General features: G+C 37.6%; 1 long non-coding RNA gene across 1 annotated transcript; it reads right to left on the reverse strand.

Annotated features, from left to right (window-relative positions):
* Positions 1 to 24,071: 24,071 nt before the first annotated feature.
* LOC129145826 (uncharacterized) lies at positions 24,072 to 43,876 on the reverse strand. The gene is made up of 3 exons (XR_008551918.1): positions 43,711 to 43,876; positions 38,730 to 38,833; positions 24,072 to 24,294 (listed from the first exon to the last, which is right to left on the reverse strand). It is a non-coding gene; the product is annotated as an uncharacterized LOC129145826 (long non-coding RNA).
* Between the last annotated feature and the right edge of the window lie 28,213 nt (positions 43,877 to 72,089).

Raw genomic sequence — 72,089 nt, forward strand, 5'->3', positions numbered from 1 at the left:
TGTCTCTTCCTTCTCAATTTTTGGAAGAGTTTGTGAAGGATAGGCACCAATTCATCTCTGAATGTTTGGTAGAATTCGTTCGTAAATCCATCAGGTCCTGGGCTTTTTTTTTGGGGAGGTTTTTGATTACCATTTCAGTTTCGCTGCTTGTAATTGGTCTGTTTAGGTGTTCTATTTCTTCTTTATCTAGCTTTGGGTGATTGTAGAGTTGTAGGAATTTGTCCATCTCCTCTAGATTGTTGAACTTGTTTCCATACAACTCTTCATAGTAGTTACTGATTATTCTTTTTATTTCTGCTGTGTCCGTTGTGATTTCTCCTCTTTCATTGATGAACAAGCTCTTGGTTTCATTGATCTTTTGGATTGTTTTTTTAGTTTCAATTTCATTTATTTCTGCTTTGGTTTTTATTATTTCTTTTCTTCTACTGGTTTTGGGGTTTTTTTGTTGTTCTTTTTCTAGATCTTTGAGCTTCGAGATTAGATTGTTTCTTTGAGTTCTTTCTTGTTTCTTGATGTGAGCTTCTATTGCTATATATTTTCCTCTTATTACTGCTTTTGCTGCGTCCCATACATTTAGGATATTGGTGTCCTCCTTGTCATTCAATTAAAAGAATTTTTTAATTTCCTCTTTTATCTCCTCATTAGTCCAGTGGTCTTCCAGTAGTGTGGTTTTTAGTTTCCATGAGGTAGGAAAGTTTCTTGCCTTCTTTTTATGGTTTATTTCTAGCTAGATGCCTTCATGGTCAGAAAAGATGGTTGGTGTGATTTCAATCTTGGTGTATCTGTTGATGTTTGTCTTATGCCCCAGTATGTGATCGATCCTGGAGAATGATCTGTGTGCGCTTGAGAAAAATGTGTACTCCGTTTTTTGGGGGTTTAGTGTTCTATAGATGTCTGTTAAGCCCAAATGCTCTAGGTCCTTATTTAGAGCTTTAGTTTCTTTACTTATTTTTTGTCTTGTTGATCTATCCATTGTTGATAGTGGTGTGTTTAGGTCTCCCACCACATATGTGTTTTCTCTGATGTCTGTTTTCAGAGATGACAACAGTTGTCTGATATATTTTGGTGCCCCTTCGTTTGGTGAGTATATGTTAATTAGTGTTATTTCTTCTTGAAGTATTGTCCCTTTGATCATAATGTAGTGACCGTTGGGATCCCTTTTTATTTTTTTGAGTTTGAAATCTGTTTTATCTGATATAAGTATAGCTGTTCCTGCTTTCTTTTTTGGTCCATTTGCTTGTAGGATTGTTTTCCATCCTTTAACTTTGAGTCTATTTTTATCTTTTGTAGCTAAATGTGTTTCCTGGAGACAGCAAAAGGTTGGGTTTTGTTTCTTAATCCAGGCTGCAACTCTGTGTCTTTTTATTGAAGAGTTTAGTCCATTTACATTAAGGGTTAATATTGATATGTTAGCATCTGTATTTGCCATTGTGTTTGTCTTTCCTTTGATTTTATTTATTCTTTTAATATCTTTTTTTTCCCTTGCCTTCTTTCGTTGTTATTCGTCCCTCTGAGGTTCTGGCTTTAGGATTCCTTGTAGTATTTTTTGGAGTGGGGGTTTATTGGTAATGAAGTTCCATAGTTTCTGTTTGTCTGGGAAGGTCCTTATTCTTTCTTCATAGAGGAAGGAAAGCTTTGTGGGATAGAGTATTCTTGGTTGACATCTGTTTTCTTGGAGTCTGTTGACTATGTCCTTCCACTCTCTCCTTGCCCATAGTGTTTCTTCAGAGAAGTCTGATGTCAGCCTGATTGGTTTTCCTTTGAATGTTATTTGTTTCTTCCCTCTTGTCAGCTTCATTATTTTTTCCTTGTACTGGATTCTTGGGAGCTTCACTATTATGTGTCTTGCTGTATTTTTCCATTCGTCATGGAAGTTTGGTGTTCTTCTTGCTTCCTGTATATCAATTTTTAGCTCCTTCTTCACATTTGGGAAGTTCTCTTCAATTATCTCCTGGAGTATTTTCTCTGTTCCTACATCTCTCTCTCCTCTCCTTCTGGTATTCCTATAACTCTTATATTTCCTTTCCTCATGGAGACAGATAGTTCCCGAAGTCTTTCTTCGTTCTTTTTCCTTCGTACTTCTCTTTCCTTTTCTGTTTTGGTTCTTTTTATTTCTGTGTCTTCAAGAGAACTTATTCGTTCTTCCATTTCTTCTATTTTGCTTTCAATGCTTTTCCCAGAATTCTTTAGTTCTTCCATTAATTCTTTGATCTCCTGCATTTCTTTTACTTCCCTCTTTAGGGACTCAATTTCATTCTTCTGATCGTTGATTATTTTTCCCTTATCATTGTTTTCCTTTATGAGTTCTGTCATTTTTTTAATCATGGCAATTTTAAATTCTCTTTCTGGAAGGCTCAGAAGTTCTTCCAAGTTACTGTCGTTGCAATCTGGGGGCTGGTTTTCTTTTTGTGGTGTGCTTCTTCCCTGAGGAGTTGCTATGTTGCGTGTGGTTCTTCTACTCCCTACTGTATGTTTTCTAATTTGCCGTATGCGTTGGGACACTGTGTTGCTGGGACTGGCCGGCATCTTGGGTGAGCTTCTCTGCTCCCCTCTGGCTCCTCCGGGAGCCATCTGTCAGTTTCAAGCAGTCTTTATTGAAGAAAGGTCCCTGTTCTAAAATGCCAATGTGGGGACACACTCCCCTGTGCTCCTGGTCTGCCCCAGCGGTGGGTTCCTGTTCCCCCTCTGGGCTTGGACTGCAGGCCAGAGGTGTTCTGGTGTGGGCGAACTTCCCTGGCTCACCTCTGGCTCCTGAGGGAGCCTTCTGCAGGCAGTCTTTACTGAAGAAATGTCCCTGTTCTAAAATGGCGATGCGGGACACACTCCCTGCATGTCCAGTCTCAGGCACACTCTTCTGCGCGCCTGGTCTGCCCCGGCTTTAGGTACTCGCTCCCCCTGTGGGCTCAGACTACTGGTCGGCAGGGGCCTGGCGTGGGCTAACTTCCCAGCTGGTCACTGGCTCCTCCAGGAGCCTCTGCTGGTTTCAAGTCGCTAGGTGGCGCAAGAGATCTCTCCTAGAGACCTTGGGGAGCTGTTGTTGTTTTTTTTTTTTCACCCCGTGGGACAGGAAACAGAGCGGGAATGGTAGGGTAAACCTCAACGGCTTTGGGGTGCTGTGTCTGCCTTGTGCCCCACCGTCGTGGAGAACCCACGCCCCAAATTTTGTGCCCCGGATCTCAGTTCCAAAGCCCTCAGGTCCAGGACGCGGGCTGTAGCCCAGTGCAGTGTCTACAGAATGGCGTCTTTTGTACCCCGCTCCCATGCCTGGGTGCCTGGTTCCTGGATACTCAGTGAGGGACTTTCACCTCAGTGAGGGTCTTCGCGTGCCTCTCCCTGCAAGCCTAGGTCGCAGGCGCGGGGACCTGGGCAGCCACGATCCCAATCCGTGTTTGCTTTTCAACCGAGCTGCTTTTCCACGCTATCCCGATCCCGATCCGCGTTTGCTTTTCCAGCGCGCCGCTTTTCCGTGCAAGCTTACCGGGCGGCCCGGGGCTGTGTGCTGGTCCTGGCCTCCTCCTGGGGGGCGGGCTCTCTGTTTAATGGTGCCCAGAGCTCACCTCCGCGGCAAATCCTGAAGGGTTCTCCGCAGCTCCCGTTCACGGGGTGTGGTGGCTGCAATAGTTCCTTTCCACTCACAGTCCCGCTTGCTGCGTAGTTTGTTCTTGTTGGTCATTTTGGTTTGTTGTTTTCCTCCTCTCTGCTGGTCGGAGAGTGCCGACTCTGTGGGTTGGGGAGGGGAGCAGGGTTCTGCGCTTTCCTCCCTTCTAGTCCTCTTTTATGGCCACTTTCTTCTTCGGGCATTTTGCTGGAGTCGTCCGTTTATCTTCCGTGTCCCAGTTCTCACTGAGACCTGCCGCTTTTCCTCCCTATTAACTTTTTTTAATGGGAGATCTTACTCGCAGAGTCTCCTCGCCTCCATGTTGCTCCGCCCTCTCCTTTTTTTTTTTTTGATCCTATGTTCAGTTTCCTTATGTTCCTCCTATAAGTGATATCATTGGATATTTTTCTTTTCCTTCTGAAAAAGTTCAGAAATTACAAAGTCCTCCCAGTTGGATTCTTCCAAGGGATGTTCTGCTAGACTGCATGCTGACTATGGCTACTAATACAAACTTCATTTCTCCTTTTCTATTATGATGACAAATGATGACTTTTTCCAGGAATATATCTACTAAATGGAATAGCATTGCCTTAAAAGATTCAATTACTCCACCAAATTATTGCTCTGTAGCAATATTGAACATTGTGTTCCCTCAAATAACTACAGCCAAGTGATTTGCACTTGGCAGTTTCCTTCTGGCCTGAAAGACAGTTCAGCTCCATGGAGATTCAAGGTGTATGAAAAATGACCTCTGGTGTCACTGGTTGTCCACTAGGGAAACGATTGCCCAAGTATAAAGTTTTGTCAACTATAAGATTTTTTCAATGGTGCATTATTTCCCACAATCATTCCTAAAATTTAGTCTAAGGAATAATAACTTTGAGTGCCTCATAAAAATGGGGCTTCTAGGGCCTCCCCTGGTGGCACAGCAGTTGAGCGCTGGTCTGCGAGGCTGCCTGCAGCCTCTGCTGCACCGGTTCATTCCCCGGCCGCCAGCGAGGGTCCCACAAAAAAAAAAAAAATGCGGCTTCTAGATGTACCTGAAATTGTAATACTATGAATTTGAATGCTGTCATCAATCTCCTTAAAGTCCACCAAATAAAATTTTCTTGGAAAACTCTGATTTTTTTTTTTTAAATCTGTGCTATCCAATCCAAGCACAAATATTGCCTATCATAGGATGAGGATACATTAAAGCTGATTCTTTGGGCACTGCAATTCCCAAAAATCTTTGTAAAATGATGTCTCCTAAAAGTGCTTTTTTTTTAAAGGATTTATTTTTATTTATACAAGAACTGGGGTACAGGCCAGAGGCACAGGAGGATGAGAGGATTCACCAGAGACAGAGAGACTGACTGAGCAGAACAGGCAGATTGACTGAAATACACTGCTGAGGGGAACAGCGGGTGAGACAGGAGAGGTCTGCCATACCATGTGGGTATCTCTCTAGCTGTCCGGGAATCGAACCCGCACTGCAGAGGCTGCAGACAGCTTCACAGCACTGCACTCAACTGGCTGTGCCACCAGGGAGGCCCTAAAAGTACTTTTTGTATGAAGGATGAAGTTGTCTCCAGCACAAGAAATCTACTTTTTTTAAGTGGTTCATTTTGGCCCCCTTCTCTTAGGATTCCTAAGTTTGAGAATCTGAAGATAAAGAGATCAGCAAAACCTTCACAAATATGGAGAAAAACTGGGAGTGAGACAGCATAGAATATATTCCAAAAAAGTATATAATTTATCAAGTATAAATTGAAAGCTATATGGTGAACTAGAAATGAAAATACAAATTGTAGACGCAGGACAGATGAGCTCGGGCACAAACCTGCAGCTTGGGTTAGGAGGAACTATGAAATTTTGAGTAGGTGCATTGCCTGATCAAATTATGATTAGAAGTATGCTTTAGGAACCTCATTGGTTATATTGAGAGAAAACACACACACACACAAACACACACGCACACATATATATGAGAGATGGAAAGACTGGTTGAGATGACATTTGAAACTTCCATTTGGGAGAGGGCAATGCAAGAGAGTAATGCAATGCAATGCCAATGCAATGCAAAACAGAAAGGAAAGCAAGAGTCAGTTCCCAGATCAAATGTCCCCGTGAATCTTTTCCCAGTCTCCAAGGTCATCCAGGAGAATACTTCTATCTGAAGCCTTGGTCTCCACAGAAAGGAGCTCCTTCAAGGTATCCTTCTAAGCTGGGGGCCCTACACACGGCTTTACCCTTTCAGACAATTTGCTTTCTCTCTTTTGAGCTGAGGTTGGCTCTTTGACAGTGTGTCAAAATTTTCATTGAATAAAAAAATTTTCATTCAGAAAAAAATGGCAGGACACAAACACATGTTTCAGAAAGAAGCTTTTTACCCAAGTTTGATTGTCCCGCAAAAAGAGTTCTTGCCTTTCAATTGCAGTTTGTAGATTGCTCAAGGAATACTTAACCTCAAAATGGAGACATTTTCTGAAATGTCACAAAGGACAGATTGAAAATGTCTTAATCACATTTGGTTCCACTCCACCACTTGAATTTCTTTTCCTGTATTCATTTTTAATGTCACATTTTCATAATATGTGATATATTGGAAAAACCTCTAAAACAGAAGTCATAACATGAAAATGTTGATCCTAAGTTTCCTACTCTCATTCACTGCAGTGCATTAAACATATTCTAGGAACTGTTTGAGGAGCCAAGGAAGAGGCCAAAGAAGACAGATATTGCATCCAGGAGGCTCACTGTGCGTAAGGAGGAAGACACACACACAAAGATGGAATTGCAGTATGATGCAGTAAATGCTCGGCAGACATTGGCACATGGTTCTAGGAGCAGAAATAAGTTGCCTGTTGATACCTAGTGAAAGCACTAGGAAAAGATGGTCAAGCTGAAGCTCAAAGGAAGTAAACAGGGCAGAGGGATGGAAGGTGTTTCTATAAAGAGACAATGACTAGAAGAGCAAGTGGCCTCCTGTGTACACTGGAAATGCAATTGGTTTTGTTTTTGTCAGGAGAGGTCTGCTCTGCCATGTGGGTAGCTCCCTGGCTGGGATCGAACTTGTGCTGCAGTGGCTCTGGATAGCTTCATAGGTTGTGTCTTAACCCCTTGCACCACCAAGGAAGCCCAGGAAGAATGATTATTTAATCTATAATCTGAAATGTTTCCCGTAAAACGATGATTATGAATATATCACAATAGGCATGAAATAAATGGATGAACGATAGATATGAAAATACTAAGAAGCTGTATTTGCTTCAGAAAATTTTTGGTAATATGGAAAAAATTATCATATCTGATGATAAATTAGAAGTGTCCCTTATTTTTTCAAACTTAAAATAAATTTTGAAGAAAATTAACATGCATATTTTTCACAAAATTGTGTATTATGTGACTTTTATTTTGCATGATTCTATCTTTTGCTTTCATACTATTGATCTAAGAAACTGAAAAGAGTTTTGCCTTTCTAACAAGGTAACACAGTTCAGAATTCTTACATGATATTATGTAGAATGTCGAATCTCACCTGATCAATACTATTATGACATCAAAAAATGCAAATTAGAAGAGATAAGCATGGATCCAAAGTATAACAGTTTGCCTCAAAGTGGCCACAACATGTGAAATCTCTCCTCCTCTTGACTATTTAGCTTGCCTTTCCTGACGCAAAATAGTCTTTATTTTCCAAAAAGGATGTGTGTGTATATATGCATATATATTACAAAAATATATATACATAAATATATAATATATGCAGATCTAGTAATATAAAATTTTCCAAATAAGTAAACTATGTAAAAAGAAATATACATAGGCTCACACAGATTGGCACACACACAGGCATACACATACAAATCTTTCTTTCTATCTAATAGTCAGTATAGGAGTGTTTATTAAATCCCATCAAAATTACAACCAAAAAATAGGCAAAATCATTGTAAAATGGAAAAGACCAGAGATCTAGAAGAGTCAATACAACAATTGTGACAAACAATATTGACAGTATTTTTACTTGTTATGATGGATGAAAATGGCACTTCACCTCTCCATTCTCCCTCCCAAAGTTTCAGAACCTGAATCTAACCATGCAAAAAAGGATTAGGCAAATACAATTTAGGGTCATTCTACAAAATATATGACTGACCAGTACTCTTCAAAAATGTAGAAGATCCTTAAAATCAGATAAGGTCAAGATAGCATCAAAGCTAAGAGTTGCCTAAGGAGACATCATAACTGAACATAATGTGCTATGCTTTGTGGACTCCTGAAACAGAAAAAGAACACTGGGTAAAAACTAAGGTGATTTAATAATATATGCACTTTAGTTAATAGTAGCATATCTATATTGTTTCTTTAAAGCTAAAAATTCTAAAATAAAAAGAAAGCTTATTAAAACAAAAAGTTATTGATGGTTAAATTATCTCAAATTACATAAGATATTTGCATAATTACTGCTAGAATTTGCTACATGAACATTAAAAGTATATATTTACATGAGATTATGTCATTGTGTAAACTCTAATTATGATCTAAAGGTCTGAAGCAAATGCTCAGCATTAAATGTTTTTGGTCCAAGTTCACATGGAGATGACAATTAAAATTCAGTTGAATCTTGGATTGGTCAAAGTTTTCTTAGATATGACAGAAACAAAATATGTCAAGTGGACTTTATCAAAATAAAACTACTGTAATTCAAAAGATACCATCAGTAAACTGATGAGAGTGCACAGAGTATCTATAATATTTAATGAGTTCTTACCACTTACTAAATAAAAGGTAAATAACCCAATTTTTTTAAATAAGCAAAGGATTTGAATAATCATTTCTCTAAAGAAGATATTTAAGGGTGAATAAACACAAAAAGTATTCATCATTATTAACTCTTAGAGAAATCCAAATGATAACTATGTGAGAGAACACTTCACATCCACTAAGATGCTCATAATAATAATAATAATAATAAAAAAGACAGATATAACAAATGTTCAGAAGGAACATTTAGAAAACAATTTTTAAAAAAAGATTTATTTATTGGGCCTCCCCTGGTGGCGCAGGCAGTTGAGCGCCATGCTGTGAAGCTGTCTGAAGCCTCTGCAATGCCGGTTCGATCCCAGCTGGCCAGTGAGGGTCCCACATGGTGCAGCAGACCTCTCATGTCTCGTCCACTGCTCCCCTCAGCAGTGTATTTCATCAGTCTGCCTTTTCTGCTCCCCACTCTGTCTCTGGTGAATCCTTTCACCCTCCCGTGAATCTGGACTGTACCCCGGTTCTTGTATAAATAAATAAATAAATCTTAAAAAAGGATTTATTTATTATGTATACAAGAACTGGGGTACATGCCAGAGGTGTGGTGGGTGAGAGGATTTACCAGAGACGGACTGTGGACCAGAACAGGCCGATTGACTGAAGTACACTGCTGAGGGGAGCAGAGGGTGAGACAGGAAAGGTCAGCTGTGCCATGTGGATAGCTCCCTGGCCTGCCAGGGATTGAACTCTTGCTGCAGTGGCTGCGGATAGCTTCATAGCTTGTGTCTTAACCCCTTGTGCCACTAGGGAGGCCCTAGAAAACCACTTGACTTTCCATATAATGGAATATTGTTCAACAGTAAAGAGGACTGAAATACTGAAACACACAACAAGATGGATAAAATGTGAAAATATTACCCCAAGTGAAAAAAGCCAGTCACATATTGCATGACTCCATTTGTATGAAATGTTCAGAATAGGAGAATCGGTAGAGACAGAAGTGGTTAGGTGATATCATGAGACTGGGAAGGATAGGAATATTGGCAGTGGGGGTGATGGTCAGAATGCACACAGTTTTTTTGGGGGATTGTGAAAATGCTCTATGATTGATTGTGGTAATGAATATACAATCCTATGAATATGCTAAATTCAATGAATTGTACATGATAAAGGGATAAATTTGGATGATATGTGGATTATATCTCAGTAAATTAATTGTAAAAAAGCAGTGTCATGACAAATGTACCCAGTGAATATTTGCAGAGTGCTTAGAATAGTGACTGAAACAAAGTTAAATGCCATACATATTTTCCAGATAGATATTTCTATGTTCACAACACTAAAAAACAATGGGAAATGATAGAGCCCTTCATATTAGATGTCAGAGAAATTGTTTGTCTTTCTCATCTGACAAATGGAAGCATTGACTGTTTTCCTTTTCTCATTACAGTTATTGAAACTTATATAAGAACTTGATTCAAACTCTACAGATTTCTATCAAAGTCTCTTTGATCTATACCATACAAGACTATTTGTTTTTTTTGAGGGAGGACAGCAACTTTATTTTCAATCTGCTAGCCATGATAGTACCATTATCTTGATTTAAAGATAATTCAGTAAAGATATTTTTTGTTCACAGGTTTCACTTGTTAGATATGTTGTACATATATTAGTAAAGTAATATACAGTAATATATGTGCATAACATGACACAGAAATGGTTGTTAAATTGATTGTTTATTACAGTCTTTCTAAGTATACAATGATTTATGATGCACAGTATTGAATTGATATTGTTTAGCTATAATTTTATGGATTTAAATTGTTTCATATCAACCTGTGCATGAGGAACAAAATAAATCTGATTTTCAAGTAACTACCTATCACAAAAACTATTTTGACTGAGCTTGAAATTTGCAGCTTGCGTCTAAAATGATGTTCCAGTTAGTTCATTCTTACTGTAATGATCCCGTGGATTTTGGAGATTGAAGTCATAATGCATAATGATAAAGAACTTAGAAGACAGAAGGGAATAAAAGTGAAACCTCATGTTTTTTAATGTGATCTTTATTAAGCAAAGGAAGCTAGTCTTATGAAAAGGATTGAAATTGTTTCAGCTTTGAAGTGTCAAACTGAGAAAGACTTTCTTTTTTCTCTTTCCACAAGTGTGTTTATATTAATTACTTCATAGATAGCCTTAATTAGATCTCAAATGAAACATTCTGGAGTGTTTTTACAAATACTGTTATTAATGATCTCTATGTGGTCTACTCTAATCTTATAAATTACTGGATATCACAATGTTATAATACATATTATTGCTTTCTTAGTCATTCTCTCTAAAATCCAGACACAATAACAACTGATATAGCATAATTAAACTTTAAGGTTGATAAGTGAATATAGAGGTTTTATTTCTAGAAGTAATATTTGTACCATTGAAACAATATTGTGCCATGAGCAGAGCTGATTTCAGAGGATATTGACTTATTTATTTTTTTTTTACAAATACGAATGTCAGAATTATACCAGAAAAGGAGGGCCTAGCCACATATTGTGATCTCTGTTAAGTTGCTTATCCACCTTGAAAACAAAATATATTTTTACAGGATGTATTTCATAATTCCTCTTTATCAAAAATTTTTCTACCTTTACACCTCCCTGGTGGCACAATGGTTAAGTCTCAGAGTTATCAAGCTATCTCCAGCCACTGCAGGATGAGTTCGATCCCCTGCCAGGTTGCTGACTCATGCGGTACAGCAGAACTCTCCTGTCTCACCTGCTGCTCCCCTCAACAGTGTATTTCAATTGATCTGCCTGTTCTGCTCCCCACTCTGTCTCTGGGGAATCCTCGCACCCACTTCATGCATCTGGCCTACCCCCCAGTTCTTGTATGCATAAATAAAATAAATCTTAAAAAAAAATTTCTACTTAGTATCTTCAAAATTTTATATGGTTTATATAACTTATTTATGATGAATCATTGGGGCTAACTCTATTTAGTCTAAAAAGATTTTACAACTTTAAATTCACAAATATTAATGAAAAATAAGGAATAATTTTTTTAAAGATTTATTTATTTATACAAGAACTGGGGTACAGGCCAGAAGTGTGAGAGGGTGAGAGGATTCACCAGAGACAGAGCAGGGAGCAGAACAGGCAGATGGACCAAAAACATTGCTGAGGGGAGCAGTGGGTGAGACAGGAGAGGTCTACCATGCTATGTGGGTATCTCCCTGGCTGGCCAGGAATTGAACCCACGCTGCAGAGGCTGCGGCTATCTTCACAGCACTGCGCTCAACCAGCTGCACCACCGGGGAGACCCTAAGCAATTGCAATTTGAACTGCAATGATCCCTAGCAAATATAACTCTTGATGACTAAATACTATTCCTTTGAATGTGTAGAAGTGTAAAGCAATTTGGACCATATGGAAATGTGCTTTTTTGTTTTAATTATTGTTGAGATAACATTGGTTCACAACATTGTATATAATAATGATGTATTGTTAATGCACCATATCCACCACCAAGGCACCCATAATCTTTCTCTAGTTTGGTAAGAAAAGCTTATGTGTTAACCTGTTCACTAACCAGCAATGTGACCTTGGACAAACCTCTTGACAAACATGATCCTTTATTGCAAGAACAGAACCAATATAAGGGAAAGTAATCTTAAGTAATCTCTATGATTCTATGATCCTACATTTGCCCTTGAAGTCTTAAGTTAAATAGTGAGCTGAAAAGATTGGGGATGTCAAAGTGAAAACAAAGCAAAATACAGATCTTGTATGCAAATTATGTTTGCGTGCTTTTAAAGGTATGTGGCTTTAGGTTAATTACTAATGCATCTTGAAACCATTTCCTCATGTGAAAAATAATGCTAATTCCAAAGGAATAGTTACAATTCTCTCAAGAGTTGTGATAAATTTGTAAAAGCAGCTATTCTGACTTCCTGAAACTGCCTTGATTCTCTCTTCTGTGTGCCTGGCTGTCTTATATTTAGCCTTATTCTTTTAAAGACAAGTGTTTTTCCATGTTTAGTCTTATACTGTCTTCCCCCTGTTTAGTCATTAAGTCGTTAAGCATAAATGACAAAGCATGTATATAAGTGCTAGTAATAACATGCCAAAAATTAATGTCCATAAAGTTTTAAAAGAGGGAGGTTTAATATGCAGTAATAGAAAGAATCTCCATCCTCACCGTTTCCTGATATATGTTCTAAAAGTCTCTATCCACAAAATTCCCCATGGTCAAGTAAGTCTTATAAATGTTCCGTAGTGTATTCCCCAATATTGATTAACTTCAGAAAACCAAGGACTAAGAAATGCTACAATATAAAAACATTAGCTTTGTGTAGCACAGGTTTTTCAAAAGTATATGTTAATAAAGATATTTTTATGTATTATATATTAATATCTTTCACTGTATAACAGGAAGTGTGCCAAAATTTATTTTTAAAAACTTCAATGTACAGGGGACTCCCTGGTAGTCTCAGTGCTACACCCACAATGGCCTGAGTTTGATGCCTGGCCAGGATGCTAAACCACATAAGGCACAGCAGATCTCTCCTGCTTCACCAGCTGCTCCACTTAGCAGTGTATTTTAGTCAATCTGCCCTTTCTGCTCCCCACTCTGTCTTTGTTGAATCCTCCTACCTCCTGCATCTCTGCCCTACACTTCAATTCTTCATGCAAAAATAAATAAAATCTTTCACAAAAAAAACTTCAATCTGCTCCTGTAAAAGTAAACAGACTTTAAATTTTACAGTTGGAATTCCTATCTATTCATTTTAATTAGTCACTTGAAAAAGTAAACACCTATATCAACGAAAAGATTAAAATATAAAGCACACAAAGTTACCACTGCGTAGCCACCATTAATGTCACTATATATCATCTACTGTTTATGAAGAGCAACATCTGCAGTATCAGCTCTAGCATTTCATACTCTTTTTTTCAACCCTTTATGCTCTGCATAAGTAGACATCTTGCAGACATCCTGAACTATGAGAGAAAGTTATTTTTAATAAAATATTTCACATTCATTGACATTCAATTCATAACTTATGAATGTCTGCTGAACTTTTTGCTAAATGTGTAACATTTTGATAGACAAATATTCTCATAAACTTGATCAAAGTAATGTAAATATCCAATTTCTAATCTACACCTAAGAGCTACAAAATAAAGTTCAAATGGCAATACAGTTCATGCAGAGAAAATTTAATAATCAATGTATTGGACATTTTACTCCAGATTTAACCACTGAAGAACTGCAACTTGATTTTTTTAAATTATTTATTTTTAATAGAGAAACAGGGGTGTAGGCCAGTGGTGTGGCGGGTGAGAGGATTCAGCAGAGACAGATTGGGAAGCAGAACAGGTGACTCTACCGAAATACACTGCTGAGGGGAGCAGCTGGCAAGACAGGAGAGGTCTGCTGCACCATGTGGGTTAGTTCCCTGGTGGGGGATGGAACTTAGGCCTTAGAGATAATAGCACTGAGATTTAACCTCTAGGCCACAAAAGAGGCACCTTAATTGACGATATTAAACATATCCATACCCATAAACATATCCATTAAACATACCCATTTCAAAATATATCTTTTAAGATCAAGGTAAACCTCTCACCACATAGTTTAATCTTAGCTCTGTAGTTTAACTTCATTCAAACTTCATTTCTTCCAGTCTCATATTGATAGCCACATACTTATACAGCACATTTTACCTTATTTCAAAGGATTAATGTTTATATTATATGATTATATTACACAGTGTAGTTCATTAAAAATTGATTTTGATATTTTAAATATAATCATCCACATTATCTATAAAACTCAAAAAGCTTCTGGACTCATCTGTTGGTGCTACTCTGATAAATTTCAACAAACTGGATGATTTAAAACAGCAGAAATTTATCCTCTCACCAATCTAAATGTCATCAATTCAAAATCAAGGTCAGCTGGACCATGCTTCTGGAGGCTTTAGGGGAGAATCATTATTTTCTTCTAGCTTCTGGTGCCTGTTTGCATCCAATCTTGACTCCAATTTCTGCTTTCACAGTTACACTGCCTCCTCTGTGTTATCTCCCATTATATCCTTCTTATGAGGATATCTATGATTGCATTTATCACCCATGTGGATAATCCAATATAATCTCCCCATCTCAAGATCGTTAATGTAATCACATCTATAAAGATCCTTTTTCAAATAAGCTACAGTACCATATTCCAGGGATCAAGGCTTGTTAGCAGGGTGGTCATTACTCAACCTATTGTAGCTCCTTTCTTTTAAAAAATCCATATACCCGAGGGGATGAATCCTATATTGTGAAAAAATGAACAAAAATGTAATAAATAAATAAGTAAATAAATGCTGAAGAAATAAATAAAGCTTTGTCCAAAATTCATATATCTCTATATTAATTGCATTATTGATCAAAACTACATGGTTATTAGATAAAATGTTAGATAAAATGCATTCATCTCTAATTTTTTACTGTCAAAGTTTTTAGCCTAATATACAATTTTTCTGCTTGATTGGGACCTTGATCTGTAATTTCATATTTTAACTTGTTTATTTGTTATATTTTCCCTAAAACCTGAAGTTTAGATAAATGGGAAGTTTATTTTTCATTTTGTTGAAATGCCTCACATAAATGATGGCATTTAGTACAGGTCAAACCTTATTAAAGCAAATACTACAATTTTAAACATCTCTAATTAGTAAAAAGATAATCAAATATCTATTGGTGATCTGCTATTTCACATAGTTCCTCATGTGGCATGTACATGTGCAGTTAGTTTGACAAACTGAGACTAACTTCATTGAGAATTAATCCCCTAGGCCATGAGGGAGACCCCAACTTCTGATTTAAAGGGTTGAGAAAGTTCATGCATATTATTATGAATTTTGACCTATGATTTTTTAAAATTTATTTTTAATAATTTTATACATTTTTACATCATTTTTCATTTTTGCACAATGCAAGCATTTGACCTATGATTTAATGATATTTGATATTACTTTTCCTACCTGTTGAATTTTAAACCCCATTTTGTCTCATTTTATAAATATTTTCTCAGAATTTGCTGCATTTGACAATAGGGAAGAAGATTTATTACTAGACTAAGGGGACTTTAAACTTTAATTGGAAAGCGAGTGATGCAAAGATGAGTCAGTTTAGCTGCAGTTCCTGCTTTCAAGGAGACTTCTATTCCAGTTGTGATACAGTCATCTATCTACTCAGCTATTATAAATGATCACTGATAATTTATGCAATGAATCTGAAAGTAAACTACAAAAGAGTAGAAAACAATTTCTGATTTATTTATTTATTTATTTATTTATTTATTTAGTGTAGAAGAACTGGAGTATGGGTCAGAGGTGGGGGGAGGTGAGAAAATTCACCAGAATGGAGAGCAGAATATGTGGATTTACTGAACTACACTGCTAAGGGGAACAGCGGGTTCCCTGAGGCAGAAGAGGTCTGCTGCACCATATGTGGGTTAGCTCCCTGCCTGGGATTGAACTCAGTCCACCGCGGTGATAGCGCTGAAAATTAATCCCCTAGGCCACCAAGAAAGCCCCAATTTCTGATTTAAATGGTTGAGAAAGTCTTAATAAAAAATACTCCTTCACTTCTCCATTGGTTAAATGCTTTTCATACCTCTGTATCAAATATATTATCTCCCTATGAAGGCTTCTCCAATGATAATTGATTTCATTGTGGTGCTCATTTTACAAATAATTTTGTAAGTAACACATGCCAGTTGGTAACATATTACCACACGGTAAATAATACATCATATGATACTTACACTGTGTATGCCTGCTTGGCTTTTTTTTTTGTCCTGGGATTTTTGGATCCTTTAAAAAGGATATTATATTTTATTCATATCCAAATCACATATGCTAGCACACTGAGCACACTGACATGTTTAGTGCAGAATTAAATATACATTTAATTTATTGAATAAATAAAGAATACCTGAGACTTCCACTTGTGTGCATAAAGGATTAAAAGGTGTAGGAATTTCCCACTCTCACAAACTAATAACCCAGAAAAAAACAATGCTTCCCTATTTAGAAGTGAAGCAAAGGTTGTGTTTCTTGCCATCATTGGAGGTTACTACCCCTCTGTAGACTCTGTCAGAGTGTAGAAAAGGGAGAATTAGAAGAATGTGATGGTCTGTAAGAAATGATACAAGGGGCCTCCCCTGTGGCACAAGCGGTTGAGCGCAGCTCAGTGGAGCTGTCAGCAGCCTCTGCAGCGCCGGTTCTATCCCGGCCGCTGGGCAAGGGTCTCATATGGCGCAGTAGACCTCTCCTGTCTTGCCCGCTGCTCCCCTCAGCAGTGTATTTCATCAGTCTGCCTGTTCTGTTCCCCACTCTGTCCCTGGTGAATCCTCTCACCCTCTTGCACATCTGGCCTGCACCCCAGTTCTTGTGTAAATAAATAAATCTTAAAAAAAATGATACAAGGTCACTAATCTGGGAAGCAAAAGTGATAAGGAAAATGGCTGCATGCACAAACACGTGCGAAAGATAAACTTAGGGAAGCTAAGTGATTTGCCCATCTAAACACACATTAGGATGAACAATTTCATTTACATGATTTCATCACCCTTTCAGGCAAAAATATTTTTTAATGCCATTTTGCAAACCAGGAAAATAATGTTCAGAGAAGATAAAAACTGTCCATATATACAAGGAAGTTAGGAGCACAGAGCAAGTACTTAATCATGGATTTATTCATATATATTTATATAACTCTTAGGGTTAATGGCAATTTGTCCTCTCATTCCCCTTCTTATGACTGATCCTTAATATTTGAAGACAAATTTTTACATGCAAAATCTCTTCAATTGCTTTCATGACATTAAATTTTTGAGAGCTAAATTCTGAAAATTTGTTAGGTTTTTGGCAAAGAGTACTCATAAGGGAATTTTACATATTGACCCAAGAGAAGTCAATAAGCGCAAATGTTCAGCTGCAGATGTGTGGGATTAAAGAAACTTAACTTGCTGAGAATGACATTGTGGAAAAGACAAATCATAAAAAGTTTAAAGATTTAGTAATTTTTTTGAAAATAATAATTAAAAACTCAAAGAAAATAAGTAAATAATAAAAAAGAGTAAAAAAGAGAAAATAATAATTTGGAAGTTCTTATTGTCTTGCTGCAAATAATTTCTATGATTTATAATTTTTTAAATTTACTTTGGTTCTGCTTATTCTAGGGCATTGTTCTCTTCTCTTGTCTTAAGTTTCAAGGGATCAGAAGTACCAATCATTGCATTTTTAAATTTATTTTAAAGATTTATTTATTTATGCATACAAGAACTGGGGTGGAAGCCAGAGGTGTGGAGGGGTTAGAGGATTCACCAGAGAGAGTGGGGAGCAGAAAAGGCAGATCCACAGAAATACACTGCTGAGGGGAGCAACGGGCAAGGCAGAAGAGGTCTGCTGTGCCATGTGGGTTGCTCCTTGGCCGATGTGGGATTGAACTCATGCTGCAGTGGCTGGCGATAACTGGATAGCACTGTTTTTAACCCCTGTGCCACCAGGGAGGCCCATCATTGCATTTCGGAGAGGAAGCACATAGCCTCAACTAATCCAGAGTGCAGATCAAGTGGAGAACAGTGAACAGCTTTCTATTACAGTTATTATCAAGACACAGAGCTTCATTCATACTACCAGGGGGAAAAAATAACCTTGGTTTTTATTAGTGTCAGTATAAATAATATGCTGATTCATAATTTACTGTTTTTCAGTCTGATATTTTTGACCTTCATTTTGTTTTTTTGGCCTATAACCTTAATATCCCTAATATAATGAAGCTAGGGTTTCAGAAAGATGCTTTATATTTAAATTTTATTTTCTAAAATATAGATTTTTTAATATAGAAACAAAAAGTTTGATTTTCTTTTAACATAAGAGGTAAAGTCTAAAAAGTGACCCTTCCAAATATTTGTGAGAAGAAAGTTGGGTTGTCATGCAGCATTGATTTTATGATGTATCAGTCATCAGTTCATTAGAAATGGTACTTAATCTTTAGGATGTGAGTCATCTCATACCCACAGCTTCTAGAAATTTTTTATAGAGGTGTACAAAATAGGAAGCCATTAGCTGAGGAACAGTAACTTTTAAATGACGTATATTTACTATTGGCAGCCTCTACACTGTTCCCCTTTGGCAGAGACCTAGCACATTTTTGGTGTCCTCTACATCTGAAAGACCTTTCCGTGTTCAGGTAGCCCTTATCCAGCCCACATTATGTGCTATTTTCTGGGATCTGACTTAGCTCTCAACACCCCACCTTACAGCTAAAAGTTGTCACTTTTTCAACATGGGACTAAAATTTCTTACCTAAATTTGCTGGTCATATTTCCACAAAAATTTACCGTAGGGAGGTTTAAATTAAAATGAAAATGCTGAAGTTTTAAGACTTCAAGATTTCCTTCATAAAGGCAAAAATCTGGATTCATGGTTAGGTATACATTGCCAACTCTATAGCAGAGCCTTTCTAGGTGTTGAGGGATCCATATATAGTCCCTGTCCTCACAATGCATAGTTAAGATATGTGTGTGAAGAAAACATATAAAATGATTATCACAGTCAAATTACAATATTAATATTATATCACAGTACTGCATTGTGAATAGGTATGGTGAGATTCAAGGTAAGTAAATCATTATCATCCTGGGATGAAGCAGTGCAGACAGGAATAGATCTGAAGCTTCACAATGGTAGTGAAATAGATTGAGCTTTAAAAATGGGAAGGAATTTCAAGAGAAAAGTGCATTATAGAAGGAAGGAACAACATGTACAAAGGCTCAAAGGTGTGACATTGCATGAGTGATTTGATCTGGAAAGAAAAAATAATCAACATGATTAAGCTAAAGGCATAGAGAAAGAAGAGACAAGAAATAAAGCTGGGAAGGTGAGCTTATAGTTGATGGACTAATAACTTTTAGGCTGAAAGGAATAGGGAATTTTGAACTACTGAGGCATGGCAATATGGTCAGTTGAATGATATATGCTGATAACTAAATGATATCCAAGTAAATGCTTTGGCTGTAGAACTCACCAGAGACAATTCTAAACTGGAGATTCAGCTTTGGGAATCACCACATTTATATGATTTCCAAAAACACAGACTTGGAGAAGAAATAAATAAATACATAAGGCTAGGAAATGAAATCCTAAGGAGCATGCACCTCTAGAATGGGCAAGGAAAGCTGATAAACAATGACCATTAAAACAAGAAAAAGGAAGGAATAATTCTTTACTGGGTTACAGAGACCACCTCATAACTTGTCTTCCTGATTCCTATCTCAGGACACTCAATTGTCCATAAAATCTTCCAAAGACAGATGTGTGTCCCGTCTCTCACTGAAATCTTCCAGCAACTCATGACTTCACACATGAAAACTCTATATGAGTCAACTTTCCAGATATAACTCATGTTTATATGTCCAGCCCCAATTGCTATCTGAAGTTCATGGAAGGTCACATTTTCCTTACATGGCCCCAATGCCTGCTTCTTCTCTCCAAAAAGACCTTCCATCTCCCCTTCCCCAATGCCAGTGTCTGCTAGAATCCAACTTTCTTTTAAAATTTTGCTTGGCTATCTATCCTCTATAGTCCTGCACCCAAGATTTGTGCCTTCTCTACTCACGCCGCTTCTCTGTACTCCTACCTACCATAACACTTTCACACTGCTTTATAGCTGCTCGCTTATTTGTCTGCTCTCCTTCACACTGAAATCTTCTAAGATAACACCGTTTGCTATTATTTTTAATCTGCTGAGCATACAACTATGCCTGTCTTACCACACATCAAACATTTAGTGAAAGAATGAATTAAAAACAATAAAGAACACATTACGAGCAATCCTGCTTATCTTCACTCTAAATCTTTTACCTTACTTTGCAATATTTTGGGATGTAGATTGACAGTCTTATCAAATAGTTGTGGTTGCAATTATCCTTAACTATCAACATTTTCTCATAGACCTCAAATTAAAACTGTCAGATTTTTTTTCCTACATGGATTATTTTCTCACCTTATGGTCTTTAAGGAAGTTGCTGTTTCTACTAATTAAAAAGCTTGCAAAATACCTACTTACATTTGCATTAAATTTATTTGCCTTGAATACAAAACTTACAAGTGCTACATTTAGAAATATGCTCTGATGGTCTAGTTCAATGTTCTCTTGTTAAAATCTGGAGGGCTGAGGAAAAGTCTTCACATTCATAGACTGTGCAAGCTCACAGAGGATGGGCAATAAATCTGAAGTAATCTTCCACCGGAGTCCCAACAATTCTGATGCCTGTTAGGCTCCTGACCTCCCCTCTCTGCTTCTCTCTCTCTTTTTTTATGATTTATTTATTTTTGCACACAAGAGCTGGGGTACAGGCCAGAGGTGTAGGGAGTGAGAGGATTCACCAGAGACAGAGTGGGGACCTGAACAGGCGGAATGACTCAAATACACTGCTGAGGGGGAGCAGCGGGCGAATCAGGAGAGGTCTGCTGCGCTATGTGGGTTGCTTCCCGGCCACCTAGGGATCGAACTGGTGCTGCAGAGGATGCAGATAGCTTCATAGGTTGTGTCTTAACCTCTTGCACCACCAGGGAGGTCCCCTCTCTCTGGTTCTAACTCTGAGTGGACTCTAAGAGACTCAATGGACTCAGAGAACATAGACACAAACTATCAGGACCCCACATCCTGCCTGCCTGTTATGCTTTAAACCCACCACTATGAGATTCTCTTCAGTGCTGCTTTAGAATCCCATGTGCTGCTCATGCTCACTCACACACTCAGAAAGTCAGAAAGTTTAAAGTTCTGCAGAATGAAGATAGAATCAATTGGAAAAAGAGTATGGGTAGTAGATAAACCATGTCCCCACTTTTTTCTTCCAGAGAATGATTCTGAGCTGTGTAGTATTTGAATACCAAGCAGTCAGTTTACTAAAAGTGGCTATTTCTGGAACTCATCCCTATATGTCTCTCTATGCCTCAGTCTACTTACCCCTTATTCTTCCTCCTGGTTTAGAGGGTTGGAATAAAGTAAAAGTGCATAAACACTATACCTCAAGATATGCTTTCTGGGAAGTTCTAGCTAAAATATCTTGTCTATGAAATGCGTCTGCATATGTCTACTCTCTGAGTTAATCTTGAAATTGGTAAAATGATAAGTCTCAACATAAACTTCTAATACAAGATCCTTTCTTCTCTAGGCTGACATGCCAACATCTGCATTTGCTAATTCCATAACGGCTCAATAGAAGTAGACTAATTTTGCACCTCATTCTCATTAGCATTTAACTTTATTTAATGTGAAATTGTTTTTTAAAGGTTTATTTATTTATTTATACAAGCACTGGGAACAGTCAGAAGCGCGGGAGGGTGAGAGAATTCACCAGAGCCAGAGCAGAGAGCAGAACAGGCAGACTGATGAAATACACTGGGGGAGCAGCGGGCATGGCAGGAGAGGTCTGAGCGCCATGTGGGACCCTCACTGGTGGCCGGGGGATCGAACTGGCACTGCAGAGGCTGCAGGTAGCTTCGCAACCCAGTGCTCAACCACTTCACCACCGGGGAGGCCCTAATGTGAAAATGTTAAGGAGCTGACTGTAACCGTTTTTATTATGCATTTGATGGGGTCTCTAGAAATGATTCCTATCTCTAAGATCCTGCATAATAAAAAATTAAAATCCATATAAATGAAGTTCTATTTGACATTTATATTGTTACTCCTGCTACTGTTGTTTTTATTGGGTTTTGTAGCACTACTAGATTACAACATTGAATCAAGAGTGCTTCCCCTACTCTTACTGAGTTCACACTACAAAGCAGGAAGGATAGCATATATAGCTCCATAAGTCAGATAGATACCCTATAACAAGGACTGGAAAGGGAGTCTAACGGAGCAGAGACAATTTAGGACTTCATCAGGCAGAGTGATGCAAAAAACTAGAGAGATTTCAAAGACAGTTTTAAGCTAGATTACCCTGCAATCACACAAAAAATTTATAGTTAAAGTGTATTTAGCAATGACCCACATAATGTAAACGTCAACTAAATTGTTGACATTAGCCTTAACTCCCAAGAAGCCCAACACAGCAGAGATAAGATGTCTGAGACAGTTTCTTACTTATCTCTGCAACCTTCCAAAAACCTGGTCTTCCACACACTAACAGCACATGAACTGTTTATTGGATGAATTAATGCATAAATGGATGGCGATGGAAGCCTACACAGTAACTTCTCTCCTAATGTCCTTTGCTCATGGAAACTTGTAGCTCCACACACAGGCTTCTAGCTACTAGCACTACAGCTAGTCTCTTGGGATGATCACAGCCCACAGTCTTAGTTCCATAGGTTAGAAGGATATCAGCTGTGCATAGTGCCATGCAAAAAGAGAAAACAAAAACTTTCCATCCTACTTGGTAAGATTCAAGGGAGACATTAAATAAATGTTAGACACTCTGTTTGGAGGTTTTGTTTTGATTTTGCCTCTCTAAGGAAAAACCGGTATTTGAAAATTAGAACAATATTGCAGTGATTTCAAAAATGAGGATGGAAAGATTATTTGAATAATGTATAACACAACTCAACTTTAATCCTTAACATATTAAATGTCTTTAATTTGGAAGATTTTCAGTATTTTTCCAATTACTTCTTTGCCATTTCCTAGTTTTCTTTCTATGTAGAAATTTGGAAAAATATAAGCAAGATAATTATTTTGTTTTCCTTACTCACAATATGCTTATAATTTGGGGCCTATATAGTGTTCCTGATAAAACCATTTCTTCTGTTCTGTTAACTTTATAATCCTCCTAGGCATAGCCTAGTTATGGATAGTCTGAATATTTGTAGTATTATCATTGGGAATATAATAACCTGGTGATATTATGTGACACTTTCCTAACACTAAAGAATCAATGTGTTTAAGAATACTCATCTTAAACAAAATGTCAAACCATGACAAAAAGCTCATATATTACCCTAGGTTATTATTATTTTGTTCCCAATAATAGTTTATGTTCTTGTTATCATGGACTTTCACTTGGGGTTAAAAGCCCAAACCATTTGACTTGCTTCAGCCATTAACCTGTGAGAAGTGATGTGTAGCATTTCTGGGCAGAAGTATCAGGTAGTTCATTATGTGTCTTATGTTTTGCCATGACAATTGACAGATAAAGAATGCTTTGTCAACTTGTGTCCCAGAGAGAAGACTATTCAAGGCAGAACAGAAATGAAATTTTGATTAAATAAGTTCAAGAAATAAGCCTTTATTTTTATACACCATTAATTGTTTTCACTTTTGTTCCTCTTTATGAAGGTATAATTGACAAATAAAATTGTTAGAGATTTAAAGTATATAATGCGATGATTCGATATGCATATACTAAGTCATTGAGCATTTGAAGACATTTGCTATTGTAGCATAATCTGGCCAATTTTGACATCTATAGCTTTCATCAAGGAATTGTCTAGGAAAGGCATGTGGTTGGCAGAGTGACTTTCAAAGATGTCTTTCTAAAAATGTTACCTAAACTTTAGAACCTGTGAATATGTTACCTCACACAGCAAAAAGGATTTTGAATATATAACAAAAGCTATGAATTTGAAGATAGCAAGGATTTCTGGATTACCAATTTAATCACAAGGACCTTAAAAACAAAAACACTTCTCTAGCTGCAAATAAACGAAGTGGAGCAGAAGGTGAAATCAGTGGGATAATGCAAAGCAGGAAGGACAGCACAGAAACTTTGTTGATTTGGGGGGACAGGGTGCCATGAAACTTGAAGTACAGCCAGCCTCAAGGAGCGGAGGGAGCTCCCAGCTGACAGCCAACAATGAAACGGAACCTCAGTTGCATGACCACAAGGAACTGAACTTGACCAACAGTCTGATGAGCTTGAAAGCTGATCTACCGCCAGAGCCTCTAGAAAAAAAAAATGACAGGAATCATGAAAATTTGATTTTGGCCTTCTGATATTCTAAGGAAAAAAACAAATGAGACACACTGCACCCATATTCTGACCCACAGAACTGTGAGATAATACATTTGTGGGGTTTTTAGAATTGAATTTGTGTTAATATGTTATGATGGCAGTAAGAAACAAATGCACCAGTTTTGCAGCTTAAGTAATATGTGTGACCTAATGAACACCATGTACCTGTACCTTCCCAGTGAGATTAAATGATTTAACTGAATTAGCCCTGATGGCCATGATAGGAAAAAATAAATGCTGACAACAAGATCTGGTCTCTCACTCTTAGATACCAGAACCATGGCAATGCAATTTATAAGTGTTTCATGACTTACAAAGGAAAACTGAGCCTATTTACTTCACCAAATTGTTGAATAAAACCTTAAGTAAATATTTATAATCCAGTTCCTGATAAGTGATGAATTATTAATCTGGTGATTCACTGTATAAATAATAAGTGACTGAAACTTGCCAATTTATAGGAACATTAGGTTTCTTATATTAAGATTGACCCAAGAGAAAGACAAACACTGGATACTTTTACTTTTATGTAGACTATAAGGAAACAAAGCAAATGACAGACAAAACCAAACCAAAACAAACCCTTGAAATCTAACCACAAAAATGAGGCTACCAGAAGGTAAGTAGGGTCAGACCAAAAGATGAATGGAGACCAGTGGACTGTTTTAGAAGATTATTGGTACTTTGGTGGTGGGCGTATGTCACAACATACATTTGAAGGTGTGAACCTATACCCTTAAGACATATACCATGCTATAAGCCATCATTATGTCAATAAAAATAATTAAATAAATAAAAAGTTTACCAATGTACCACATCCCTATTAAAGAAACTCTACCAAGATTTAAATTTATAATTTTATAAGGATTCACAGAGGTCAGTCCTTTTTTTTAATTTTGTTTTTTTTTTGTATTTTTTTTTAAAGATTTATTTATTTATTATTTATACAAGCACTGGGTACAGTCAGAAGCACAGGAGGGTGAGAGAATTAGCCAGAGCCAGAGCGGAAGCAGAGCAGGCAGAAGGACCGAAGTACACTGCTGAGGGGAGAAGCGGGCGGCAGGAGAGGTCTGCACGCCATGTGGGACACTCCTCTGGTGGCCGGGGAACAGCCGGGGATCGAACCTGCGCTGCAGAGGCTGCAGGCAGCTTCGCAACCCAGCGCTCAACCGCTGCACCACCGGGGAGGCCCAGTCCTTTTTTTAAAAAAAAGATTTATTTATTTATACATACAAAAGTTGGGGTACAGGCCAGAGGTGCAGGCAAGGGGTAGGGTTGAGAGGATTCACCAGAGACAGAGTGGGGAGCAGAACAGGCAGATCTACTGAAATGTACTGTTGAGGGGAGCAGCGGGGGAGACAGGAGAGGTCTACCGCACCATGTGAGTTAGCTTCCTGGCTGGCCAGGGATCCAATTTGTTCAGTGCTGCAGATAGCTTCTTAGTGCTGCGACTTAACCCCATGCACCACCAGAGAGGCCCGCGGTCAGTCCTTTCAAATTTATAATTTTTTTTGAACTATTTTTTTAAAGATTTATTTATTTGTTTGTTTATTTATTTATTTATTTATTTATTTATTTATTTATTTATTTATTTATTTATTTATTTATACAAGCACTGGGTACAGTCAGAAGCCCGGGAGGGTGAGAGAATTCACCAGAGCCAGAGCGGGGAGCAGAACATGCAGAAGGACTGAAGTACACTGCTGAGGGGAGCAGCGGGCAGCAGGAGAGGTCTGCGCGCCATGTGGGACCCTCCTCCGGTGGCTGGGGAGCAGCTGGGGATCGAACCGGCGCTGCAGAGGCTGCGGGCACTTCGCAACCTGGCGCTCAACCATGTGCCACCGGGGAGGCCCTTAAATTTATAATTTTAACCTCAAAAGCTTATAACCAAATTGAATTAGGAAACTATACTTAATCTGCTTCCACCTCATTTTGATATGTTGCTTCAGATATTAACTCATATATTATGTTTTTTTTTGGTTTATTGGTTTCGATGAATCCATGTCGGTTTTAGAGTCTCCAAGTCATTTTAGTCGCAGAAAAACGTTCCTATCTTCCCACTGAGTTGGTATCACCAAGATGATTCATGTCCAGAATGGTTTTAGGGTTAGATGTGTTTCTAGATTAGTAAAGAACAGCCCAGCCTGTGTTTCAAAAACAATGACATGAAGAGAGAGGTTACTAAGCCACTTAGCAGGAAGGTAGGAGGGCCTCTGATTTCCAGTATCCAAAAGATCCCAAGTCAAACTTCATGTGCTCAGGCAAAATTTTCACTATATCATGCTAACACGGCATTAAGGATATAATGTAGTGACAGCCAAAAGTAGGGCTGGGCCTAATAGAGGTGTTGAGAGATGTGAGACATTGTTGAAAACCAGGTTAGATGTTCAAGCTTCACATATGAGATGGGATAAAACCATGGCATTGAAAACTGAAAAAAGATTCAATGAAAAGGAAAGAAAAGCTCAATTTGAGGAGACGAAAGATACTGATCCCATGAGAATAGAAGTTTCACCTTGGAAAATATTGGGAAAAAAGATGGAAAACAGGGCAAATGGAGAATGTGGAGATATTTGGAAGAACTTTATTTTTGAAATGTTATAGAGGCACAATTTAGATTTTTCAGCTATAAAGTGACAGGTTGCTTGAGACATACTCATTTGTTGTCATAATTGGAGATGGATTGTGTGTGTGTGGGGAAATATTCTTGAAATCCAGTCAAATGGTTTGCTGAGTGGAGTGAATATGAATTATTGTAGCCCTGAATTTAGCAGGCGTCAGGGGAAATGACTAGGTTTTTTGAAATTTTTGACACAGTAAAAAATAAAAATAAAAGGAGAGATATGTCACAGGAATGCCACCATTGTGAGTGAAAATAGTTGGAAAAATGGTAATATCTTTAGATGAGACAAGAAAATTGTGAAATAGATATAATTTGGAAGAGATGGGGCAGATTCGCCTAAAGAGATGTCTCGAGGAAGAACTTTCTATTACCTTCCAATCTGGTACGAATGTGAAAGAGAATTTTTTTTTTTTAATAATAGAGAAGTAACTTTGGAGAAAAAGAATTGACTTTCTAAACAGCCTCCCTATATCAAGAGCATCTGATTACAAAATGTGCTTTGGTGATACCAGGCTACTCCCCAAGTCTGACAAGCAGAATATGGGAGCAAATTCAGCTTCAGTGCAGAAGAATCTGAGGGTTGCACAGCCAGACCTAAGTGTTAACTTATCCCTGATATGCCAGCTGACATTTATTATCTACATAGATATTTTTAAAATAAATAATGGTGTGTCACCATTTCATCATGAAAAACAATTCATACTTTTGCAGTACCCACTAATTAAGGGAACATGGTGAATAATTTTATGTATATTAATTTCATTAAGAAAAAAAATACCTAAAAGTGTAAAGGTCCAATGAATAGTTTGAGACATAAGAATGAATATTTTCTAAGGTGTGATGACTAGAATCATATATTTAAGTAGCCATGGAATTTGAAACTGTAAGAGTTAAGTGAAGAAGGAGCAAAGAGTGGTAGGGAGGCCTCAGGAAAAGGTTTCATTGAAATCTCCTCTATGAAACTGATACACAGAAGCATTCATAAGAGGGTAGTCTCATGCAAAAGCTAGTGTCATAATACTCTGCCAGGAAATAAAAAAAATCAATTGAAATGCAGTGAATGAACTCTGCAAAATTTCAATAAAATGACAAGGCTATTCCTATATGACATAAGTGAAGTGTGCTTTTTCACCAAACAGTTTTTCCCAACTATTTTAATGATTTGCTTAATCCTTAGGTAATAGAATTAGAAATTAACTGTACATATTACTAGTAGTCTTACTATCTTATCATAAACTTTCTGAGACCATAATAAATGTTCTTAGTGTTTCCCTAAAATCCTTTTTTTGCAGGAGTTATTTCTTACTGAGAAGAGCAGTAAAGAGAAAAGGGAGAGCACTAAAGAATGTAAAGATTATGGGCCTCCCTGTTGGCATGGGGGTTAAGTCTCAGCACTAACACACTATCCCTGCTGGGGTCTGATTTTGATCCTCTGCAAGGAATCTATCCCTCATGTGGCACAGCAGACCTCCCCTGTCTTGCTGGCTGCTCCCTTTAGCTGTGTATTTCAGTAAATCTGCCTGTTTTCCTTCCCACTCTGTCTCTGGCGAATCCTCTCACTTCCCCTCAAGCCCACCCCACACACCTCTGGCCTACACCCCAGTTCTTCTATACATAAATAAACTTTTAAAAATATATATAAAGATTGCAACTAGATTCTCAGAGATGCTCAGAAGACCACAAACTCATTCTAACCAATTCAGTATCACTTTAGCACTACTCTGCTTTTTGTACTTTGTGAAGGTTCTTCTTGGGTTTAGAGTCTGCCATAGAAGACATTTGCAGTGACTTTGCCCCATGTTAACAATCTATCAATTAACAACACTACCAAATATGCTAGTTCCACTGGCATTAAATAACTAAATAGACCTTAAGATACCTATAGTGTTGCTTTATCTAGAAGAACAATTAAAAGATCATTTCTGAAACAAAATTATCTGTTGAAAATACCTTCATACTGAGAATATATACTTTTGCTCAAATTGTACATGTCCCCAAACTGATTTGTGTAGTTCAATTGGATTATGACTGAATGATTGTTTTCCTTGTCTTTATAGGCTCAGAATTAAAGACAATGCCACAATTTGGACAATACTTACAATTTGGCTAAGTAAATAAATAGGGAGCATCTTTCAGATACAATTTTTGTTAAGTCTTGAAACATGCCACTTACCCTTTCATCAGGGTAAAGGTAACTTTATTTTACCTTGTTTTATTTTTGAAGAGTTGAAAGATGAATTTTAATTTTTTAATTTTTTTAATTAAAAAATTTTTTAATTTTTTTCTCCCCTGGACCTCTTAATTTAATCAAATCCTAGTATGCTATTCTTTGCTATGTTTTTCTCTTTATTAAAATTATACCTCAGTAGATTAATTGATGAACTATTACATAGAAAATGTCAATAAAAATATCAGTTGAGGCCTTGAAATATTTAGTAAAAATGTGAATTATCTAGAAATTCAAATGATCAAATGATTTCAAGGGTCATAGAGGAAATGTAAATAAATGATGCTTGTGAATATAAAACAATATAGAATAATGAGGACTGTGGGGTTCTAAAGAATGCATGTCCAACTTAAAATTCATAGATATGTATGAATATATAAAGTGATATAGATATATATATAATTCCTATATATGTGTGTCACTCCCTTATACAATGCTTTGTGGCTTTGTGTCAAATATTGGAAAAATAAATACTAAAGTGTAATTATATGCTTGTTAATGGGTTGATGAGATGTTCTATTTAATTGGTTTTCTTCATGCTGTTTTTGGTGTCAGGGAAAAAACAGTTTTTACTTTCAATTGCTACTAATTTATCTCATGTTCTATGCTCTCTGCCAATTTAGTTATTTAATTACAGCAATATTCATTTCTCTTACTTACAGAAGTTTAGTTTTGGAATGACCTACACATCACCCAAAAGAGATGATTAAATGAGAACGTACTCTGTTACTGAAGGTAATGGAAGACAGGAAAATTATGATGAATGAAACCCATTGGGAATCCAAAGGAGCTCATTTTTAGATAAATGTCCCAGCATCCTACTAGAATGATTTTTATTAGCCTTGCCAACAAGAATGAAGTAATCAATGCATTTCCTCTGTCATGTCACTAAGAAGTACAAAAGTGCGGCATGTTATCCAAGGGGGAATAGCAAGAAGAAATTCTAACAAAAGGTTCAGAGTGATTGACATTCATCCATTTTGAAGGTAAGGTAATGGCTACTAGATGGGGAGGGGAAAATTAGAGGGTGAAAAATGAGGGCGCCCAAAGGACTGTGGTAGAGGACTAGGGTGATATTCCATTGGTAGTAGAGGTGATGTGTCATATATCTGAGGAGGTGTGATCCTGTGCCCCTGAATCGTATACAGTGTTGTAAACAAATGTTAACTCAATAAAAATTAAAAAAAAAATACATGAGACAAAATGACAAAAATTTAAGTTCTAAAATAAAGATATAAGCAAGAGTATTATGGGGAAAATTAAAAACTGATTTCTATCTTGCCACATCTGTGTAGTCTTTTCCATATTATAACCATATTGTCTCCACCTTTCTCTATTTGTATAATAGGGAGTGACATTTATTTCATCTCTTAAAATCGTCTGGTCAGGACCTTGTTAAATAAAAATAAATGTAACTGATGAAAGGCAATCATTTTGAAAAAAATTTTGATTAAGATATGCTGAAGCTGCATTTTGATACTGGTCTTCCCCTGCTATTATGTCAGGTTCTTTTTATAAAACAAAGAATAGTTAATAGTACTTTGATACATTAGTTTATTTGGACTTATGTTAAGAATTTATGTTTCAACCATCAATAACCATTGTTTGCTTGATTGCTCATATAAACCATTTTTTACCAAGGTTTGAAGACTTTTTTAATGTTGCGATATTTGCTGTATGGTATGATTTATTTGAAATATACACCTTTGGGTTTCACAGATGTCTATGTTGTATATTTTCATTATTATTTATATACTCCTCATTGATTACTTTGAACTCATAATAGTTTGAAGTTGTATTCATATAAATAAGTTTTTGTTTTATTCTTCCCTATACTGCACTATAAAAGAAATTTGTCTATGTCATTTGAATTATTTTATGAACTTTTTTTACATGAAATGTGGCAATAGCTATGATAAGAAATTTTAAAGCAGGGAAATAAGGTAAATCGGAGGGAGTTAGCTGGGGGAAGTCTTCAGAAAGTGAGATTCTTTGCAAACATTTTGTTTCTACTGAAATTTGGGGCACACTGATGTAACAATGGAGGGTTTAATAATTATAGCAAAATCAATGACACTGAGTACATCTTGAAGTTTCCCGGTAGAGAGAATAAGAGGAAACATTTTTTCATAACATGTATTCAAGAATATCAAAGACAATTTTCAAAAAAATAAATAAATAAAGTTGTGGGTCATGCCTATCTAGAATGCAAGACTTATTCCAAAACTACAGTATTTAATACAGTGTGGTTTTACTTTATGTTAGCAAAGTATCTTTGAAATAGAATAGAGTGCAAACACATGCTTACATCAAAATGGGATATGTAATAGAGATAGAGCCTCAAATCAGTAGAGAAAGAAAGGACAATGAAATAGATGATGTTGAAATCATTATCTATCCACAGGGAAATCAGAGCCTTACTACACAATAAAACCAATTTCAAGTAGGTTGCAGATCTAATTATTTCTTTAAGTGTACATGAAAGTAAATGAAACAACTAAGCCACAAACAACAAAAAACAAATTCACTTTAAATGTTTCAGAGAAAATATGAGGATATGTTTATAAATTTTAAATAGGGAAGAATTTGTTCAACAAGTCACCAAAAGCACACATACCCCCACACTGATAATGATAATGATGATAATGATAATTCAGTAATAAATGTGATTATTTTTAAATGGTGTACGAAAACAGTACAAAAAATAAAGTGAATCAACAACTTTTAGGTTAGGAGAATATATTTGTCGTGTATGTAAATGATTAAAGTTTGCTATTTAAAATTTGAAAATACCTGTTATAAATTTAGTAAAGACAAAAGAAAAAAGAAAAAGGGGCAAAAGTTATGAATAGGCAATTTATAAAATAAGCAGCTCATGTGGTTGTACCAAAATGCAATGTTGGTCTCTGACGCTAATAGTGATAAAACAGCAAATTAAAATAATAAATACGTTTACACCCACCAGAACAAAAAAAATTCAATGTTTAATAATACCATTTGTAGGCATAGATTGGAGAAATTAATTGTCATACTGAACAGAAGATTGTAAGTATGCACATCCACTCTGGCTGAAGCCTGCCGAGTCTTATAAGCTTGAATTGTATTGACAAAGTGATGTGATTTCATTCCTAAGTTCAAATTCTATTTAATTTTTATTTATTTATTTATTTTTTGCATAGAAGAACTGGGTTGTAGGCCAGATGTGCAGAGGGTGAGAGGATTCATCAGAAGCAGAGTGGGAAACACAACAGGCAGATTTACTGAAATACACTGCTAAGGGGAGCAATGGGCAAGACAGGAGAGGTCTGCTGCTTCATATGTAGGTTAGCTCCATGGCCGGAGACTGAACTCAGGTCATACCAGTGATACAACTGATATTCTTTGGGGATGATTCATCAGTCACTTATGGATAAGTGTGAAAGCCAGAAAACCTTTTGGCTGCATATGTAGTTATTTTCATCTCCAATAATTGGAGGGCAAGTAAAGCTAATCAGTCCTGTACATTGTTATGAAAGGGAATGCATTCTGTGTGTCTAGAACTGTGCTTCTCATTATTATATTCACTAGCCACCTGTGGCTTTTTAAATTTAAATAAATCAAAATAAATTAAATTAAAGATTTCATTCCTTGGTTGTAATAGGCACATCTTACATACTCAATAATATAGTTGGGTAATGCATTAAACAGGGCAGAATAAAAGAACATTCCCATCAGTACAGAGAGTTCTAGAGGACACACTCATAGAACTCAGATTCTGGAAAAAGGGTATGGTTTACCAGGGAACACAGCAACATCCCACTCAACTTTGTGGTGTAGATCCTGCCTAATGAATGCCAGGCTCTTCTACCCAGAGACCAGTAGGCAAAAAGGGAGAGCTGCTGTGGGGTCAGGGAAGTTACTGTTTATCACCTAAGTGATCCCAGGGGGAGTTTCTTCGTTGTCTCAGTAAAATTGACAACTGGCTGTAAATCAGAGGTTCTTACAACCTTGGTCTTGATAAATTTGGTAAAACTATATGCAGAAATCAAGAAACCTGTTTACTTTCTAGAATGCTGATTTATTAAAAAAAAAAAAAGATATTGAAGGATATGAATCAACAGCCAGATGAAGAGATAAAGAAGGCGAGGTCCCAAGCAAAGAAACTTGTGCTCATGGAGCTGGGGCCTAGCTTGGTGGCACATGGAAGCATTCTAATTCTCCAATCTGAGAGTTCTCTGAACCCCCTCCTTTTGAGTTTTTATAGAGGTTTCCTTACTCAAGCATTATTGACTAAGTCATCGATCATTATGGATTAATTTAAACTCTAGTCCTCACTCCTCTCAGGAAATCATAGGGCAAGACTGAAAGTTCACAAACTCTATTTCTGCAAGGTTTTCCTGGCAACCAGCAGCAATCCTCGGGGTATTTTTCAAAAGTCACTCACCTTTATTGATTGTTATATAGTTGTGATGTAAAGTGATTTGTTATGCATAACAGAACAGCTATTTCACTCATTTCTCTGAAATTTCTATGAACTGAGGATAAGAGAACAAATATTACAACAAAGATGCTACCATTACTCAGAAAAATTCAAAATTTGGGAACTGTGAAGCAAGAACTGTGGATGAACACCAAATATATATAACCAGCATATTTTGGCCATCTTGATTTCTTATAAATCATTTTCTTGCAGAGTGGTAAAAAACAATGAGCAGTAATTATGTTTTCAAGAGCAGCTGTAGCAATAAGGACTATAATTCTTTCTTACAGTTTTCCTTTTGTAAGTCCCTCGGACAAAGCGACCAAGTAGAATCCCCCAATGTCTATAATCTTATTATGTGAAGCAAATAGTTTCATGAGCAAAAATTCTCAATAACCATTATGTTATCAGTAGTTTGCTAGGGGGGGCCTCCCTGGTGGCACAGGGGTTAAAGACAGAGCTATCAGACCTCCCTTGCTGCACAAGGGGTTAAGCACAGCACTGTGAAGCTATCTGCAGCCTCTGCTGCATGAGTTTGATCCTAGCCAGGGAGCTACCCACATGGTGCAACAGACCTCTCCTAGCTCACCCGCTGCTCCCCTTAGCAGTGTATTTCAGTCAGTCTGCCTGGTCTGTTCCGCACTCTGTCTCTGGTGAATCCGCTCACTCCCTGTACCTCTGGCTTGTACTCCAGCTCCTGTATGCATAAATAAACCTTTAAAAAAAAAAAAAAAGACAGAGCTATCAAGCTTTTGCCAGCCACTGTAGCACTGAGTTCCATCCCTGGCGGGCCATGGAGCAACACACATGGTGCAGCAGACCTCTCCTGCCTCCACTGCTGCTCCCCTCAGTAGTGTATTTCAATAGATCTGCCTATTCTGCCTCCCACTTTCTCTGGTGAATCATCTCCCCCCGACACCTCTGGCTTATTCCCCAGTTCTTGTATGCATAAATAAATAAATCTTTAAAAAAAATAGTTTGCTAGGGTTGCCCTAGCAAAGTACTGCAAAGTAGGTAACAGAAGCAATAGAAATGTATTATTTCACAGGTTTGCACTCAAGTTACTGTCAAGGTTAGTTCATTCTATGAAGAAGAATCTATTCTGTTTCTGGTGGCTTGCTGGTCATCATTGTAGTTCAGCTGATCACTGTCTTCCTCTTCATATGGCTTTCTCCTTTTGTATATATTGTATATAAATGTTTCCTTTTCACATGGACAGCAATCCTATTGCATTCATACCCATTCCAGTATGAACCTTATCTACCTCATCTTAACTACATCTGCAGTGACCTTATTGCCAAATAAGGTCACATTCTGAGGTTCTACTAAGGATTCAGACTTTAAACTTCTAATTGGGGAACGGAGGGATTGCACACAATTCAACCCATTACCCAACCTTAATTTTAATTGCTAATGTTGTTGTTTCCTATACAGCAAATCAACGTATTTCAGTGTCTGTTACTCCCCCCAAAAATCTAACACAGGACAAAGGCACTACAAATATAGTGACATTTTGTAAGAGAAAATGTTATTGGTGTATTAGTTTCATTTTCAGTCTTTCAAAAATTTACCAAAAATGTAGTGTTCCAGGAACTGTCCAAAAATATTGGAGAAATCAGTAGGCAAAAAAAAAGAAAATATTTTATTTTTATTTATTTAAAAAAATTTATTTATGTATATAAGAATTGGGGTACAGGCCAGAAGTGTGGAGGGTGAGAGGATTCACCAGAGACAGAGAGGGGGACAGAACAGGAAGGCTGACTGAGAGGCACTGCTGAGGGGAGCAGGGGGCGAACCAGGAGAGGTCTGCGCCATGTGGGTAGCTCCCTTGCCAGGGATAAAACTCATGCTGCAATGGCTGCAGATAGTTTCATAGGCTGTGTCTTTTTTTTTTTTAAATGGAAAATTACCTTTTTTTTTTTTAAAGATTTATTTATTTATTTATACAAGCACTGGGTACAGTCAGAATCACGGGAGGGTGAGAGAATTCACCAGAGCCAGAGCAGGGAGCAGAATAGGCAGAAGAACCAAAGTACATTGCTGAGGGGAGCAGCGGGCGCTGCAGAAGAGGTCTGCGCGCCATGTGAGACCCTCGCCTGGCAGCCAGGGATTGAACCGGCGCTGCAGGGGTTGCAGGCAGCTTGGCAACCCAGTGCTCAACTGCTGCACCACCGGGGAGGCCCCATAGGTTGTGTCTTAACCCCTTGTGCCACCAGGGAAGCCCAACAAAGTTTTTATTAACTGACAGTTTATATTTTAGTGGATGGAGATAGACAGTAAGCAAATAAGCAAATTAGATCTTACTTGCTTACTTGCTGTGATAAGGTCTTACACCAAATAAAATAGATTAATGAATGATTAGGTAGTTACATTATACTCAAAATTTAGTAATTAGTTATTTTTAAGTAGTATCATTAGTAACATAATTAGAAAATAGCAAATAGCAATTATAGTCTGTAATTACTAATAATTGCTGAATTACTCTCTTCCTAGGTGACACTTTGTCTGGAGTCTAAATAACAAGAAGGAGGGCCTCCCTGGTGGCTCAAGGGTTAAGATGCAACCTATGAAGCTAACCGTCACTGCAGCATGAGTTCAATTCCTAGCCAGCCAGGGAGCAACCCCCATGGTGCAGCAGACCTCTCCTGACTCGCCCCGCTGCTCCCCTCAGCAGTGTACTTTGGTCAGTCTGCCTGTTCTGTTCCCCACTCTGTCTCTGGTGAATCCTCTCATCCCCCACACCTCTGGCCTGTACCCCAGCTCTTGTATGCATAAATAAATAAATAAATCTTAATAAATAAATAAATAAACAAACAAATAAATAAATAACAAAAAGGAGACCACCAGGCAAAAATCTTTGGCAGAGGGAGCAGCTACTGCTACAGGAGTGAGGCTAGAATGAGCTGGTCATATAATAAGAACAAAAATATAAACCTGTGTCTCCAGTGGTTTTGAGAGAAAAAGTGGGCCAAGAAGTGGCTAGAGTGGAAAAGAGCACTCATCTCAATCTCTTAGCAGGTTAAGGAAATCAGAGCCATTCTAACATGATAGGAATAACTGGGGAGAATGTGGTCTGGCTTACATTCATACACATAACTGGTCAGCAGCGCAGGAAAGCTGGAAGCAGAAAGACCAGTGAGAGTGATTTTGCAATAAACTGCCTAATGATCATACTGTTCTCCCCTGGATGATAACAATGTAGATAGAGAAAGGTAAGTGGATCCAGGACATGTTTTTAAGCTACAGATAACAGAAGTTAGCCTAACTTGCTGATGGATTGAAAGCAGGAGTGAAGAAATGAGATGAATTGAGGTAAATTCATCTGAATTGGCCAATTTGGTGGACAGTGGTGCCAGTTACTGGCATGAGAAAGACCAGAGGAAGAGCAGAATCTATGGGGCTAGATTAAGAATTCTTTTTTGGCTATGGTAAATTGAAGATGAATATTGAATAATGAAATAAATATGTCAAGTGTTAGCAGCTGATATATAAATCTAGAGTTGTGGGAAATGGTCTTAGCTGTAAAAATAGGTTTAAGAGACATCTACATATTAAAAAACACATAAAGCACTGTGGTTAGATAACATCACATGGGAAGATGGTATAGTTAGAGAAGAAAAGTAATCCTAATCATGTCAAAGCTCTCAGGCATTTGAGTATTTAGAGGACAATTATTCATAAAATTAAAACAGAGACATAACCAATGGATTTTTTCAACATCTGAGGTATCTTGCCATTTCTGTGTGGTGGAAACAGAAGTTCTGTTGAATGGAATGTACAAAAGTGAAAACTAGAAAGCAAAGGTAGAATAGAAACACTTTTAACAAGTTGTAAATAGTATTAGAGACTACAGAGGTAGTTAAAATGGACTGTGAGATCAAGGAAAGATTCTGTGTTATTGCTTTCATTTTTTAAATATAGAAAATGCTGATGATAATGATCCTGTAGAGGAGGTAGAATTTGCTGATACAAGAGAAGAACAATAATTTCAGGATTCGCTTTGCACAGTTTGAATACAGGTATTCTTTGTCAAAGGCTGATACATCTACATTGAATTTCAGTTTTCAGAATTTTTATTCTGACATTTGTCCATCAACTGCTTTTTTTTTCTCTACAACCATTGTAACAGATATAAATATAATACCTCAGTATCAAACTTGAGATTCCACACCCAAGTCCTCCTTTCCTTAGATCTGTCAGCTAATATCCTGCCGAGAAACAGAAGGCCACTCAAATAGGATTCTTGTTGGAAAAGCATGCATGTTGTTCAGATTTGGAGTGGGCAGAGAGGTAAGGACAGGAAGAGAGGACAAGAGCCTATGGGGAAGGTCTACGGTGTTTTGTGGTTGGTGTTGTATAGTCACTGCACCAGGAGAGAGAGAGCATATATTTCCAAAATTCTAACAAGGATATAAACTAATGACACCTCAATAAAAAATAAAACAAAACTTTGGTAATATTAAAGAGGAAGGGAGTGCCCTTTGTTGATATTGTTATTTTTTTAAATGCTAGGTAATATCACACCATGTTTATGTACTTATAGTAATGAACTTAATGAAGAAAAGACAGTGCTCAGGAAGAAGTAATCATTTCAGCAGTAAAGCTACTGATAAGTAAGAAAGTATAAGACACAGAGTGCAAGTGAAGAGGTCTGTATTTTATAGGAACTAGGATTCTTCATTCATAATGTGACAACCATGCACCAAGCCACTTCTTGATCATATAGTAGTATTTTCCAACTGTTTTGCCTCCAGATAGGGGCATATGATTGGTCTTCATAACAGCAACATAGAAATAAAATGATGCTGCTGGGCTTAAGCAGTTAAAGCTTCACTCCACCATTCTTTTGCCTTTACAACAGCCACAGAGGTCATGTATCAAAGATGGCCTCATAAAAAGGAACATGATCTGAAATTGAAAGCATTGCTTAAAGGAAAACTGCCACACAACCTAAAGAACAGTATTAAACTTCGTGTAAGTGATAACCTTTCAATAACCTTTCAATGGGAAACCACTGAGATGCTAGAATTATTCTTTTAGTAAATTGTCAACTTACCTTGGTAAATATTTCAAGAAGCAAAAACAGTAAGTGTGCCTAGAGACTCATGGATTGGTAGGCTTCATAGAGGGCAGATGGGAATAATTCCTCAATCTGTATTACTGAAAAATGAAGTAAGTTCATAAGTTAAAAATGAGGAAAGAAGAGTTGGTGTTGAATGTCTGGAGAGAACAGGCATAATTTTGTATTTTGGTGAACAAGAAAGCGAACATATTTGAGTTAGTAGGATTTCTGGGCAGTGGCAAAATCATATTTGAAATTTGGATTTACAAATTTAAAATATCTAGTGTTGCTTAATTAAGACTTTTTAAAAATATTTATTTTATTTATTTATGCATACAAGAGCTGGGGTATAGGCCAGATATGCAGGGGGTGGGTGAAAGGATTCACCAGAGACAGAATGGGGAGCAGAACAGGCAGACTGACTGAAATACACTGTTGAGTGGAGCAGTGGTCGAGACAGGAGAAGTTTGCTGTGCCATGTGGGTTAGCTCCTTAGCCAGGGATCAAATTCATGCTGCAGTGGCTGGTGATAGCTTGATAATACTGAGACTTTAACCCCTGCACCTCCAGGGAGGCCCTTAATTACGACATCTTAAACGGTGTAGCATTAAACTAAATAAACAAATACAAGTTTGTCTTAGAACTAAAGAATTCCACTTTCATCTAATTACACTGTGATGAAAAAGATGATATTACAAAATATTTTAAGATAAAAATAGGGTAATTTCAGGTCACCTAAGGATAGGTCATGTAAGCAGACATCAAATATTGGCTGTTGTTGCTATAAACAGCACTATGGGGCTACAAGGGAATCAAAGAGGACAGAAACTGGTGTGGCAAGTTGGAAATCTACTGGAGACTTATTCTCTTGAAACTAGTCATCTTATATGTTTGGTTGCTTTCCTTATTTTACATCTCCCAACACTACTCTGCTCTTTATTGCTGTTTAACTTAAATCATATTTCTAACTTCCCTAGATAGCCTAATGGTTCCTTGGTTGACAGAGAGGATGTGTAAAACTTCTTTGAATTCCACAGTACCAAAAATTCTACTATGAAGAGAAGCTTAAAAAAAAAAAAGTCTCTGAAAGGAACATTTCCTCATAAATAACAACTTTCAATGGTTTATGCTATTGACCATGTGCTTTGTGGTGCTCTGCATATATCACATGAGAGAGTCACTATGAAGGTATGAAATAGGCATGGACTTTAATGATCTCATTTTAAATATCAGACATGATGTTTCAACCGTTTAAGGCATTAGCCCAATGTTACAAAGTGGTTGAGTGAAGTTCAATGCTATACAACTCACTCCAGAATCGATGGGTTTCCAAAAGTGTTAATACCCAGCTCGCTCTCTGTTGACAGCCTTCTGATAAATATTCAGCCACTGACTTCCACCTTGTCACTACTCTGAGGCGAGAAAAGAGACAAGGAGGTGGGAGAACACAAGAGAAATTGTGCTGCCACTGTTTCCACAAAATAAATGGAACTTTAATCTGGAAAAAAAATCATGAAAAAAGCACAAAAAAAAAATGCTGATTCCATTCTTATCTTTCTGTCACCCAGTCCTAGCAAGTTCCTCTAACATTTCAAGGAGAAAAGCTGCTTATAAAGTTTTCCTTTTAAACAAAGAAGATGTATTTAATATCTCTGGGTTTATTCTTTAGTCAAAATACTACTTAAGTCTCCTACTCAGTCATCTTTCACTACTTTAAAGCAATTAACTTTGTTATGTCAATTTTAATGTAAAATGATTCCCTCTAGAATGATTTTGTTTCTTTGGAATTAACGATAAAAGCAATTTGCCAAGAGCCCACCTGCTTGTCTTCCGCCGAGCATATTTGAGTCATGAGACAATTTCAAGGATTTCTGGTGAACAGTTTGCCAAAGGTAAAACTGACACAAGGAAAAACTATTGCAAAATTAGTTCTAGAACTATTTCTTCTCTGATGTTTTCCTCTTGAAACACCCAAAATTTCAATATTGCCTTTTCTGATCTATTTTTCTATCAATAATTATTTTCATCATCTATATCCTCTGTTTGTGAATTGAGTTCCCCAAATAAATCTCCGCATTTACTAAACACTAGGGTCCTTCTTAGCTTCCTTATGTCATCACTGTAGGGGAAGTAGAGTGAGTAAATGAAGTTATTTGAAAGTGATATTTCTAATATCTAGGAGATATAGATGTCAATATCAACAAGGACTATATACAATAACAATATCCTAAAAAATTTCAGTTGCTTTGAAGACTGGGATAATTCATTAATTTCCTATTTACATCTATAAAAAGAATTACCACAAATTTAGTGATTTAAAACAACACAAATTTGTTCTTTTACATTTATGAATAGTAGAATTCCAAAATACATAAATAAAAAAACTTTATGTAAAAATTTATGTAAAAATACATAAATAACAACAACAACAACAAAGAAATAAAAGATAAGTTTCATGGGCCTCCCTGGTGGTACAAGGGGTTAAGCACAGCACTGTGAAGCTATCTGCAACCTCTGCAGCACGAATTTTATGCCCCACACACAAGGCACAGCAGACCTCTCCTGCCTTGCCCACTGCTCCCCTCAGCAGTGTATTTCAGTAGATCTGCCTGTTCTGGTCCCCTCCCTGTCTCTGGTGAATCCTCTCACCCCCACCCCCACACCTCTGGTCTACACCCCAGTTCTTGTATGCATAAATAAATTTTTTAAAAAATCAGTTTCACAATGCTAAAATCTAGGTTGTCTTTGGGACTGCATTCATACTGGAGACTGGAGAAGAGAGTCTGTTTTCCTTGTTTTTTCCAGCTTCTCAAAGATACCTATATTCCCAGCATCAGTGTCTGTCCCTGCAACTTTAAAGCCAGCAGCATAGCATCTGCTGTTCTTTCTTGTCTCTCCTTTCATTCTAATAACTTGTCCCTATGACTGTGATCTTCCCACCTCTCTGTTATAAGAACTTCTGTAATTACATTAGACCCCCTCCACCAAAACCATCCAAGATAATCTTCCCCCATCTCAAGATCACTCACATAATCACATCTGCAAAATTCCCATTGTCATTCACAGGTTTCAGGGATTAGTATATAGATGTCTTTGAAGAGTCATTATTCTCCCCAGCACAGATAGTAAAATGGGACATCAGCTGGGAACCAGAAATTTTGGGTCCTGGCCCCCATTCTGTCATTTAAGCCATCAAGCTTTACAGTTGGAATGGGACTCAGATAAAATCCGATGCACCAGCTTGCCCGCTTTACTGCCCAAACAACACATTTCTCAAATGAGAAATAAAGGCCCAGAGAAAGCGCCTGACTTGCTCAAAACCAAATACCTGGCAGTGGCAGAAGGGGAGAAAACACAGGTTGGATACCCAATGCCAGTGCCGCTTCTCCTGTTTCAGACATAGGACCTGGCACACCCAATATGTGCCTAAGGGACTGTTGAGAGAAACAAGTGAGACGTACAAGTGAAAAGCATTGGCCTCTATAAAGTGCTATGTCATTTTATAGGAGGCATTTTTATTTATTCCACAGTAAAAATGTAGAGCTGTCAAACATGTGTCAGATCTCTTTCCTACCAATGAACCAAAGGCCTGAGAGGAGGGAACATGGAAAGTGAAAAATTTAGAGCTTAAATTGAGTAAAAAGGGTTACTATCACTTTTTGCTCAGTGGTTTTGCTGAGAGCCAATTTATAACCGCCCTTTACTATCAGGGAGAAATCTCAAACCCAACATCAGATTGGATATTTGAAAAATGGTTAGATATTTAGAGAGTGAAGGGACTGTAGGAAACATCAGCTTCTCAGTATCTGCTCTGCTGACTTGCACTTCCCTTTTGCAGAGATGAGAATTCTAAATTGAGCATCAAACGTGGCTAGGGTTGCTTCTCAAAATTAAACTGCTGCTACAATTTATAGAATTGTATTTAATCTACGGTTGTTTCAGGGTTAAGTTTGAGCTCAGGCACATGGGAACATTGCAAATGAAATAAAAAAGTAACACTTAGGGCCTCCCTGCTGGCTCAGTGGTTGAGCACTGGGCTGTGAAGCTACCCGCAGCATCTGCAGCGCCGGTTCGATACCCTGCCTCCGGGAGAGGGTCCCACATGGCGCGCAGACCTCTCCTGCTGCCCGCTGCTCCCCTCAGCAGTGTACTTCGGTCCTTCTGCCTGTTCTGTTCCCCACTCTGGCTCTGGTGGATTTTCTCACCCTCCCGCGCTTCTGACTGTACCCAGTGCTTGTATAAAGAAATAAATAAATCTTTAAAAAAAATAAAATAAAATAAAAAAGTAACACTTAAATTTTATGAACTAAATTCTGCAACTGGGCAATGATAGGAGATCTCCCTTTGTTTCCCCCATGGTTGATGAGCACAGCCTCCAAATACTAGAATCTTTTAGAAGAGAAAGACCGTTAGGAGAGAGTTAATATGTTGAATATGGGGAAAGACAATGGGGTTTCCCTCAACAACCTCACCTGGGAAAGGACTAAATCACTGAAGGGAAAATGTCTCCTCTGGCTGACTGGGTATATGAGGTTGACCAGTTTTCCTACAGTTTGAGCTGAATTTAGATAAAGAAAGCAATAAATGCCAGATAGTTAGCTAGAGTTTAAAGAATCCCAGTTTCTGTGAACCTTTTGTTGAGAAGAGGAAAAACCTGTGCTAGAGACCTTACTAGAAGTTGGGAGGTACAGACTGCTACTTCTGTAGCTTTAATTCTGGGCTACTACAGATGTAACTTTTTTTTTTTTCCCAGATGTAACTCTTAATGATAACATTCAGGTCTTGTGCCCATGTTTGTACAATGAGTAGGGCCTTTGGCATGGCAAAAACTACCTCGTGTAGAATTCCCTTCACCAATGCACCCCTGCACCATCACCAAAGTCCCCTGTGCTCCTCCCTCCATCCTTCTGGAGAAGCAAATTTTGTTTAAAAATGAACAATGATGGAAAAAATAAATAATAAAAAAGAAACCTACCTCATGTGTTTTCTCTCCTTCACCAGAGTCCAAAATCTATACATTCTGCTGCTTTAACAAATTGCTTTAATCATTAAAAAACATTAATGAGCCACCAAGACTGTTACGGATTCTGTTTCTCAAGTTGAGGTTTCTGCTATGCCCTGGTGTTACAAGGCAGGTGACAACTGTGTTTTGTGTTCACTTTAGAGAGAGAACAAAATTCCGGAACCCCAGCCAACCGAAACAAACTGATTCATCTGCATGCCCTTTCCCCAGAATGTCTCCTGAACATCACCAGGGGACAAGGAAGACGTGTGGAGGTAGCGTATGCACAGTAAAATGTTCTCACCGCTCTCTACCCATCAGAATCTTGCTCTTCTAACATCCAAATCATGTCATCCCAGGACTGGGTCAGCTGGAGAGGTTTTCCCTTCCATACACGGGACTAATCAGGCAGTAGGTAAAGTGTACCTTAAACTTTTACCTTTAACCCTTTATTGCATCGATACTGTATGTATACACACATTCACATACACTTGTATATGCCCTTTACATTACAACTTTTATTTCCTGCAATTGTGTAGGGGACGTCATGAATAATAGAAATTCTTAAATTGGGGCCTCCCTGGTGACGCAAGGGGTTAAGTCACAGCACTAGGAAGCAATCCAAAGCCACTGCAGCACAAGTTCGATCCCTGGCCAGAGAGGAAACCCACATGGCACAGCAGACCTCTCCTGTCTCACCTGCTGCTCCCCTCAGAGGCAGAATTTTTTCTACTTCAATGCATCTGCCTGTCCTGCTCCTCACTCTGTCTCTGGTGAATCGTCTCAGCCCCCGCACCTCTGGCCTGTACCCCGCTCTTGTATGCATAAATAAATAAATCTTTAAAAAAAAAAGAAATTCTCAAATCTTTCCTACTTGGCAGTTAATTGTAATGAGAAAACTGCTTTCAGCTGTGTGCATAGGAACCTGCACACTCAGAGATGTACACAGCCCCACACACTCTGCCAAACTTCTGAGACTGTCACTGATTTGGTTGTCCTGCCAGCAGCCAGGCCCTGAACAGACAGCACAGTGGAAGCCATGAACACTATCCAAAGCAGAGAACCTATCCCTGCAGTCCTGTGAATACAGTGATTTCCTGTTCTGGGATGTAGTCACCACTATGACATGTTTAAATGATTGAGTTCTGGCCTCTATCACACCAACCTACACACAGAAATACAGCTGTATAGGAATGATTCAAGGAATCAAAAGAAAGCAAATATTGGTTTTACAGTTTTATTGAGATGATTAATATACAAAATACATATACTTAATATATACAATTTGATAAGTTTGTACATACGTGCAACCCAGGAAGCTATCATCACAATCAAGGTAATAAACACATAATACATCCTCAAAAACTTCCTCCTATGCTTTTGTTATGTTGAGTGGTGGTAGATTTCTCTATGGTAAAAACACTTAATGTGCAATCCACTTTCATAGCAAAATTTTCTCTTTTTTAAAACTTTACTGATGGGCCTCCCCGGTGGCGCAGAGGTTGAGTGCTGGGTTGCGAAGCTGCCCGCAGCCTCTGCAACGCCGGTTCAATCCCCGGCTGCCGGGTGAGGGTCCCACATGGCGCACAGACCTCTCATGCCACCCGCTGCTCCCCTCGGCAGTGTACTTCGGTCTTTCTGCCTGCTCTGCTCTCCCCTCTGGCTCTGGTGAATTCTCTCGCCCTCCCGCACTTCTGACTATACCCAGTGCTTGTATAAATAAATAAATAAATCTTTAAAAAAAAAAAACAAAACAAAACTTTACTGATATATAATTGATGTATAGTATTGTGTAAACTTATTTTGCACAATATGATGATTTAAGTATAGGCATAATGATCAGCATACAAGGAAAATTAATATGCCCCTCACTTCACATAGCTTGTTTTTGTGTGTGGTGAGAGCATTTAAGATTTGCTCTTTTAGCAACTTTCAGCTTACAATACAGTATAGTTAATTATACACCATATAGTACACTACATCCCCAGCACTTATTTAACCTTATAACTAGAAATTTGTACCCTTTAACATCAGTCATTCCTCTTACCTATTGCCCCTGACAACCACCAGTCTATTCTTTTTCTATTTCGTTATTTTTTTGATTCCACATATAAGTAAGATCATACAATGTTTATTTTCCTTTGACTTATTTCACTTAACATAATGCCCTCAAAGTCTATTTTGTTACAAATGGCAGAATTTCCTTCTTTTTGACTGCTGAATAATATTCCATTTTATATATATATTTCCCACATTCCATTGTATATACATTTCCCACATGTATATATAATACTGCGCATGACTATGTAAATCATCTCTTCATTAGATTGTCTTCAGAATCTGATCTCCATGTGTTCTCTGACTTCTGACAGAACTCTGATAAATCACCCAAAATGTCTTCCCTGTAAGAAAGAATTTAGGCTTAGAAACTCAGGTTATATCTCCAAGTACTTTTAGCTATATCTAATATGCTTGTGATAGAAAACAAAAGGAATTGCTGGGAAAGTTTCAAATGTATTACCCAGATCACATTCAATGTGAGGGCATCAGACTGTGACAGAGAGCACACAGAATACTTATTTTCACTCTGTGCAAAGCCCAGCCAACAGACTTGGAGGAAAAAAAGATAGCACATCCATTAAATATATTTCACCTGCCTTCAATCCCTGCATGTCAAGCTCTGACTTTCTTAGCTCTGACAGGTCTCAAATGTTCAGCTGTGCCAACCTCACTTGTCAACATTTTTGAACTACCTGTAACTGTAACCCTTTCAAAAGTCTTTTTAAGCAGAAACTCACAACTATCTCCTTGCTTAAAAATCTGTTATTCATCCTGGCTACAGTAGTTCCTACACTGTAGGTAATAAATTTTACCCCCCATGACTTTATAGTTTTAAACACTTCACAGATGGTTAATGAGGATTTTGCCTTCCCTCTCCCAGCAGAGCTCTTCTAAATAATATGTGGTTATCTTACTCACCAGGTGTCAATCCAAGTAATAAAAAGGAATACAAATGATTTTTCATTACATTAGTAATTTGAATCATAATTCTGTTTCCCTTTCATTTACAGAAGCAACATGGTGAAACAAAATCAATGTCCTCTAGACAAAATATCATTACATTTGGAATTTAAATCTCATTCTCAATTTTGGTGTGTTAATAAATTGCTTCGTGGTTATTGTTGTCTGATTCCTTTGAAAGAATTATTAAGTGATGTGAACTTACTTTCAGTCCCTTGGAGATGCCATCAATACCTTGCTGTCACTGATAGAGTATTGAATAAACATTGTGCACATGATCAATAAGGACCAAGAGTCCATGTGCATTTCCAAGGAATATTCTCCAGGAGGGAATGAGTGTGTGTGTGTGTGTGTGTGTGTGTGCGCGCCTCTTTGTGTGTGTTCAAGTGTGCACACATGCATGTGAACATTTCATTTAAACAGTTTCTTTTACCATGGCGAACTGGCACAGGATATTTACTGCAAAATCTGTCTAGATCTTCATAAAATTCATGTTGAAGGTACAGGAATTAAAAAAAAAATAATAGTAAAGAAAACCTTGCATGTGGGATCAGACATGATCTACATCTAAATGGAAAAGGGCAAAAGTTGCTTTATGTTCCGCAAGAAATCAGATCAATTCTAGTCAACCCAGAAATACTAGCCTAGCAACTCTACAGTTCACAGCAGCCAATCATGAGCAACCTCTCATAAGCCCTGCTGAGAATATGGGGGACTGTAGGCGCAGGATGGCCTTGTGCAGGTTTCCTATGATCCAAGCAGACTGGGTAAAGGAGGAGTCCAGGAGCCCTCTGTGGATTCCTCAGGCTTTTATTGAGTTTTACATGTAGTGTGGCAAGCAGGTACACAGCAGGGGCGGGGGGGGGTGGTGGTGGAGGAGACCAGCAAGCCCAAGCAAATCTTCCAAGCCCCCAGCAAATCTTCCTTCTGGGCTTCTCTGGCTTCTCTCTCACCTCTCTCCTGCCTCTCTCCTGCTTCTGCTTCTCTTGGTGACTGTCTCCATACTCCTCCCATGTCCCACAGAAGTAAATAAGATAGTTTGCAACAATGAACAATGTAACAACTGCAGGTGCCCCATCAGGCCTTGGTGACTGTCTCCATACTCCTCCCATGTCCCACAGAAGTAAATAAGATAGTTTGCAACAATGAACAATGTAACAACTGCAGGTGCCCCATCAGGCCTGGCAATCCTATGGTGGGAGGGCAGAAAAGCCTGAAAACCAATTACCAAACCATTTACCCTAAAGGGACTTATCACAAAGGAATTAGGTATTTATCTAAGAGAATGTAGGCTTGTGTTTTTAGGCTTTTGACTTTATGTTCTGTGTTTCTTCCAATCCCTAATCCTTGAAACAATATACTGATTCTGCCAATAAATATCATCCTGTCAGTGGCTTATCATCATTTTCCTGTATTAAGAAATTTTGAAGTGATTATGACACAGTTACTGTTTAATCAGATATTTCACATGAGACAGATTTCTTATTAGCTTGAATACTACTACAATAAATTGGTGTGCTTTCATCTCAAATCAAGTTATCTGCATATTTTAGTTAGCTAAATGTGCTGATAAATTAAATGAATAACATCAATTACGTTTTTGATACACTGAAATTGTCTAAAATAATGAGAATCCTTGAATGTCTAATTAGCCCAGATCAGAATTATGTCCACTATCATTTTTCTTAGTAACTATGGCTTCAAAGTATTCTTAGATAATTTCGAAAAACAAAAAGATCTGTTTGACCAAAATATATTTAAAAATATGATTAAACACATGTAATTTGTCATAAACAGGAGACAGACCCATAGCCTGGATCTCCTCTAAATGTACCACTTCTCTAACATTATAGAGAGAAAGCAAGAGGGAGGTGTCCTTGATGTGTCTGCTGAGCCTCCTGCCCCTCGAACTTTCCGTAGTTAACAACCATGGTGATTTGAAGATATCAGTTCACTTTAAGTTCATGTATCAGTATCTCCTTGTTCTTATTAGAGGATAAGGGAAATAAATAAATTTATTTAACTTTTAAATACATTAATTTGGGCATCAGAAAGAGCAAAGAAAACAAAAGGAAAGTTAATTTTTTAAAAGTTTTTTTTTTAAATTTATTTATGTATATACACAAGAACTGGGGTACAGTCCAGAGGTACAGGTATGTGTGTGTGAGGATTCACCAGAGACAGAGTGGGGAACAGAATAGGCAGACTGAGTGAAATATACTGCTGTGGGGAGCAGCGGGCGAGACATGAGAGGTCTGCCGTGCCATGTGGGAATCTCCCTGGCTGGCCGGGAATCAAACCAGCACCCAAAGGCTGTGGACAGTCTCACAGTACTGCACTCAACCCGCTGCGCTACTGGGGAGGCCCAGGAAAGTCAATTTTAACACTTTTAGAAGCCTTCTGGATTTCACCAAATTTTCCCTATTTAAAATATTAAGCCTCTATATGACTATTGCTATTCCTTCATAAATAAAATTTGAGTGCTACAATCTTCTATCTTCTTAGGTGCTAATAACTTAATGATGTCATTCATTTAATTGTATTAAGCACATGTAGCTACAATTTATGCCTGTCTTGTCCTTTCTGCAACTATTTTACTTCCTGATCACAACTTGATTTAGTTACGTGATTTCCTACTAAACTGTTTCCTCAAGAAAGGTGATTGTGTCTTTAATTTCTATAGGCTCCAAACAGCAAAATGACTGACAAGATGTGATCTCAAGAAATAGTTGTATTAGCAAAATGTTCAAATTGTATTAGCAAATATTCTACTGATTGGCTTAAATGTGTATATGAAGGATAATTGTGATGAATACATTCAATAAATATATATTGTGCACATATTTTGTGTCAGATAACATCTTGTGTACTTGGGATATATCAGTCAACAAAACAAAGCTTTTAGGAAATGTAAACTATAATGGGGGAAACAGACAATGAATAATAAACACAATCAATAAGTTATTCTATGTGATAAAAAAAGAAAAAATAGGGGCCTCCCCTAGTGGTGCAGCGGTTGAGCCCTGGGCTGCAAAGCTGTCTGCAGCCTCTGCAGCGCTGGTTCAATTCCCAGCTGCCGGGTGAGGGTCCCACATGGCGCACAGACCTCTCCTGCTGCCCGCTGCTCCCCTCAGCAGTGTGTTTCGTCAGTCTTCCTGTTCTGTTCCCCTCTCTGGCTCTGATGACTCCTCTCAGCCTCCTGCGCTTCTGACTGTACCCAGTGCTTGTATAAATAAATAAATCTTTAAAAAAAAGTAAAAAGAAAAAATAGAATCAGCTAAAGGAATAGGAATGGTGGAAAAGTGGGTGGTGCAGTGAACACAATATGCAATATTGAGAAGATAAGATATGGCTTGAAGGAAAAGAGAGAATGTGGCAAGAGGATCTCTGGGAAGTAGCATACCAGGCAGAAGAAATGACTAGAGCAATGGCCCTACTATGCGTGCACTTACCCCAAAATCCATAAATTAAGCCTTAAATATCTAATGCGTTGGTATTTAGAGGAAGGATCTATCAGAGGTCATTAAGTTTAGATAAGGTCATGAGAGCAGAACTCCTAGATGGAATTAATACTACCAATGAAAGTGGAGAGGCCGGTCTTCTCTCTCTCTGCCATGTGAGGACATAGCAAGACGGGGACTGTCTGCAAGCCAGAAAGAGAGGGCTTCCCAGACTGCAACTCTGCAGGCACTCATTTCAGATTTTCAGCATCCAGTGTTGTGAAAAATAATTTGTTGTTCAAGTCACCCAGCCTTCAGTGTCTTATTATTGCAGCCAGAACTGAGTAAGACAGGCATTTAGGCTGGAGAATGCCTGGTATGTGTAGGAACAACAAATAGTGCAGTTGTAGTGGCAGACGTAAGGAGGATGAAAGGTCAGACTCTTTGTCCTTGATACACCCACAGCAAAATCAATATGTGTGCAGATGATTGTATAATGGCTTTCAAGTCAATTAGACAACTACACTGATGAGGCTAAGGGCCAAATGCAGTTCTTATTGGGGAGCACCGGAGTGAGAGTTAGATACCAGGGTATACATAGTGGTTCTGCCACTAATAACACGGTGGTATTAGAATAATTCCTTGAGCTGTCTGGTGTCTAATTTGCTCATCTCTAAAATGAAGGGTCTGTGCTGATCATCTCCCAAGTTCCCTTCCAGCTCCAATGTACTCTTCAACACCCAGCAATTCTATTAGTGCTACTACAGAAATCACCAGCAGTGAAGTCAGGAAAATAATATTACAGAAATAAACTTCTCTTGCTTCTGGCCTGGATGTATGTGGCCAGAAAAGGGCAGAGTCTGATGGATCACAGCTCTGAGAATTATCGTCAAGTTGTCAAGGAGACAGTCCAATTTAAAAGCTGAATCAGAAATAAGGAAAGGCATTCCAGAAAATACTGCAAACACTAACAGAAATACACATTGTGCTGAAATGCGATAATGACTATTGATCTTGAATTAGATTTTCAAGTCACAATTGCACCTATAGATCTTAGTCAACATCACCATATTTTAAATAGGTTGTGCAAGGAACTCCCCAGCTTCAGCTATTTCACACATACTATAAGTGTACATACACCCATTACTACTAGCCCTTTCTTGAATCATGCGAGCAAGTTATATTCCTGATGTCTCATCACTCTCACTGAACAACCCTCCAACTTAGGAAATGATTATTGACATGACATTATCACTCAATCGAAAAATGCCATTCAAATTGTACCAACTATTTCAGAGAATTTTCTTTTCACTGCTTCATTCAAATGTCTATTGAGGAGCACATAATGCATTTAGTTGCAAAACCTTTTCACTGTTCTCCTAACTGGATGGCATTCTCTATCTTTCTATATTTTTGAGCCCCACAGTTTTAAAGTATACATATATTAAGTTTTGTCAAATGGCCTTGCATTCTGGGTCATCCTGAAGTTTCCCCCATTTTTTCTTGGCAGAGATGTCAAGCATTCTTCACAAGAAAACTGCAGAAATCACACACTATTCCCCTTTTTTCATTTCAAGTTTCTATCTGTTGATAAGACTAATTTGTGGGAATTTAACCTTAAAACCAGGTCGTGTTCTTTTAACAAGTGCTCGTCATGTCACCTACCCCTCCTTTAGTAACTGATATATTTAATTTATGGGGAGACAGTTCAGGTTTGTATCAATATCCTTTTCCCAACAAGCCATCACCCACTTCTCAACCTCCATTGAAAACTCCTTCTTGGGAACCTCTCTGGTGGCCTAGGGATTAAGTCTCAGTGCTGTTACCACTATGGCCTGAGTTCTATCTCCAGCCAGAGAGCTAACCCACATATGGCATAGCAAACCTCTCCTGTCTCACCCGCTGCTCCCCTCAGCAGTGTATTTCAGTACATCTGCCTGTTCTGTTCCCTACTCTTTATTTGGTCAATTCTCTCACACCCCACATTTCTTGCTTGAGCCTAGTTCTTTGCAAAAATAAGTAAAAATTACAAAAAAAAAAAAAAAGAAAAAGAAAAAAGAAAACTCCTTCCTGAATCGATTACCAAAATGATAGAAACTGGTGCTATTTTCAATCACATTATTTTTTTTCTATACTAAGTATTTATCTGAAAAGAAAAGTTTTTCCTTTTCCTCAATTATTTACTGATTCAGTTATTTGGTTATATCAGTATAGAAATATTTATTTCAATTTTTATTCCATGGCTATTTTTCATCACTATTACTATCTATTTTGAAGTCCTAAGTTTGACTAGTGAGTCTCCAATGTGGCACTGGTGCATGTTCCTACTATTCTTTGAGCATTTTCTTCTTCTTCTTTTTTGCATACAGGAACTGACAGGCACAAGATCACCTCTCCACCTAGCACTCCCCATGGGGCATCTGGAGTCATGCCATCTAAGGTCTCTGTGCAGAATACTTCTCTTGGGCTCATGGCCTGTGGTGACCCCACTGTCAAATCTTCTGTGCTTAAAAGAGAAGGATTATGTTGGGCAAACGCTTAATGCCAGGTTCTGGATTCCAGCACACCACAGAAGAATTGAGGAGCAATAGGCAAACTTGGCATGCTTCATTGCTGGGACAGGAGGTGGCACCTCCTGTCCTGAGTGGCACCTTGGCCCCCTCGGCTTCCCTCAGGCACCCTGGGCCTTTCTCGGCCCTGGCAGCAACAGCAGCAATGGCAGCAATGGCAGCAATGGCAGTACCTCCCCCTCTCCCAGAGCCCTATTAGCCTTTATATGTCTTAGAGACCAAGCAGGCACACAGACTGGTGTGTGTGTTTCACAGGTGTACAAGGGGTACATTAGCTGCACATGCAAAGCATATATCAAGGTCACAGAATGTTCACTGATAACAGTTTCCACCATCATGGGCACAGACTGCTGTGGCTTCTGCCACAAGGTCATGGCAAAAGAGCCTAAATAACTGTTTTTGTTTTTGTTTTCTCCCTGGCTCCACACATCACTACTATAATAATGACAACAGAGGCTGTCTTAGGTAAAATTGAATAGTATGATTCAATGAGAAGCTAATTCACAACATTAACCCTCTCCCTATGTATTCTGACGTGCTGCCAGATGCAGCCCCTTCCCAGAACGGAGCTTTCCATGTTATTATGTTCACTAGAAGCCCAGAGACCACACCATGGAGGCCTGGCCTTTTTTTTTTTTTTTTTTTTTCATTACCAAGTCCTTTCCTTGCCTTTTCTAATCCTATTTAGGTGTTAAAAGGAAAGTTAAATGACTCTGCTATTGGCGGAATTTCAGACAGCATAGGAAAATGAAATGATGACTTTCAAACAGACATTGTGGAGGGTATTTGGGGGTGGGAGACTTTCGAGTCTTTAAAAAATATGACATTACTCTGATTAATGCAGGTAAATTCACATGCCCCAGAATGAGTTTCTCTATTTTCAAACTTCATAAAAACAAAATCACATAGAGAAAAAATGCAAAATGCAATTATCAAAGTTTCTGAATAAACATTGTAGATAACATTCTATTGTTTTGATGCTGAGTAGAGTTAACCAGTCTTTGCAACCGATTGTCCTGGAAAATTTGAATGAAAATACTGTTAAACTGACAAAAATAATCATTAAATGTTAACCATTAAAATAGTATTTTTAAGCTATAGTAAATATTTTCATGTACTGTGGCTCTTACAACAAATATTATAAAGTAAAATTTAGATATATCTTCTTAATTATGATCATAGATTCAAACTGCTAAAGTAATGAAAACAGTACATAATTATACAGAGTTAACATGGGACTGATTTAGTTCTAAATGTTGTGTATACACATATTTTTTTATTTAATCTTCACATTAACCCATTATACACATGGTTGCTTATTAATATGGTGAAATATTTAATAATTAAGAAATATTTTTAAAATATAAAGGACTTATTTTAAAAACCATTTCTCAAATATTTCATGTTTGCATGATATGAAATTTAGTAATTTTACAATAGTTATATATTTTGAGTTATGTAAATGGTAAACATCCCTTTTTTCATAATGGGATGTTGATTTATACAACACTGGCATCTACTTAATATAGAGATTTTGCATTTGGTTGTTAAAAATGCCTAAGCAAAGGTCCTGAATTCTGTTATTTTCTTACTTTAAGCTTCAATTTCTACCTTCTTTTCATTGATTTTATTTGGAGTTCATAAATATTTTCCTTAATTTTGTTTATCTCTTTGATTAGTTTTCCTAAGTTTTCTTGTGTTTCTTTGATTTGCCTTTCTGAATTTTTAAAAATCTCTGAGCTTTATTATAGTCATTCTGAATTTTGATATAACCTATCTTTTTGTTGTTGGATTCTGGAGAGTTGTTCACAACTTGCGATGTCATGCTTTTTGATGTCTTGTGTTCCCATATGTTATAATTTTTGTCTACCCATTGCTACATGAGATCTCCCCATTTATTATTGTATTTAATATATTTAACAGTAACAGAGGGTGTTACTTTTTCCCACGTGGTGCCGTGGTTTGTTTGATTTGATTGACTGAATGATTGTTGTTGAGCTTTGTCGGCTTTTAAAGGTATTCAGATCTCTCTTGTAATTGATAATTCAGCAGGGGGAGGGAGGGGTTTGGAGGGATCCCAACATTAGTATGGGTGAGATGGGGTGCGACTGGCTCATGTGTGTGCACCCTTGACTTCCCTGTCCCTCCTCTCTGGGGGTTGGGATAAGAAAATTGACAGTTCCTGTGTTCTCATTGTGCCTCAAAAGGTAAACACCAGTCCTAGGGGTTGGGAAGCAGTGCTGAACAAAATGCTTGCTCTGCTATTTTGTTTTTAAAGATCTATTTATTTATACATAAAACAGTTGGGGTGCAGGTCAGAGGTCCCGGGGGTGAGAGGATTCACCAGAGACAGAGTGGGGAGCAAAACAGGCAGATCTACTGAAATACACTGCTGAGGGGAGTAGTGGAACCCCTTGCGCCACCAGGGAGGCCTAAGAATGCCTGCTCTGCTATTATCTTCACTAGGGACCCAACCTTGTAGAACACTTCAATTCCTCCATAAGATTCTCCCCTCTTTCAAGGAGAATCTACTCCCCGCTCCCCAGGGTCTATGGCTGAGCTGACTTCCTTGCCACTGGTGTCCCTTACTCTGGTTCCACTGTCTACCCACCACTGTCAATGTAACATGAAACTTCTCAGTATCAACCCTGTTGAAACCTGCACTCGTCTCTACTGCCCAAACAATAATTAATCCCACTACTGTCCATGGGACATTCTTTCCAAACTTTTTGGCTCACTGATCTATAAGCCATAGTCAGTGGGGACCAGAACCTACCATCTCCTCTGCTGGGGCCTGTCACAGCTGCACCCCTGGGGAGGGTCTGTTCCACTGTTTGCCAGGACCTACTCTATCTGCGTGGCTTAAAGTTTCTTCCCCAGGACTTGCTGGAGTCTGCAAGGACCTAACGCACTGGGGTTACTTTCAGGTCCCTTCCTGGAGCTAGGTAATATCTTTATGTTTCAAATACTCACTGTGGATCCACTCCTAACCTTTGAATGCAGATGGATGACAAACTGAAGCCTGCTGAGTTTATTTGGGACTATAGTATTGCAGCCCTGCAGACCTCGGGGGTCCTCAGCTGTGTGTTCTTAGAGTGTTTACTTTTGAAATCACTAGTCAATGTATTGTAAGTATGAAAACACAGGGGGCATTCTACCATAATGGTTACATGTCAAGATTCTTATTGCTTTGTCAGCTTCCAAATCTGATTCTGAAGTTGCCATTTTTATGACCTTAAGCATTTACTTAAAATGTCTATCTATTCTGTAAAAGGAGTTTGATGATTACAATTTCATGAATATTAAGTTAAATGACTTTATATAAAAATTTGGCATATTATACTAAGCAAAGACTATAAAATTATTATCTATTATTATTCTAATATTACAACATACAAATCTTCTATAAACCTAATATTAGTTATTCAATTAGAAAAAAAACAGAAATGATATATAGTATATTGGTGATCATACATGATTTTTAGAATTATCAGAGGCACATCAACTCCACTTCCTTTCCCTAAAGGTTATCTTCAATAACCAAACAGCGCTGGTATTTGGCAGTCCAGACTTGACAACAGTTCTTTTGACAGACAGCAACATCAAGGGAATTTCTTCTACTGTGAAAGAGAACTGTTTCGTATATCCAGTATGTAAAAAGTTTTTTGGAATATATAAGAGTACATTCTGCACTATCCACTAGTAAAATTGACTCTGAGTGGACAAATACAAAACAAAAGAAAAATAGATATGAATAAATGTTATTGATAAGTAAGAGCAAAGGTGTAGCACTTACACCTAATTTTCACGCACTTAAGAACCACTTCTTGGATTGGATTAATATTTTGTAATGAGAAAGTCTACTCTACAAGGGGGTGCTTCCATAAGTATCATAAAACCAGCCTTTTTGAGATACACAAAAGTGCTAAAGGATGCAACAGGAGAGGGAGCAGATTTGTGAGCCATGTGGCTGGCTAGTTTTGTTCTCTCCTTACATTGGATGCTCCTCCACTACCCAATGGAAAAGGGTTCCATCACTCACATCCAGAAATTGAAGGGGTTTAAGCATCCTTCTCTGCCCCCAACATTCAAAAAAACATACATATCCACACTCTGATAACAAGCAGCAAATGTGTCCTGCTCTTCTCTATAAAAACACCATTTATAATATATATTACTTTTATTATGAATGGGACTAAAGCAAATCAGATGGAATTTTTTTCTGTAAGGGAAATAGCAAATGTTCCAACAAAATTTTAGTGATTAGAGCCATGGAATCTCTATGTATTTCTTATAAGTGGAAGAAGAGAGAAAAGAATGGAAAAAGAAAGTTGTGTGGAACTTGAGATTTTCTGAAAGCATTTCCACATTCATTGTTTCATTCATATATGAGTTTTGTCAAGTTAAATAAGCAAAGCTAAATTTCAGCAACCTTCACCAACTCTCTGAGTCCCCATGTCATTTTAGGTAGTCCACTCAACATTGTTAGGATCTTTATTTATGAATTTTTTTTTTAATTTTTTTAATTCAGGAACCAGGGTACAGGCCAGAAGTGCAGGAGGGTGAGAGGATTCACCAGAGACAGAGTGGGAAACAGAACAGGCAGACTGACCAAAACACACTGCTGAGGGGAGCAGCAAGCGAGACAGGAGAGGTCTGCCGTGCCATGTGGGTATCTCAAACCCACGCTGCCGAGACTGTGGACAGCTCCACCAGGGGAGGCCCTATTTTGAAAGTTTTAATATCTATTAATAGAAAATTAGACTGCAATTGTGAAGGTAAAAGAAATGTGAAATTCTATTACATGAAAGCTATCAAATGTCACACAGAAGTAAATTTATTGAAATCATAGTTCATAAATATAAAAACAATTGACTATGTATGTCTTTTTAAGTGCAAATTAATGATGGAGAAGGTTTTGTATATAATTAAGATGTTTTTATGACATTAGCTGAGTGCATTATGTCAATTGCTCTCTAGGGAAATGCTTTATTTTATTATTCTGTACCAATTATTCCAATGTTGAAGGCAGTGAGGCACAATTACAAGTCAGTTGCAAGTTGCAAGTATTTTCAGTGAAAATAAAGAGGTTACATTTTTATCTTTAATCAAAAACATAGTCTTTAAATATTTTTTGATTTGGAATTATTCTTGATATATAAGCATGAGAAAATAGATTATCTATATTGATGCCATCTTCCAACCCAAAGGACCTTGTTAAAAAGACAAAAGATATAATTGAGGAGACAAAAGATAATATTCTTACATTGCCAGTGTAACCTTGCAAATGTACTTTCCTAGCTATTACTTAAAAGATAATAAAATGGTTTACCCTTATATTCCCCTATAATACCTCTTATAAAATAAGTAAAGACATCTCCAATTCTAAGAGTCATTTTTAAAAAAAGGACTTTATTATAGCAAGTATCTCTTGAGGAAGGGACTCAGATAAGAATCTCAAAATAATGTTTTTCAGCATTTAAGAACAGGGCACAATGATAATTATATCTATTTCAGGAAGGTCTTATTTTGCAATGATGCTGCTATATCCTGTTTGCTATATCCTGTTAGCTTAGTGAGTTTATATAGAGTCAATAGTTCAGTGAACAGATTAAGCTGCTCATTACTATATGTATAGTGTGAGTGAATAATTATAGTAATTCAATGCCTTGGATACTGTTGACAATTGGGGAGAGGGGAGCCATGTTTGTTCAGATGCCCCGAATTTCTAAGTTTGATTCAAAATATGATAAAGATGCTAAAATACATGTTTAGCGATTGGTTACATGTGATCTTATATATCAATGTCCTCCAAACATATCTACCAACTTGGAGATTACTATAAAAGAAGTGCTTTAGAAAGTGACTGGAACAGCTTATCTAAGAGCTTCTAGAGGGAAATATGTAATTCATCTAAAGATAGATTCAGATTAAAACATGTGCATCAAAATAAACACAGCAGTAATTATATACACACCATTGATTTGCTATTTTAAATGTCGCTACATATTTATCTTGATGACCTTAATTCCACTCTTACACTCATAATAAATTCATAGGGACTTAACAATCATGGTAATAATGGGAAATAAGAAATTCCTTTTTTGGGCGGTTATATTTTCCATCCAAGGATTACTATGTAGCAAGAGAGACCCAAAAACATTGCCTTCAAGTAACATGAATCATCCCTGAAAATAGTTTTAACATAAAGCAGAAAACAAATCAGTAGTGTTTGCCTGAACTTTGCTTCTTAATCTGTTTTTCCCATTACAGAAACATACAGGTATTTTGAAGTTATCTGGTCTCAGAATCTCAGGAAATATCACAAAAAATTAGCTCCATTTCTGGTACAAAATGAAGACATAAATAAAAGTGTGTGTATATTTACAAAAATCATACATTTATATTAAAATTCATGATGAAAGTTACATAATGCAAATATAATGTTCTGGTTCTTGAAGATACTTTTTAAAACATATGTCAATAACAAGTATGTATATTTACAGACTAATATGAAGTGGAGGTGACTTTCAGGTAACCATTTTTGAGAACCTCTTCAAGAATCTCTAAAAAACTCAATTCTCCAGGTCAAAGGAACTGTCAGAGAAACTGTCAAGTGAAGCCTGGTTCTTAGCAATAAGGAAGGTGAAGAGGTGAGAACAACACTCAGAGGAGCCACTCCAAATTTTTCTTCACCCAAAACTTTGGGATTGTTATGAGTCACTTGCATTAAATAAATATTTAACACTTTGGAGCAAAACATTAGTGAATAAATGACTCAGTGTTCATGTGAGTGAAAATATTGGAGAAAAAGAAAGATCGGTATGAAGAATGGAGCACGATTACTTTTTAAAAGATACTGAAGGGAGGCCTCCCTGGTGGTGCAAGGAGTTTAGACGCAACCTATGAAGTTGTCCACGGCCACTGCAGCATGAGTTTAATCCTTGGCCAGGGAGCTGACCCACATGGTGCGTCAGACCTCTCCTGGCTCACCTGCTGCTCCCCTCAGCAGTGTATTTCAGTCAATCTGCCTGTTCTGTTCCCCACTCTGTCTCTGGTGAGTCCTCTCACCCCTCACACCTCTGGCCTATACCCCAGTACTTGTATGCATAAATAAATAAATATTTTTTTAAACTTTTTTTTTAAGATTTTATTTATTTATACAAGAACTGGGGTAGAGGTCAGAGGCACAGGAGGATGAGAGAATTCACCAGAGACAGAGCAGGGAGCAGAACAGGCAGGCGGACCAAAGACACTGCTGAGGGGAGTAGAGGGCGAGGCAGGAGAGGTCTGCTGGGCCATGTGGGTTTCTCCCTAGCCGCCTGGGAAGCAAACCGGTGCTGCAGAGGCTGCAGACAGCTTCACAGTGCAACGCTCAACCCACTGCACCACCAGGAGGCCTAAATAAATAAATCTATTAAAAAAAAAAAGAAAAGATACTGAAGGTGCCAAGTTCATGACAGTCTGGAAAAGGCAAAACTATAGAGATCAACATATCAAGTCATTTTCGAGTATCTGATGCATCTTGTCCAATAAAGTCTGCTGGTTAAAATGAAGTGGGAGGCATCATTTAACCAGTGAAAAAGTTTTGTGTACAGATCTTAAACATTCTCACCCACAGAATGAAAATACAAAAGATAAAAAGAAACTCTCTGAGGTAAGTAGATATGTTAATTAACTTGAATGTGATAATCATTTTGCAGCATATATACACATCAAATCATCATGTTTTATATATTAAAGATATTTTAATAGTACTTGTCATTTATACATCGGTAAAGCTAAAAAATAAAAAAAAACCTCAGGACTCAGGAAAAAAATTGTCTAACTCTAAATCTATCCATCTATCTATACATCATCTGTCTATACAAATTAAAGTGTCAATGAATATTGATTATGTAGTTATATAAAATCAAAATGGCAATAATTTTGAAAAACATTGATTTTACTCTTGCTTATACTATTTTAAGATTATTTTTATATATTTTAGGTATTTATTCAATTGAAATACTCCAATATAATAAAAAGGTTTTATTCTTCTAGAAGGCAAAAATGTAAACTAAAACAAAGAAAATGGAGAAAACCTTTAAAAAATGTCAAAAATTCTTATAACATAGTGAAAACTAAAACCTCTGGTGATTAAAATCACAGACACACAGAAAATGAGAATCATGCAGGACAGGAAAAAAAAGACACTTAAAATATTAGCCAGAGATAAAGACAATTATGAGAATCAGAACACCCCCAAGCAGAAAAACAAAACAGACAGAATATGAATGGAAGAAACAGTTTATAAAGTTCAGAGCAGGGATAAAGGTAACCAGTAGTTTCAGTTTTGCTTCAGTTAATCTTGTGATCATTCATTAAGGCCTGGTACTATGAATAATAATTCCATTCCTTCTATTTAATAAAAGATAGCTTATATTTCTTAAATTATGATAAAAGTAATATCTACAGAGAATCAAGCAATAATGTAAGAGGGACAAATATATGCCTCTCAAACATATATTCTATTTTTTAAAAAATTAGTTTTTTATTGTGGTTATATATATACATGACATAAATTTGACATTTCAAGGTGTTAAGTTGTCCAATCTAGTGAAATTTAAATTCATAAGTTGTATGACCATCACTTACACCCACTTCCAGAACACTTTTTCACCCAAAACAGAAGTTCTATAAGTTTTAGACAATAATTCCCTATCACCCCCCACTCTGTTTGTACACTCTGGTCAAACACAGACTTTCTGTGTATGTGTAGAAGAACCAATGTGTAGTACAGAGGTGCAGGGGGCTAAAGGGATTCACCAGAGACAGAGTGAGAAGCAGAACAGGCAGATTTACTAAAATACACTGCTATGTCATGCGGCAGATGAGATAGAAGTCTGCTGCACCATGTGGGTTAGTTCCCAGGCCAAGGATCTAACTCAGACAATAGTGGTGATTGTGCTGAGACTTAACCCCTAGGCCTGCAGGGAGGCACAAACACAGATAATTTTTTAAAAAATTATTATTCACACTCATATAGATGCTGTCTGTTACATTCTGAAACAAAATATCACATATATTATTTGTCTGTATACTCTATTCTGTCCAGCAATACAGATATCACTTAGATCTGAGAGGACATATTGAGAAACTTGAAAGTAACTGAATCACCACATCACACTAAATGGTGTTTACTTGTTTTTTTTTAAATAATCATTAGCTTTCATACTAAAGGTCTAGCAGGAAGATACACTCATCTCTAAGCATAAAAAAATATTTATTTCATTAATTTATCTTACATAGAATGTTTGTTGTCTTCAAGAAAAAAATCTGACAGCAAAAACTCAAGAAAAAGTACAAGTTGAAGAGACAAAGCAGTCATCAGTTTGGAATTCTGCGTGATGCAGATGATGAAATTATCAGGCAGGGAGTTTAAAATAACTGATATTAATATATTATATACTCCAATGGATAAAGATGACCACATTAAAGGTGAGATGAGTAATTTTAGCAGAGAGATGAAAACTATTAGAAATAATTTAAATTAAAATGTCAGGAATAAAAATGAATAACTTTGACAAGCTCATCAGATGATTCAGTAAAAATTAGAAAATCACTGATTTTGAAGGGAAATTAATAGAAATTATCTGAACTAAAATGGAAAGAGAGAAAAACATTAAAAAATGCCAGGACATCCAAAATCTATAAAAGAACACTAAAATGTCTTACATTTATGTAACTAGAATTTTGGAAGGCAATGGCCATCCGGGCTCACATTCAACCTCATGCTCCCATCTGCTTCTTAGAGGTCTGGAGACTTAAGTTCTGATTCTCAATCACATAGCTGACTAGCCTTCATCCTTAGATTACCTAGGAGCTTCCCAAAAGTGACTTCATTAACATAACCCTTAGAGTTCACAACGCTAAGAAAATTCAAAGGGTTTTAAAAAAACAAATATGTATTTCTTATTAGAAACTACAATATCACACTGAGTATTTTCAAAAATTAGTGATAGACATCAAACCATAGATCCAAGAAGCTCAGAGAACCCCAAGCAAGATAAAGACCTTAATAGAAACCTGATCTTGGCATGTCATACTCAAACTATTAAAAATTAAACATAAAGAAGAAATCTCGAAAGCAGTAAGAGAGGGGAATCTATTAATTACAGAAGATAAAAATTGTGGAGATTATTTATCAGATATTAAGAAAGAATACCATACACCTTTATTTTTTTTTTTTTTTTTTTTTTATAGAGGCATGTTTTGTTTTTTTTTTATTTATTTATTTGTTTGTTTGTTTTGTTTATACATGCACTGGGTACAGTCAGAAGCGCGGGAGGGTGAGAGAATTCACCAGAGCCAGAGCGGGGAGCAGAACAGGCAGAAGGACCGAAGTACACTGCTGAGGGGAGCAGCGGGCGGCAGGAGAGGTCTGCGCGCCATGTGGGACCCTCCTCCCGTGGCCGGGGAGCAGCCGGGGATCGAACCGGCGCCGCAGAGGCTGCGGGCAGGTTCGCAACCCAGCGCTCAACCGCTGCGCCACCGGGGAGGCCCAAGAATACCATACACCTTTAAATAGTAGATTAAAGAACTCTGATAACTCAGAATTATTTACTCATGAAAATATTTTTCAAAAATGAAGGAGAAATAGATTTTGACAAACAAAAATTTAGGGGCTTCATCTCCAGCAGACCAATTCTAATAAAAAGCTTAAAGGGGGCCTCCCTGGTGGTGCAGGGGTTAAAGACAGTGCTATCAAGCTACTGCCAGCCACCACAGCATGAGCTTGATCCCCGGATAGTCAGGGAGCAATCCACATGGCGCCACAGACCTCTCCTGTCTCACCCCCTTCTTCTCTTAGCAGTGTATTTCAATACATCTGCTTGTTCTGCTCCCCACTCTCTCTGGTGAATCCTCTTACAACCCACGCCTCTGGCTTTCACCCCAGTTCTTGTATGCATAAATAAATAAATCTTTAAAAATATATAAATAAATAAAAAGCTTAAAGGAAGCTCTTCGAGCAGATGAAAAATTATTTATTTAGTTCAGAAACTGGATCTATACAAATAAATGAAAATTGTCAAAAAGGAAATAAAGATATAATAATGTGTTTTTAAAATTGTCATTATTCCAAAAGATAATTGGACAAATCAAAACAAGTTATAAGAATTGTATGAAGTGAAGTATATCGCAATAATGGCATAATGGATGAGGAAAGAAATCTTGAAATCCTTTAGTCTTATAAGATTATACTGTATGAAAAGGACATGAAAGATATTTTGTCCCCAAAATTTAAGCAATTGTAAAATATGCAATGATATCCAATAACAAATTATGAAGCAAAATTAAATATTGCAAAACTATCATAATTTAAAAAAATGGTCATACTAAAAGAATCACTTTTCTCTTTCTAAAAATACTATATTTCCTTTCAAAAATAATATTATAAGATTGCTGATATATGAAGAAGTAATAAAATGTATACAGTTTAAAAATGGAGGGAAAAACATAATGTTATATTCACAGCAGTTAAGCTGTAACTTCAGATTTTGTGATGTCTGTGGTATAAACTGCCAGCTGTTTTGTTCTTGTGATTTATATTCTCACTTTAAATAAACCTTTATATTTATTTCTAATTTAGTGTCTATAATTTTATATCACTTGTTTCTAAAATTTTATACACTTCTATCTTCATAAAAATCCAAACCCATCTCCTTATTTTAAATAATAATTCACCATTGTATGATACTTTATAATTGGTAGGTATGACATGGAAAGTAACAAATCTAATACTCCTCAGAATCTTCTTCCTATGAAAGAAATGGAGTAAAGGAATAACACTTAAATTACTTTAATGTACATTAACAATGCATTTTAAGATACCATGAGAATACAGCATTAGGATAAGGGATTTTTCATTGTTTGAAAATGCACAAGTGGGGCCTCCCTGGTGGCACGAGGGGTTAAACCTCATCCCTATGGCACTATCTGCAGCTGATGTCATTTTCAGAGTCTGTGGGTTTGGAGTGCGGGGTCCTTGGGTTCACTCTGGGAAAGGTTTCACCAGAGCTCCCATTTCAGCGACACTCGGCGAGTTTCTCCATGAGACAGACATGTTAGTTTTATTTAAAAGAGCAGGTTTACTAGAAAAGGGACAGAAGAGTAAAGTACACTTGCATAGACACAAGCGGGCAAAGAGAGCTGCCCCAAAAGGTTTGCTGAGAGAGGTCTGCGTGGATGCAGGCGGGTGGCCTTGAGGAGAGCAGCCTCCGCTGAGGGAGGTCAGTGAGGAGAAGGCCCGGCAGGTCATGAGCAGGAAGGAGGCTGCTGCCTTGCAGAGGAAGAGAGTTGGTGAAAGGAAGCACCTGTATAGTCACAGGTGGGTAGAGAGACTGCTGCCCCATTGTGAAGGCTGCCTTAGGTTGTATCATCTTCAGGGAGGGGCTCATCTTTGTGGGTAGATGGTTTATTCTTTAATCACCGTGTCTTTACCTTCAGGTCTGTGGTCCTGACACTCCCTATAGCAGTCTGATAGTTTCTGGGGTGTTGTGCCTTCTGATCTGGGCCTTGATGCCTAAGGGTCTTGGTTTCTATAACTGGGTTAATGGATTATGCTAATCCCTTCTACCTTTACCTCCTTGTGTGTCAGGTTCTTGACTTTGTATCTCCTTTCCAGTTTTTTCTGTTCTTATCCTCCATCACAGCCACTGCAACATGAGTTCGATCCCCTGCCAGGGGGCTAACCCACTTGGCGCAGCAGACCTCTCCTGTCTTGCCCGCTTTTCCCCTCAGCAGTGTATTTCAGTGCATCTGCCTGTTTTGCTCCTCACTCTGTTTCAGGTGAATACTCTCACAACCCCCCCATCTGCCCTGCACCTCGGGCTTACACCCCAGCTCTTGTATGCATAAATAAATAAATCTTTTTTAAAAATGTACAAAGCTTATTCAATATAGTCCTTTTTGGACAGGTGAAGGAGCTCCATGCAGTAGCTCCATTGTTAGTAGGTGTTTGCAGATTTGAAATGATAACTGAGTTCTAAGTAGTGTGTCACCAAAATGAGACTGGGAAAAGAAACAGATGAAATAGTACTTTCAGTGAGCACACCTGCCTGCAACCAAGAGGAAGTAGTGAATCCTGTAGTTGGGGGTTAATTGTGCAAGAATTCTGAGAACACAGAACTGGAAGAATAAATCATCAAGTTTCCAATCATGGTTTAGGTCATCTTTGTACTCAATATTGAGGACTCCTACAATAAGAAAGTTTTAGCTTGTAGTCATTTGGGATTGTCTTTTAAATGGGTCCAACTTGCTACTAAACATGCCCCCTCAGAACATGTGAAAACTGCTGCAAATGATAGTTTTCAGCACTGGCGCTGAACTGAATTCTCTCTCTGTTGGTCCACTACAGTGCCCACAAAGGCCCATCTCCACTGCTTCCTTCTCACCCACACTTGCCACCTAATTCTACTGAGCTCACATTATTTACCTTCCTGCCTCAACAATAGCCATGTTGCATTCATTTTGTGTGTGTGACCACAGAACTTTCCTTAACAAGAGACAAGCTATCACGTCAATCTTAAACAAACAGTCACATCCAGTGTTCCTGTGGTTTCCCAGTCGAGAGAGCAGTGAGTTGGATAATAATAAGTAAAATGACATACTATGATTGTGAAGATTGTGAAGATCTGTAATTTAATAAAGCTGGATGCAGTCTCCGAGCATTTGTACAATGTATGGATTTTTCCCAATTCTCTTTAGCCTGTGATTTAATCCATTATGTCAGTTTCCTGTAGTTATTCAGGCTCTGTCCATTTCCAAAATAGCATTTTGACTGAATATCAATATAATTCAACCCAAATTTAGAAATCAGCACAATCAGGACTTTTGCTAGTTCATGAAATCTCCTGGTCTCTTACAAAACTGTTAAAACTAAATATCAATATGAACACGAATTTTTGCAAAAGTGCATGAAAACACACGGTATGGATGTACTGTCTAATACTGCAACAACCTGTAACGTATGTCAGATGGAAGTGAACTCTTTTATAAGAAAGATCAAATTAAAACACTTTTCCTTTCATTTGAAATTCAAAGAGCCTCCTGTACAGCAACACTAAATCATCCTATCAGAGTTTTCTGAACTTGAGCCAGTTTTCTCTAAGACAAGCAAATAGACACGAATTTTTCATACCACTTTTTATGTAAATAACTTGTTTTTAACTTTGTCTCTCACCTTGTGTAATTCATTGCTAGTACTTATTACTGGAAACAGTAATAAAAGTAACGCAGTATTATTTATGTAAATAAAACTATTTACCTACTGTACAATAAACTTGTTATTTATATGACCCCCATAAAGCTTAGATATTAAACATTATAATCCCATAGTTATTACCAAATTGAGGTTCATAAAAGGTAAGTGCAAATGGTAAGATTTTATTTCTTCCTGAGCTCTCATCCATGCATGAAATAATGCTTACACATAATAGGATAACAGTAAATATGTGTTTAATGAAAAAATGAACATGATGTATAGGTCTGGCTATGTGTAATCAAACCTACTCTATACTGTATTTACTCTCATTTTTCTTTGAATCTAATAACCATGTCAATAATCTGGTGATAATATGGGAGCACAAATCTAAATAAAAGAAGGAATACATAGGTGGGATTATTAGTTCTAAAATATCTAATTTACAGCATCATAATCAAAACACATTTCATTTATGCTCATCATTTCTGTGTTTTTCAAGGAAATTGCTAACTATATTTTGACACCACCAATATATTAGGAGCATGGGTCCACACACTGCAGCACAGACCAGTGTACTGAATAACCCTGAACCATAATCTGGATTTTAGCAGCCCAACCTGACAGCAAATCTTACCCAGTATTGGCAGCATCAAGATTTAGTTATTTATGATTCTCAGAGGGAAGATGGGGCATAATTCAGTGGCCTTTTGCTTAACACAGGAATTTTTGCTTTTCCTGTGACCACAGATATAAGTAAAATGATTTCACAAAACTGAAAGAAGTTATCAGGTTTCTTGCCTGTGTGCATTACTCAGTTATATGAAAAAAAATAATAACCTATGGAAACATAGGTAAAAATGTTTTTCCTGTATGACAGTAGAGCTGAACTACCCATTGAAAGTGATCTCCCCTAATTTGAAGGACCCTGTAATAGACCATGTTGGTTTCATCTCCTGGATGGGTGGTGGGAAAACAAGAACTTATTTCCTTTCCTTTCATGGGTATATGGCACCTCCATCCCTCTCAATAACAGGTGTCCTGTGCTATTCACAAGTCTACTGACAAGGGTGAAAACACATCATTGAGGCACTCAGATAAACAAAGTTCATCACCTTTTTGATATCTTGAAATGACAATTTTATGTTATAAGACTATTAGAAAGAGTTTTGTTCTCTGCCAGCTATAAATAGTGCCATCCAGACAATTAGTATGACAAGATGATTATACAACAATTGGGATGATAATTTTCTCTAATGTTCCAAAGGGTTTTCATCATATAGAAAATCTATCTCTTCCAATTCAATAAATTTTTATATTTTAGGGGAAAGAAGTATGGAAATTATGTAGGAATAGTCACAACTTTTACAGTTGCAGAAATCTAGAACCTGCCATGTTTTATATATTTATAAATCGAATTCCTCTGTTCATAAGTAATATTGATTATTCTGTTACTCAGGGCACAACTGCTAGTAGTTGGAAAGTTGGGAAATTTGTTTCCATTGTGTTTTGTTAAGATGACACAGATAGAAATACTGTTTTTATTGAATACAATAATATGAAAACTGAATCAAATGTAGAGATAGATACTTTTATATAGTGTATAAATTAGAAAGCAATTATGGTGGGATAACAAATGGAGTGCATGCCCTAAAAAGAATCCAGCCACTCATGTACTCAAAGGCCAAGCAAACTCATAATGTAAAGGAATTTTAATAGAATTACTGTGCAGGGCATCCCTGTGGTGCAGGTATTAAAGAGAGCTCTTACAAGCTATCACCAGCCACTGCAGCATGAGTTCGATCCACAGACAAGGAGCTGATCCACATGCCACAACAGACCTCTCATGTTTCACCTGCTGCTCCCGTTGGCAGTGTATTTCAGTCAGTCTGCCTGTTCTGCTTCCCACTCTCTCTGGTGAATCCTCTCACCCCCACACCTCTAGATTACACTCCAGTTCTTATATGCATAAGTAAATAAATCTTAAAAAAAATTACTGTGCATACAGAGAAGAAAGCTCCTAACAAGAGTTTCCCAGCAAAACACCCCAAATTACCCATCCCCTTGCAGGAAAATGACCAGCAAAACAACATCTGCCTGAAGAAGGGTTTTTGAGGCCTCCAAAACACACCCCAAGTTTAAGATTCTTCTAGTGAAGAACATATGAAGGGAGTAAAAGGCACCAGGCAAGTCTGGGACAAAAAGAGCAAAATCAAAGTCTAAATCAAGATAACAACTGCCATTGCAGCTTCCTCACGTGTCTCTCCCCCACCAGTCTCTTCCAAGTGTCTCTACATGTCTCTCCTCCACTTGTCTCCTTCCTTGTCTCCTTCCCAGGAGTACCAGGTACAAGTTGGACTACAGAAGCAAGAACTCTCTCCTTTCAACCCACCTGCATTTGTCTTCAATAGTTTCACCTGGCGAGTCAGCCCCGCCCCTCATTACCTGTAGCTCACTGGGACCTATAATCCAAGCCATTGCATGTAAAAGGGAGTAGGGAATGTGGTATAGGGAACATGGTACCTCTTTAATCGAAAGGAGAAAAAAAATCCATAAATAGAAAAGACTAAACACATGTGGATGGTTCATGGTAATTTACATAACCAATCCTAGGAAAACACTTTCTACTGGAAGGCAATATTAGAGTCTTATCAAATAATAAATGATTTGATTAAAAAAAAGTAACATTCATTTTCTTTTTTTTAAAGATTTATTTATTTATTTATACAAGCACTGGGTACAGTCAGAAGCGCGGGAGGGTGAGAGAATTCACCAGAGCCAGAGCGGGGAACAGAACAGGCAGAAGGACCAAAGTACACTGCTGAGGGGAGCAGCGGGCACAGTAGGAGAGGTCTGCATGCCATGTGGGACCCTCGTCCGGCGGCCAGGGATAGAACCGGTGCTGCAGAGGCTGCAGACAGCTTCGCAGTTCAGCGCTCAACCGCTGCGCCACCGGGGAGGCCCAATATTTCAATTTCTTAATACAACCACACACACACACAAAGCAATACATTTTCCCATATGCAGGTATTAGCTAATCAAAGTAATAGGTGATTCTGTGAGGATGTGGGTATTTTTTTAAGATTTATTTTATTTATGCATACAAGAATTGAGGTACAGACCAAAGGTGTGGGGGTGAAAGGATTCACCAGATACAGAGTGGGGAGCAGAACAGGCAGATCTACTGAAACACACTGCTGTGGGGAGCAACAGGTGAGACAGGAGATGTCTGCTGTGCCATGTGGGTCACTTCCCTGGCTGGGGATCTAACTCATGCCATTGTGGCTGGCCATTGCTTGATAGCAATGAGACTGACCCCTGTGCCACCAGGAAGGCCTTGATGTGGGTATTAGTGTGTTATTTTGGTTGCATTATTTTAAAACTGTCACAAAAGTATAAATTAGATACATGTTCATAAAGTATAACTAAAAATAAGTATCAATCTGAAAGGGAAAAAAGGGAAGATTTTCCCTAATCAGTTCATTTTTTTCATAAAGAAACATATCAATACCAACCATAAAAAAAAAAAAAGAAAGAAACATATCAAATTGTCAATTACAATAGATACGAATTCTGAGACAAAGATTCACTTAAGTGACTTTTCCAAATTATATGCTATTTGGTAAAAGAAAAAGACAAGGAAGCACATCTGACAGTTTGCACCTGATTCTCATCTTTGAAATCAGGACTACTATTGCAGCAAGAAAGACATGGTATTATATGAAAGCAGTTGAATGAGGTAGTGAGAGTCATAAGCTAATGTCTAAGGAGCACACATTGTAAACTATTGAAATCACCCAGAGAAATTCTCTACAAGTTTCATGAGTCACATCTAGGTCTTTGAAAACCCTTATTTGATTCTTACTTAAGGTAAAAACAAGGTGAGATGGTCTAATACATTTTATGTAAACTGTTTAAATGTTTACAGATTGCTATTAAGTAACTATCTTTTAAAAATATTTTAGTATACTAAAATATATATACAATTTTTGTGTATTTAACCATTTTGAAGTAAATAATACAGAGGTGTGAAGTACTTTCACAATATTTGTGGCTATCATCCATCTTCCTGAAACTTTTCATCTTCTAATAAGCAATCCACAATAATATCTTCCCACCTCACCCCCCAACCTGCTGTCATTAGAGTCTTCAATTTTTTCTGTCACTGTGAATGCTTATTATATATGTTTCCTGAAAGTGGAATCATACAATATTTATCCTTTTGTTTCTGGTTTTTTTTTAATCTACCAAAATGTTTTTACGATTCATCCATGTTGTGCATGTATCAGACCTTCATTTTATAAACAAATAATATTCCATCCTATGTATATACCACATTTTGGTTATCCAAATTGATGATAGAGGGGCATCTCTGGGGCCTTGGGATTAAGTCTCAGTGTTATCATTGCTGCAGCCTAAGTTTGATCCCCTGTCAGGGAGCTAATCCTCATATGATGCAGCAGACTTCTCCTGTCATGCCCGCTGCTTTCCTTAGCCATGTATTTCAGTAAATCCACCCATTCTGGTCCCCACTCCATCTCTGGTGAATCCTCTTACCTCCTGCATCTCTGGCCTATACCACAGTTCTTCTATGCAAAAACAAATTTAAAAAAAAAACTGTTGATGGGCACTTGGGTTATTTTCTCCTTTTATTTATTGTGAAAAAAGTTTCTGGCAAGTGTTCTGCTATCTGCTTGAGTCCCTATTCATTTTGGGGGTATATCTAGGAGTGGGATTGCTGGATCTCAGTTCTCTATTGAACTTTCTGAGGAAATTACAAACTGTTTTCCACTATAACTATACCATATTACACTCCCACCAACAATGCATGAAGTTTCTAGTTTCTCTGTATTCTTAAAGACTTGTTTTTATTTATGTATGCATATAAGAACTAGGCCAGAGGTGTGAGAGGTGAGAGGAATCACCAGAGACAGAGTGGGGAGTAGAACAAGCAGATCTACTGAAATACACTCTTGAGAGAAGCAGACAGGAGGTCTGCTGCACCATGTGGGTCAGCTCCCCAGCCTGGGATCAAACTCACGCTGCAGTGGCTGGCAATAGCTTGATAGCACTGAGACT

The sequence above is a fragment of the Talpa occidentalis genome, unplaced genomic scaffold (genome assembly GCF_014898055.3).
Source record: "Talpa occidentalis isolate TD23 unplaced genomic scaffold, MPIMG_talOcc4v2.1 talOcc4.14, whole genome shotgun sequence".
In the NCBI taxonomy this organism is placed as follows: Eukaryota; Metazoa; Chordata; class Mammalia; order Eulipotyphla; family Talpidae; genus Talpa; species Talpa occidentalis.